The sequence below is a fragment of the Carassius auratus genome, chromosome 1, assembly GCF_003368295.1.
Source record: "Carassius auratus strain Wakin chromosome 1, ASM336829v1, whole genome shotgun sequence".
NCBI classification, from domain to species: domain Eukaryota; kingdom Metazoa; phylum Chordata; class Actinopteri; order Cypriniformes; family Cyprinidae; genus Carassius; species Carassius auratus.
Genome location: NC_039243.1, coordinates 2,886,310 through 2,947,257, shown reverse-complemented (window position 1 = coordinate 2,947,257; position 60,948 = coordinate 2,886,310). Strand labels below are relative to the sequence as shown.

Sequence of the window (60,948 nt, the reverse complement as noted above, 5' to 3'; positions counted from 1 at the left end):
TGTTAGTCCAAAACAAATATAGATAAAACTGATAAAGAGTAAATTAAGCAATATCACAAAGCTTTACAAAATGCAGATAATAAAGTTTTTGTTAATTAAGGCAAAGAGAATCTGTTCATCTTAATCAGTTTTTTTTGTACACATGTGAAAAAATATTTAGGCAGCTTTTCTATAACTAAAAAAATAAGTTTCCTTTAGTCTGTAACACCTGTTTCTTACAGAGGATGTGTACATGACTTAAGGCATCATTGATATTTTTTCATGACTGTTTTATAAGTTGTTGTTTTCAATTCATTAGTTTGGTTTTAAGTATAATAAAATGTGGTAATTTTACTTAGAAGACACTGAACACTCTTGTTTGTGTCGTGCACTCTTACCATCATCGTTCAGCACAACAAATATTTACTTAATTTCAGACCACATTCAGTCCTGATGTATGTAATCTAAGCTCTGTTAAACAAGAGCTCTACAGTAAAACACTTCAGTTTCAGCTCATGAACCTACAATCATCTGAACTAATTAAACCCACTCTCAAACTGACACTAGTCTGGGTCTAAATACAGTATATTGAGGTCACATGACCAGATGAAAACTGCTATCATGATACTCTGTTGAAAGACTCTTTCATGTGTGTAAAAAAAGATTAATGACTGTCTGTTTAATTGAAACATATTAGTGATTAATTAATCACAAGACACATCTGTAAAGCAGAGGAACTAATACCCTAAATAGAGCAAACATTTATTAGACAAGAAATAAATCATTACTCCATTGTTGTTGATGCAATACAGTTTATTTTTGTCAGTTTCTGAGAATAACAAACTGAAAAGCATTACATTTTATCCCCTGAATAACTCATGTTTTCCCAGAAATCACCCAGAAATATGTAAATGAACTCCTACATCCTAAAAGGTACAATATCAAATGTAGAAAGACTTATTCTATGTCAAATTAAATCTCTAAAAATTAGTAACTCAAACCCCAAAATATATCGTACTGTAACCAGATCTCTGATCTACACACACATCTGAAGAAATTACAAGAAAATAAATGATTCCTCATTTACCTATATTTATCCATCACCAAACAAACCTCTAATAGTGTTACATAACCCTTCACCATCCTCTACTGTTAACTTGTGAAGATTTACCCAACATCAGCAACACATTGTGAATAATAATAATAACAAGCACATAGAGATCTGCTCAAACAAGAACATAAATCAGCCATTAGGCTCAAATATCTGTTTACTGTATTTGTGGAGAACTCAAATCAAGATAAAATCTCCCTCCACTTTAGTTTAGTAGCTCGGTTTCTTTGGATTGATTTACTTTTATGATTTTACTTTCTCATCACTGATTTTTCATTGCACTGCTCTTTGTCAGCAGCATCTGCCACAACATTTATTCACAAAATAATCTCATATGATCACGTGTGGCTTCAATAACTCTCAATCAGTTGTAATAATTTAATCTGGTGTTCCTTATTTTCTAGTCACTTTGGATAAAAGCATCTGCTAAATCAAATTAATTGCATGATATGCTAAGTAATTAATCAAGTTATTCTCAATTCAGTGTATATATTACTATTGGCAGAGAAAACCATTAAAATAAAAAGTAAAAGATACTACATGATTATGACAGCAGCGTAAATCACTGATTAGAGTATTTTTGTTTAGAAATGATAATTAAACATTAAATGAATGCTTTAAATTGACAGCCCTACTTTACAGATGAATGAGGGCGACAGATGGAGTGGACTTTAAACGTTTAACAGACAGAGCAGGAGCAGTGTTGCCATCGGGACCCCAAGCCTCAGGTTTTTCATACTTCCTCTTCTTCAGTGGCTGACTGGGTTCGGTGTATTGAGGACCCTTACAGAGAACCCACTCACCACTGAGCACCTTACAGGAGCGGACCTCTGTTATACCACAGCCGTCCAATGATGGACAGTCTTCTGTTGTCTCAAAGATTCTTCCTTCAAAATTCACCTTCTCATAGAGCTGGATCTTGAATGGCACACATTTAAGAGACCGAGCAGGAGCGGAAGTAGTGGATATGGGATCGCTCCCTGTGTTAAGATTGCCATACTCTCCCTCCTCGAGCAGGTAATGGTCTCCACTGTAGCCAGGGTCCTTATAGAGATCCCACACACCACTGAGCACCTTACAGGAGCGGACCTCTGTTATAACACAGCCGTCCAATGATGGACAGTTTCCTGTTGTCTCAAAGATTTTTCCTTCAAAATCCACCTTTTCATAGAGCTGGATCTTGAATGGCACACATTTAAGAGACCGAGCAGGAGCGGAAGTAGTGGATATGGGATCGCTCCATGCCGTAGGATTACCGTACTGTCCCTCCTCGAGCACGTAATGGTCTCCACTGTAGTCAGGGTCCTCATAGAGATCCCACACACCACTGAGCACCTTACAGGAGCGGACCTCTGTTATACCACAGCCGTCCAATGATGGACAGTCTCCTGTGATCAAGCTCCAATTTCCTCTAAACCCTTCCTGATTGAAGACCAGAATCATACACACCTAGAAGGAAAGAGAACATTGCTTTATATGAGACAAGCAAATAGAGCCTTAGTGTATGAACACTTGGTTTATGAACAGTGTCACTGTAAAGTGCTTTCTGTGTGACATGTGTCAGAATTACAAACAAGCCATAAACTCTCACCCCGTCCTCACGGAGACGCCACCATCTGAAGCACTCCTTAGCATCCCTCTCCTCCTCGTCTGATTGTTTTGTGTAGTAAACCCGACCAACATATTCAGTAAACTCCTCTGGCAGCAGACTGGATATCTGCAATACAGGTAAAAAACAAACATGGTCATCAATATTTATAGATCTAGGAAACTTGCTTTGACTTGCCCAGATCAGTGAATACTTTTTTTTGTCCCAGTTACAAGATAAAATACCAGTAAATGTACAATGTGTGTACTTTTTTCCCTAAGTGTAATGTTAAATTACTAGAGCAGCAAAGTGCTACAAGAACCTCATATTCCTTAATCTTGATGACTTCAGTGGGGTTTCTCTTCCTGTAGAAATAGACTTTTTTGATGAGGTCCCGCCTTGTTTCAGTCTTGTTTTCAGCCTTGTTTTCAGCCTTGTCTTCAGTCTTGTTTTCAGCCTTGTTGTCACTATAGTCCAGTTTAATAGTCTGTGTCAAAGATTCACAATATTACAGTGACTTAAAAGTTTTGAGACAATAACACAAATATCGAAGTGGAAAATTAGATTTGAACATAACATACATCAATGGTGAAATCCTTCTTATCCAAGAACACAGTTGGCAGAAGTTTGTTCCACTCTTCCACTGCTTTATTCCACTCTTCCTGTAGAAATGATGATTGAAGACAAACAAAATGAGAACAGTTTGCCCACAAGAGCACCTGAAAATTAATCGGGTTGTTTAGCCTTTATATATTAAGTATTTCTTATATGTTTTCATAAACTGCACATTTATGCAAATTTTAACTTGTATTTTCCTCTCTAAACAACTTCAAGTACAGATTTGTTAAAACAAAATTGTAATCTAAAATGAAGTGATAAAATAATTTCTAACAGCATCTGGAGTTATTCACTATAACTGTTCACACTACTGAATTACAACAGTAATGCCTTTCTGTATCTGATTTAAAAAAACAGCCTATAAAGCCCTATTCAGACGGGACTAGTTTTCTAAACTACGTTTGGGTTTCGATTCTTACCACCTGACGTCTGTGATTTTCATGTACCAATTCGGACGGGACTAACATCTCCGTGTTTAGCACAAAGGTGTATACCTTGTGACCATAGTTCGCTAACAATGCTTTTGGGAAATGAACCCCTGCACAGTTAAATCTTGAGTGTTAAATTAACACTGATTATATTTGGTCTCACTCTACTAGACTGTTAAAGCAACTAAAGCAAAGTTAAAGTTAATGAGGTAATTAATTGATTAACTAAGTGCTGATTGAGAATTAGTGATGAACAGCTGCTGTTAACAAACAGAATCACTGAAGAAAAGAGAAACACAAGAACTACTACAACTGACTTCAGACACAGACTTAGATGAAATCAACTGAAATAAAATACATGAAATCTCTCAAGATCTGATTAAACAACCCCACAAACAGCACCAGCTCCACTTAATTGGTTTCCTTGTTTGTTCTTTTGTATCGCTCTCAATTTCTGTTGTTCATGGCCTGCTCTCATTTGTTCTCGTGCTCTTTTGCTTAATTTGTTCTTTTTTTTAATAATCATCATTATGAATTATCTGTTGTCTTCTAATCAAACTGCTGTGGCTTGAACCTGACACATTCTTCCTCAGCTGAAACTGACCGTGACAGCCGGGACAGTGTATTATTGGTAAACTAAAATTAATTTAAGTCATTTTAATAGAGTAATAATGGAACAGACTGTATTTGTCCATTTAAAAAAAAAAAAAGACAGTTTTAATTGTAAATTTTAAGAAGGTTGTTAAGAGTGTTTCGTGTTATTATACATTACATATACATTAATATTAAATTAATGCCATTGACTTGTAACAGGTCCAAGATAAGTACATTAATTGTAAATGTCCTCTTTTACCTCTAAGATCTGTTTGTCATTGTGTTCAGTTTGTGTTATTCTAGTCTCTCCCACACACTTGGGCAGGTGTCTCTTCACAACATCCTCGAGCTTCATCCGAGCATCTTTCAGCTCGTCACCAGTGGAGTACAAGATCTCCTCAAAGATGTGATCTGATGGATGGAGAACATTTGCAACATAAATTTATAAATACAAATATTAATCTGCTAAGCAGAGAGAATAACACTTTTATTTAATTCTTTACAATCCTGTACATGTTTTTAACTGACCGTTCAGTTTCATGAACTCTTTCACTGATGTCACAGCAGTTGGTGAGAGCTGTCTGATCTTGTCTTTCGCTGCTATGAGGGCTTCTGAGATCCTAATGAACGAATCAAAAAAGTATGAACCAATAAACAACTTAAGCAACACTGAACAAGAAGAGCACAAAGATATTTTAAAACAGGAGTTCAGTCAGTGTTAACACACTTCTCTTCGATGATGTTGACGATCTTGTGCTGGTAGGCCTGCTGATACAGAGTGTATCTGGTGTGAAACATGTCATAAATATTATCAGCCACCTGTGAGAGACAGAGAGAGGGATGAATTAGAGCACAGACTGACTACAGTACGTGATTTCACTGATCTAACACCAAAACACTGAGCACTAGTGATCGGATCACCTAACATTCACCTTCATATCAGACGGAAGCAGAGCCATAAACAGGAAAATTTTACTCATGTAATACTGAATGACATTGGCTGATTAGATGAACTGGACCTTTCATTTAGTAATGGAGGAAGTTCTGTATAAGTTTCTGTTTTAACTCACTTGACTGAAGCATTGTTTCTACAATCATTTCTTACAGGCTGAACAATGATTGATCAGTCCCACATTATTTTACAAACTGCACACACTATATATAAAGACAAATTTATAGGTAATAAATGATCCTATGAGAAGTCATAAATAAGTGATCCTGTGTACCTTGTCTCTGAAGCAGATGTGTTTTCTCCCCTCCACCTCACACACACGAGCAGATTTCAGCAGACGCTGATGGTCGAAGCTGTTTGGGATGCCGAGGTGATGACAGTCTCTGACAGAGATACAGTATATCAAGTTATGATTTTGGATGATGTCGTACTGACTGCTTTGACAGAAACCTCTGACTTTATACAGACACACAACAGTGTGCTACAAGCAATAGATATCATCAGTTGTCAGATGCTCTATTCATCCATAAAACCAAGTCATACACCAAAATATGAATATTTATGAAAATATATTACAGGTTATACTATATCAAAGGTTCATCATGATATCTAATGTAATGTCTACTTCAATATTTTACAATGTAATAATTCTTGTTAAGATTTACAACCATTATTACAATGTGCATCCATTAATTTATTTTTTTATTAATTTTTTTACCGTGCAAAATAGTCCCATTTGCGCACATCAATGCCATTCCATTTATTTACCACGATCTCATACAGGAAAGCCTTGTCCTCCGTCCTGCCCTTCGCTGGCCACTGAAGAATCAAAATAACTTCAATACTCAACAGAAACACTGTATAACTTGAGCATTGGAAGGACAGTTCAAGATTTAGTACCCCTTCATCTGAAGTATCAACTCCTTTTATCAACTCCTTAATAAAGTTGAGATCTTTCTTCAGCTCTTTTTCCAGTTGCTTATTGTTTTTTACTATGTCCAGAAACAGCCAAACCGAGGCATCCTGAAGCTATGAGAATAAAACACACAAAGACAAATATATATGAATTGCCACACAGTCATAACTTTTAGAAATAAATAATCTAAACTCTATGGAGTTATAAATACAGCATTTTATGTTAAGCTGGTCATCTCTTGTAATTTATTACATTCAAAAAGCAAAACAAAATAAGTTCTGAATGCTACACCTCATCAGTGTCTCATTTCATTTTTAGCTAAAACTGAAACTGAATTAAGTGATCTATCATTTATCTGTCTCCTGGTTTTCTGTTCTTGTGGATAAAACACTGGAAACAAGCTTGTCTTTCAAAACCTTTTTCTGAGCAATGTTTATGAAACTATAATTGTGTTTTTGTGTCCTTTCAGAGATCGGCTTTTGTGTTCTAGTGAATCTGAAAAAGTCATACAGGTCTGGGAGGACATACGAGTGAGAAAATGATTACAGAATGATAATTGCAATTTATTAATATGAGTGCTGTATCAAAAATCTAAGCATAATTTGACAAATTTCTGCCTTGAAGCGCTCCAGTACACTCACTCAATAGACCTTTGTGTGTCACTGTGCACATTTATTGTGATGGGTTTTTGCTAAGACTTGATCTTTCAACAGTACAATATTTTATTTGGTTTACTCTTAGTAGACTGTATAGTAACCACATTGTGTTTAATCAAGTAGCATTTGTTTGTATTTGTAAAGAAAGCACCTTTTCATAGAAAACAGCATTATGAATTGTGAAATGTTAAATATAAAATACAGTTTTCATTTTATGCACAGTATAGAGTCGTTTTTTTTTTCTCTCTACTTACCGTCCACTGATTGCCTAAGAAAATAAACAAACAAAGGTTATTATATAAGATGTTTCATAAATGATGTCAAAAGAACTGAAACTGACGTCACAGTTCTACACATTACTGAAAGTATATTTATTCATCAGATGTAGAGTCTAATAATAGAAATGTGTTATTTGGTTTTTATGATATTTAGAAATTTAGTAACAGAAATTATAAAATAATAATAATAATAATACAATTAATTATTAAGCTTACTTTTAACTGAACACCCAGCTGACCGGATACATTGTCATCAGAGAAGTGAGAAACTTACCAGGGTCTTTAGGGATGAACCTGTCCTTAAACACGTAAGAGAATGGACCATGACCTTAATGAAAAACATAACTGTAAAATATAGGTTTCATTTTTCACATAAGAACAATTTTATACTCTTTTCATTTGACTTGCATCACATGATTTGCTATAATAAAGGAAACTTTCAGTTAAACGAGTAAAAGAGCTTAACCATCATACTCCTAGTACAAATAAGTACAAAAATACAGTAAAAATGTTTTGTTTTACCTCATTTTAAAATACTACAAACATTTTTTTTAGCAAGCATTATTCCAATTTTACCTTTACATCAAACAAACTTTTAACATATCAATCAATCCATTTTATATTTATTTATATAATTTGTTTGTTATTATTTGTTCTATTTAAACAAATAGTAATTTTACATTGCTCCCTCTTTTGAAGGATGTTCAACACAAAGAGTAATCACAGGTGTATATGTATAGTTAAACTTTATTTCTGCTCAAGTGTGCTCGTTTCTGGCACTCACCTAAATTATAGCACAGAGCTGCAATTTGGACGCACAGGATTTCTTTCTCCTCAATCAACTGGCTCTGTTCATTTTTAAACTCCTTCAGATGTTTCTCGTTCAGAACTTCTGCCAGACGTCCTGCTAAATATGCGGCGCTTACACAAAGACAGACAAGACATAATTTTAAATAAAACACAGGATAAATCCAGCTTTTACATCATTTGTTCAGTTGATTCTCTATATTGAACTGTATTGGTGATGGGCATTAGCACTAGGGACAACAATGTAAATGATGTTTTGTCAAGTAAACAGTTTATTCTAATCAAAGTTAGTAACAATGATTCAACCTAATGAAACAAAAACAGTTTTTCAGAATAAGAACTGAAAGAAAGAGCTTCACCAACATTATTTACTGTGAAGAGGATGAAGTACACCTTTACAAAACATTTTCTATAGGGTAAATAAATCAACCATATACTGTATGTATCTGTGATATTCTGCAATATCTTGTAGCTCATGAAATTTTTTTAACAAATTAGTAAGTTGCACGTAATGAAAGACAGTTGTTGTATGCTAATTTCAACAATGACAAAGCCATGGAAAGATTTTGGACTATTTTTTAAAAAAGTACAGAATATAAATGCAACCATCTTACAAGTTTTATGAAGCAAATTGGTGTTAATTAAATTACATTGTTTTATACCAAGCCTTTGTGCAACACTAACTCTAAAAGCAAAAGGTGTCTTGTCTAAATAGTTATATGATTAAAATTAAATGAAAATACTTTTTTTTCCCATAAGAATTTAATCTAGCAAAACTGATGACACACAGTTCAGAATCTCAGGATGAGATGAACAAGACAAAATGAATCCTCGTAGTGTGAGACAAAGAGGAAGAGGAGGAGAAAATAAAAATGAAGGCGATGAGGTCAAATTTCATTTGTTCCTGATGAAATACAAAACACTATAGTTGACTGTTCTTCTGCATGGACTGACCATGAGGGAAGTTGGTCTACAGGGTGTTATGTTATGCTGCCGGAAGGATAAGATAAACGAAGGATGGAATGGATCCAAGGATAAACTAAAGAAGGCTTTATTAAATCCAACACAGGGGATATCCAACATGGACCACAGATGAAGACACATGTAAGTGGTTTGTAGACCCGACAAAACTGAACTGAACGGACAAGGCTTAAATACATTGGATAATTGGGGAAACACAGGTGGATGGAATGACTAAATTAACAGGGACATGGAACACATTGGGAATAAAATAGACACACCTGGGAACTAATCAAACCAAACACGGGAAACAGAAACTGGGTCACAGTGGCAAAAACATACCAAAAGAGTCCAGGGGTGTGACACAGGGTTACAATACTACTTAACAGATTCACAGAACAACCTTTGATCTTAAAATCTTAAAATGTTTAACTAATGAATGCTATAGAAGTATTGGTAGTTACAGTTTTTTTTTTTTTTTTTTTTTGATTGCTAACACACTATAAACAGTCATAATAGTATAATGCCATTTTTTCAAAAAGCACACCCATTTTGCTGAACTATAAACACTATTCCTCTGCTTTAACACATGAGTCAGATTTGGTGAACTGTTACTGCAAAACCCTACACACAAATCCCTACATTTCTCAGTGCGTACACCGTTTGGTCATTTAGAAAGCACTAGCATTCAATATTATTCACTCAGTTCTGCACAGTTTGAGCTCAGTTAGCACACAATTACTCAGGTGAAAACACTAAGTCAAAATGTATTATACATCAATCAGATCCTTCGCTGGATAAAGGGCCAAAGTCAGCTTACAGTTTTTCTCAGTGGCTTTGGTGCTCTTCTCGAATCAGAAATTAAAGTTTTTACCAACTACTTACACAAAAAAATATTTTCATGTCACACGATTTTTTAAAGCTCTCACCCAAAGTGCAAAACTACGTACATGTCAAATCTTCAAAACCATAAGCTCTTTCTCAGCCTTTGACTTTTCAATTGCATAAAACACTTTTTTCAAAACACTACACACAATTCTCTACCTAAAGTGACTTGCTTTCCTTTTCCAAACACAGCCAATCAAAATGCTACACTTATTCACCAGGTCACACAGACACACTCCTCACATGTGCAAACACTAATTGCTTAACTGATCACTAACCAATCACTGCTTTACTCTACAGTAGTATAGAGAGGCCTATACATAGGTCAAAGGCAGAGGTGGAGAGTCCAGGGGTCAGAAAGTAAAAGTCCTGCCATATGTTTATTCCACCCATGAACTCAGCAGCTGATTTCACCAGAGGAGGAATCAAGTCATTTCTTTCAAGTCACAAACAAGTCTCAATTTAAATCCCAAGTCCTCAAAGAGTTAAAGTCAATGAGATAATTAAGTGACTAATTAAATGATAATTCTGCATTAGTGATGAACACCTGCTGTTAACAATCAACATCACTGAAGAAAAGAGAAACACAAGAACTACAATTGACTTTAAGCACAGCCTTGGATGAAATCAACTGAAAAAAAAAAAAAACTTTGTCACCATAATCTTGGTGAGTCCACCATCATGGAGATCAGCGTTTTCTTTAGTTGGGCTCTTGACCCTTTTAATAATTCAAAGTAATTTGCTTTTAAACAATTGCGGTTGTGTTACGTAGTAAACATTAACACATTGTTGAATTAAAAGCTTGAAGTAGAAAATTTAATTGCCCTTTTTTCATCTAAAACATTTTAATTAACTTCATGAAGGTGTCTCTCTTTGGTTTGTTAAATTATGTTCAGCAATTACTGAACTACAAAAAAGTTCTATTAAACAAATATTATTGTAATGCTTAAATATTGGGGGAAAAAATTGTACAGGCTCGGGATTTTAGACATGAGCACTTATCATATGATCCTCAACAGTGGTTACAATAATTATTCATGCTACAGTGCATAATCAGAGTTTTTACTATGGTGTTACCCAGCATGCACTTCAGTTTGAAGCGTTTTGTTGATTGTCACCATTGTTGAGATTCATATGCTGGGTCATGATGTCTGTGCGTCTTATTAGGAAAATATTTCAAAAATGTATATTTATTACATACATTAGGAAATGTATTCATTATAGTGATTAAACCAACGGTTCCACAAGGTAGGTTATTTAAAAACTGAACATTTGTTAATAATAAATACATAAAATTGTTTTGGAAATAAACAGGCTGATGCCTAATAATTACTTCATCATGTAAAACCAGCTAGTAACGGTTTTCTGCACAGCACAGATCGCACTGTTTTATAACAGCACATGTACTTTTACAGAGAAATATCTAACATTAGAAACCAAAGGTCAAGAGCCCAACTGAAGCAAACACTGATCTCAATGATGGTGGCATAATTTTAACCAATAAAACATCAGCATCTGATCCTCTGTAACGCACAATAACAGCAGGTGTTCATCACCAATGCACAATCATCATTTAATTAATCTCTTAATTATCTCATTGACTTTAACTCTTTGAGGACTTGGGATTTAAGTTGAGACTAGTTTGTGACTTGGAAGGAATGACTTGGTTCCTCCTCTGGTGAAATCAGCTGCTGAGTTCATGGGTTGTGAAAAAAGGTGGCAGGACTTTTACTTTCTGACCCCTGGACTCTCCACCTCTGGTCAAAGGTCAGATTACCTGTTTTGAACAATGGATGCTAACAATGAACAGAGAGCAAGAGGAGTAGGAGGAAGAGGCAGGGGACAACGAGGACAAATACAAAGAGGAGGAGGAGGAGGAGGAGGAAGGGAAATGGGAAGAGGAAGAAGAGGACGAGGGCAAATAAGAAAAGGAAGGAGAGCCATCTCTTATGAGATTAGGGCAACACTTGTTGATCATGTAATCAACCATGGTTTGACCATGAGAGAGTCGATTTACAGTGGCATCCATAATTCAAACCTTCAGAAATGAGAACATGAATACAACTATCTAATGACTATTTTAACATTATAGTAATGTACTGTAAAATACGTATGACTGGATAGTATTGCATAAACATTTGTAACTCTTAAGGCTTACAGTGTAAGACATCCATTTCCTACACTGCACTGAATGAATGAGGTTGGTTATCATGCTGAGAGACAATAAAAACATGGCTTACCCGATTGAGTGTTCGAAGCGAGTGTGAGTAGCTCCAGGATACACCAGATATGTTCCTCCGAGCTGTTTGATGTGTCTCAGTCTCTGAAACTGAGGAGTGTCAATGATCTTCACCAGCAGGGGGTGAAGCTCAATTTGTCCATGAATGGGATCATTGAAGATCTACAGGATAGAAAACAGACAAACACATCCACAAATAAATAAACTGCCCTCCAAAAGTTTGGAAATGCACTAGGAAACATGGGGCTTTGGACAACATCAGAACATTTCTGGAATTCAGTTGACAATTGACACTGGAATTAATGTGTTAATTTTCATTCATTTTAACCCTTTAATTTTTACCTTGCCTGAAGGGGTTGGATGGTCTTGGGATTTCTCTTTGTGGGATTCCATATATGAAAAAAATAAATAAATAAAGTATAGCATTGTAAATCCTAAGTGTAAGAAACATCTTTTAGTTGTATCATCCAAACTCAACTGGAGATTTCAATATTAATAAGAACTGGTCATTTCATGATTATGTATGGGGCAGGCAAACACCTTCACCCGATTAAGCCAATTCTTGTTACTAGAAATCCAAACAATGTATCTGATAAATGGATTTAGGTCATGTAAAGTGTTAAGCAACCTTAAAGGAATAGTTTTCCTTAAAGTAAATTCTGTGTTTAAATCACTCTCACTCAATGAAATATATGTCTTTGGGTTTAAAGCAAATATGACTGCAGTGGGATAGAAAACTTGATAGAACTGAAATTGAAGTTATACTCTAATGAAGATGGTGTATTACCATCCATATGCACATAAGAAATAAAGAATTGTGTTAGAAAAAAAAAATCCTTAGTCTTGACAATATGTATGCTCACCATTTAAAATAATTTATAACACTTGTGTGAGTGAGTGTAGTGAATGTACAGAGCAAGACACACACCTGCTGCTGATGAAGCCTTTCTTGATTCCTGTGCTGGCCCTGCTGAGGTCGATGATGAAGCTGTCTGCTGGCTGGATGTGTTGTCATCTACAGGTTTAAGATGACATATCATAGAACATCATAGTACATTATTATATCAAATTAATTGTTATACATATCAGAACTGTACAAAATGAATGGCAAAGCATGAAGAGAAAAAAAACTTTCTATTATTGTATACTTTAGCAATTACATTTTCATTTTTGATTTCTTTAGTTGTTTTTAAAAGAACAGTCCAGAAATTCTTGAAGCTCCAAAAAGGTATTTTAGGTTTTGGTTACCTGGACTATTAAAAATCTTAATTTGTGTTTTGAATATTAAAAATAAACATATATTAAATTGGGTTTGGGTGTAAATAAATAACAGCATTTAAATTTTTGAATGATGTTACAGTCTTATTTATGCATGTGTGAGTGTGTGTCTGTGTATGTACCTACAAGCACACACACACACACACATACACACACACACACCACTGTAAAACCCGACAAGTTAACTTAACTCAAATCGTTTGAGTAAACAATTTGCCTTGACTGTAATACCCGACAAGTAAAGTTAACTCAAACTGTTTGAGGAAACCGATTGCCTTAAACCATTTAAGTTGAAAAACTTACAGTTATGAGTACTCTGAACTTAATTCAGTTGAGTTCACTGAAAGAAGATATACATTGCAATTAAGTGATTAACTGAGTGATAATTGTGAATTAGTGATGAACAGCTGCTGTTAACAAACAGAATCACTGAAGAAAAGAGAAACACAAGAACTACTACAACTGACTTCAGACACAGACTTAGATGAAATCAACTGAAATAAAATACATGAAATCTCTCAAGATCTGATTAAACAACCCCACAAACAGCATCAGCAGCTCCACTTATTAATAACCAGACTGACTTTATTTCTGTCAGACGTCTACAGAAGATCTTATTGAGAATGAACTAAGGGTTAGATGTTGATTTATTGTTTCATTTGAAGTAACCATGTTAGAGATCAGTGTTTGCTTTAGTTGGGCTCTTGACCCTTGATTTCTGTCTTAGTCTTTTATCTGGCTGTTATAACCAAGTATGCCAAGTATGGTGACCCATACTCAGAATTTGTGCTCTGCATTTAGCCCATCCGAAGTGCACACACACACTGTGAGCACACACCCGGAGCAGTGGGCAGCCATTTATGCTGCGGCGCCCGGGGAGCAGTTGAGGGTTCGATGCCTTGCTCAAGGCCACCTAAGTCGTGGTATTGAAGGTGGAGAGAGAGCTGTTCATGCACTCCCCCCACCCACAATTCCTGCCGGCCTGGGACTCGAACTCACAACCCTTCAATTGGGAGTCTGACATCAGTTGTTAACTGACATCAGTTGTTCACCATTGTAGAGGTTCATATTCTGATTATTAATGTCTGTGTTTGACCAACTACTGGCATAGAAAATGTTTAGAAAGTCATTTTTATATTAACTGATTATCACAGAACCACTGGCTCTTAGTGTCATTTTTACTAGGTCCACTTCTACGAATTACCCAACATCTGTTTCATTAGAGATTAGACTCTGTACACTTCAATAATTGTGAATAACAATAAATAATTATCATCACCGATATAAAGTACAACAACCTTATACATAGATACAGGTTAACACCTGATGATATTTCTTCTTGGCTTTTTAATTACAACAGATTTGTTTTAGAAACACACGGTTATAACAGCCAGAGAAAAGACTAAGACAGAAGTCAAGGGTCAAGAGCCCAACTAAAGCAAACACTGATCTCTAACATGGTTACTTCAAATGAAACAATAAATCAACATCTAAACCTTAGTTCATTCTCAATAAGATCTTCTGTAGACGTCTGACAGAAATAAAGTCAGTCTGGTTATTAATAAATGGAGCTGGTGATGCTGTTTGTGGGGTTGTTTAATCAGATCTTGAGAGATTTCATGTATTTTATTTCAGTTGATTTCATCTAAGTTTGTGTCTGAAGTCAGTTGTAGTAGTTCTTGTGTTTCTCTTTTCTTCAGTAATTCTGTTTGTTAACAGCAGCTGTTCATCACTAATTCTCAATCAGCACTTAGTTAATCACTTAATTACTTGAATGCAAAGTTTTAAAACTTACATGGCTTAAATCAAGGCAATCTGTTTACTCAAACGGTTTGAGTTAAGTTAACTTGTCAGGTTTTACAGTGTAGAGTAATAAGTATGCAGATATGGCATCATTATTGAAGTTACCTGAATCAGGCTCAAAATCAATAAACTTTTTATTTTCTCTGCACCAGTCAGGAAAGTACTTCTCAGCTTCCTGCTGGACCTTCTTCCAATGCTCCTCACTCTCTGGATCCTCCTGATTCGGTGGATTGTAATAGACCCTCACAAGAAATTCATGAAACTTCTTAGGCCTGAGATTGGACACCTGCAGTCACACAACAGAAACCAAACACAACCTTTCTCAAACCAAGAAAAATGTGCTTCCATCACCCAGGTATGAATTCAGGTATACACAACAAACTAGAGCAATCTGATAAAGCTCAAATCACTTTATTCATTAAACTTAAAACTAATTCATTTATTTTAGTAATGACTCAGTTATAAAAAGGCTACCTGATAAAATCTTATGATCAAGAGATTCACAGTGATTATATTTATGAAAATTCAGGATGACAGATATTTGAGATAAATGAGCTTTAGTACCTGGTACTTCTGCATCTTGAAGGCTCTGTTTGGCTCATTCTTGCTGTAGAAATGAACATTATCAATGGGCTCATTACCCACTTCACCAAAACCCATCTCAAGAACCTGAATGAGTTCAGATTTCAGATGCGATAGAAAGTTACACTGTAAAAATTAGTCACAACAGTCATTTTTATTGTATTATTATTTTTTACAAATTAAACATACATGAATGTCAAAGTTCTTCTCCTCCTGTGGTGGCTTAAACTTCCCAAACTTATTCAGTATTTCCTAAAATACAGGAAAGTATTACAAGAAATTAAATGTCAAATAATGGAGACAAAAGTTATTCAAGTGGGGAATATCCACTACAATTCAAAAGTTTGGAAACCATTTAGTTTTTGAAATAAATTAACACTTAAAAAAAAAAAAAAAAAAAAAAAAAAAAAAACACTTTTATAATGTTACAAAATATTTAGATTTCTAATAAAACTGTACTTAGAATATGTATTCAGTGTGTTGTGATATTTGTCTGATATTGCTTACAATTTTATGTGTTAACATCAAATAAGAAGATGCGTATTAATACAAAACAGCAAATCATTTACACCATACACATGGTAAATGTAAATGCCATTCGTTTATATATGGATTGTTAATAGATATCAGTAATTATTTTTTGTGTGTTTTTAGGGTCTTATTAAACAATATTGATGATGTATGGTATAATGTAAGTAGCTGAGCTATATAACTCAGGAATGATACCTTATACAGTTTGGTCTTGAAGGCTTTATCAGGCAGTGCTTTGGCTTCAGCTATTTCCTAAAGGATTTGGAAGGATTAATTATGCATGCAAATATTACAATAAACAAAATAACATAATAATCTGATAAAACAGTCATTACATGTGAGAATAACACATACAAATATAGCAGCTAACAGCAATCAGTGTTGCCAGTATGGGTGGGTTCTTGCCCAAATGGGAAAAGGACAGGTGAACAGAATTAGGGCTAATTTAAAAAAAAAGACAGTGGGTTTTGTTATTCACTTGTTTTTGTTTGGTTATGTTATTTTAATACGTTTGAACATATATAATTAAGAAAGTAGGCCTGGGAGAGTGACCCAACTCTATGTGTTAAACTGTAGTTCTGTATGAATTTAAAGTGTAACATAAAGGTAAGTGCATTATTATTGTTAAATGTCTTAGAGTTGGTAGGTTTGGGGTGTTTTTTGACTGGAGTAATGTGAAATATACCTTCAAAAGTTCAAAAAATACTCTCACAGAAATATTTCACCCCAAATTTAAGATTTATGTAATTTTATTACATGACAAATTCCCATTTATATATTTTTTCATAACTTTGATGAAAACCAATCACATAAACTTTAAATAACAGAATCTGGTTTGTTTTATAACTCTTATTACACTGTAAAACCTGACAAATTAACTTTACTCAAGCTGTTTGAGTAAACAGATTGCCTTGATTTAAACAATGTAAGTTTTAAAACTTTGCATTCAGGTAATTAAGTGATTAACTAAGTGCTGATTGAGAATTAGTGATGAACAGCTGCTGTTAACAAACAGAATCACTGAAGAAAAGAGAAACACAAGAACTACTACAACTGACTTCAGACACAAACTTAGATGAAATCAACTGAAATAAAATACATGAAATCTCTCAAGATCTGATGAAACAACCCCACAAACAGCATCAGCAGCTCCATTTATTAATAACCAGACTGACTTTATTTCTGTCAGACGTCTACATAAGATCTTATTGAGCATGAACTAAGGTTAAGATGTTGATTTATTGTTTCATTTGAAGTAACCATGTTAGAGATCAGTGTTTGCTTTAGTTGGGCTCTTGACCCTTGACTTCTGTCTTAGTCTTTTCTCTGGCTGTTATAACCGTGTGTTTCTAAAACACATTTGTTATAACTCAAAAGCCCAGAAGAAATGCCATCAGGCGTTAACCTGTACCTAGGTGTAGGTTGTTATACTTGATATTGGTGATGATAATTATTCATTACTATTCACAATTATTGATCCGTATGGAGTCTAATCTCTGATTATGTGTTTTAGAAACACACAGTTATAACAGCCAGAGAAAAGACTAAGACAGAAGTCAAGGGTCAAGAGCCCAACTAAAGCAAACACTGATCTCTAACATGGTTACTTCAAATGAAACAATAAATCAACATCTTAACCTTAGTTCATTCTCAATAAGATCTTCTGTAGACGTCTGACAGAAATAAAGTCAGTCTGGTTATTAATAAGTGGAGCTGCTGATGCTGTTTGTGGGGTTGTTTCATCAGATCTTGAGAGATTTCATGTATTTTATTTCAGTTGATTTCATCTAAGTTTGTGTCTGAAGTCAGTTGTAGTAGTTCTTGTGTTTCTCTTTTCTTCAGTGATTCTGTTTGTTAACAGCAGCTGTTCATCACTAATTCTCAATCAGCACTTAGTTAATTACTTAATTGAAAAGTTTTAAAACTTACATGGTTTAAATCAAGGCAATCTGTTTACTCAAACGGTTTGAGTTAAGTTACTTATAGGGTTTTACAGTGCTATTTCTTTTGTCTGTTTTCTTAATTGCAGAATATTTATCATGTGCATCCAGTCCTTCGTGCTGTCTTTGCTGTAATCTGGTTTAAAGGGACAGAAGTGAGAGACTTATTTACCCTCATTTGATAAAACTGTTTTGAAAAAAAAAAAAACTTTACATTTAGAAATTTCTAGAATCTCAGGTTTTTTATTAGTGTAAAAACTTTTCCAAATTACTTTTCCAAAATAAAAAAGAAAGTAATTGAAATGTTCACTTATTTTTCACAAAATCTTGAAGTGTTCTTGTAGCTCAAGTGGCAGAGCATTGCATTAACAAGGGCAAGGTTGTGTGTTCGGTTCCCCCCGGGAACACATGACAGGTGACAATTGTTAGCCTGAATGCACTGTAAGATGCTTTGGATAAAAGTGTCTGCTAAATGCATTAATTTAATATTATTTAATTAAAATTTACTCATTAAAATGTACACTGAAAAAAAACAATAAGTAAATGTACTTAATTTTTATTTGGCAAGTTTTTGCACAAGCATTTTTCAAGTAATTTTAACACATTTGGAAATTAAGTAAATCTACTTAACTAAGTTAAGTAAAAATAAAAAAAACGAATAAGTACATTTTATTGAATACATTTTAATTAAATAATATTAAATTAATGCATTTAGCAGACACTTTTATCCAAAGCATCTTACAGTGCATTCAGGCTAACAATTTTCACCTATCATGTGTTCCCGGGGGGAACCGAACACACAACCTTGCCCTTGTTAATGCAATGTTCTACCACTGAGCTACAGGAACACTTCAAGATTTTGTGAAAAATAAGTGAAAATTTCAATTACTTACTTTTTTATTTTGGAAAAGTAATTTGGAAAAGTTTTCACACTAATAAAAAACCTGAGATTCTAGAAATTTCTAAATGTAAAGTTTTATTTTTTTCAAAACAGTTTTATCAAATGAGGGTAAATAAGTCTCTCACTTCTGTCCCTTTAAACCTGTTTACAGCAAAGACAGCACGAAGGACTGGATGCACATGATAAATATTCTGCTATTAAGAAAACAGACAAAAGAATAGCACTGTAAAACCCGATAAGTAAACTTTACTCAAACCGTTTGAGTAAACAGATTGCCTTGATTTAAAGCATGTAAGTTTTAAAACTTTGCATTTAAGTTATTAATTGACTAACTAAGTGCTGATTGAGAATTAGGGATGAACAGCTGCTGCTAACAAACAGAATCACTGAAGAAAAGAGAAACACAAGAACTACTACAACTGACTTCAGACACAGACTTAGATGAAATCAACTGAAATAAAATACATGAAATCTCTCAAGATCTGATTAAACAACCTCACAAACAGCATCAGCAGCTCCACTTATTAATAACCAGACTGACTTTATTTCTGTCAGACGTCTACAGAAGATCTTATTGAGAATGAACTAAGGTTTAGATGTTGATTTATTGTTTCATTTGAAGTAACCATGTTAGAGATCAGTGTTTGCTTTAGTTGGGCTCTTGACCCTTGATTTCTGTCTTAGTCTTTTCTCTGGCTGTTATAACCGTGTGTTTCTAAAACACATTTGTTGTAACTCAAAAGCCCAGAAGAAATATAATCAAGTGCTGACCTGTACCTAGGTGTAGGTCGTTATACTTTATATTGGTGATGATAATCATCAATTATTGACCTGTACTGAGTCTAATGTCTGATGAAATAGGTGTTGCTTAAATGTAAATGCTTAATTACTTAAATGTAAAGTTTTTAAACTTACATGGTTTAAATCAAGGCAATCTGTTTACTCAAACGGTTTGAGTTAAGTTACTTATAGGGTTTTACAGTGCTATTTCTTTTGTCTGTTTTCTTAATTGCAGAATATTTATCATGTGCATCCAGTCCTTCGTGCTGTCTTTGCTGTAAACTGGTTTAAAGGGACAGAAGTGAGAGACTTATTACCCTCATTTGATAAAACTGTTTTGAAAAAAATAATTTTACATTTAGAAATTTCTAGAATCTCTGTTTCGGGTTTTTTATTAGTGTAAAAACTTTTCCAAATTACTTTTCCAAAATAAAAAAGTAAGTAAGTGAAATTTTCACTTGTTTTTCACAAAATCTTGAAGTGTTCCACTCAGTGGTAGAACATTGCATTAGCAAGGGCAAGGTTGTGTGTTCGGTTCCCCCCGGGAACACATGATAGGTGTAAATTGTTAGCCTGAATGCACTGTAAGATGCTTTGGATAAAAGTGTCTGCTAAATGCATTAACTTAATATTATCTAATTTAAATTTACTCAATAAAATGTACTTATTCGTTTTTTTATTTTTACTTAACTTAGTTAAGTAGATTTACTTAATTTCCAAATGTGTTACATTTACTTGAAAAATGCTTGTGCAAAAACTTGCCAAATAAAAATGAAGTAAATTTACTTATTGTTTTTTTCAGTGTACACTCATGGACTGTAGGATGGTAGATTACTGTTGTGTTTAATGTGTCAGTGTGAAGATGAATATAAGTACTGAAGGATCTAAGGATCATTAAATGAAAATTGGGTGTTGCATCAAGAAACCAATCATACTTTTTTTTCTTGTTTTAATTCATAAAATCATTTATAATCACTAGCCAGTTATATAATTTATCATTTGATTATTTTTTATAATTTATATGATTTTAATTATTTTATCATTTATTAAATTTTATTATATTTTTATGTATATTTCTTATTGTTTCTGTTGCTTATGCGTTTTCATTGTTGTTTAATCCTAGAGAATATTTTGTAAAATGTAAAGTTTATAGGATGTTGCTGTGAAGCAGTTTGTATAACATCACTTGTTGAATCTGTTCTGGTCAGTAAGTCACAAAGAAATTCTGTTATATTGCACTGTTTAACAAAAGATGAGGTACCTTTAATTCTTCTTCTTTTAGACGCACCTCTCCAACAAACTTTGGCAGTCGTCTATTGACAATATTTTGCAGAATCTTCTGGGCTTGAGCCAGATTGTCTGGATGGAAAGAGTTAATAGAATAATTTTTAACCATGGTCTGTCTGAATACTGGATTCTGATTGGCTGGAAAGTCTTCATTCAAACGGTTTAGCCTCGTTCAGACTGTCAGCCTAAATCTGATTTTGTGCATATGGATGGAATCTGATTTGAATAACTGAGCCTATTGCAACTGTTTATATCTGATTTGTGTGTCCATTAGCATTCTTTCGTTTTTGCAGAATGTGCTTTGGTTTCAATGGTAATTCCATTGTGTTGTTATGCCTACGCTAAAAACAGTAACAACAAAAGAGTTTGGAATACAAATGTTGTATTATGACATGATAACATGTTGCTGTCGTAGCTGTGCTGTAATATTATATTTGCTTTTACTTGATTCTTGTGAGGCAGTGGCTACTTTCAAAACTCAAAGAGGTGCGTATACTGCAGTAGAATCATACTACTACTTGTGGCCCTGGATGAATGCATTTATATTCAGTAAATAGAAAATCTCTTTTTTTATCACTGCCAAATGAGGTTCTATGAGACATTAATATTATGAATTTCTGTGCAGCTGGTTTGAAGCAACGTGTACTATGAAAGGGGCAATACAGATAAATATGGACTTGACTTTACTTAAATAAAGTTGTAATGTTGGGAGAATAAAATATAAGGTCAGCATTCTGAGAATCATGTCATGATTGTACATTTATATATATATATATATATATATATATATATATATATATATATACACACACACACACACACTAAGTGAGATTAATAAGAGCTTGATACATGTTGCATTCTCGACTGGTTAAGACAAAAACTCGTATTAAAAGGAGAAGATGATTTAAATGCCTGGTTAGGATGCACTGTAAGTCACTTATAAAATAAAAGGGCCTACTAAATACTTAAAAAACAAAAGAGGATTACACAAACAAACCACTGCTACATAAACGCAGATGTAGCAGCACAATATGAGTTACCTGCGGAATCAATAAAGTCCTCTTCTCTGCACCACTCAAGAAAGCATTCCTGAGCTTTCTTATGTACCTCTTGAGCAACATCTGTTTTGTGGTACACTCTAATAACTAGACATTTAGGAAGCCTCTTTATCCCAGGATCAGTCACCTGCAGGGATATGACAAACACAACCTGTAACCTTTCTCATTCCACTGATATTCTTATTTTTACTGTGTCAACACATACATTAATGTCAAAGTCATCAGCTTTGAGTTTTGGTCCTGCGGTGTGAGACCGGTTGTAGTCCTTTACCCTTATCCTCCATTTATTCTGCAGTTCTCCCTAAAGGTTATGGAAGAAGAAATCTGTGAAATATTACACTAAATGGAAAGTGATATATTATATGTGTGTGTGTGTGTGTGTGTGTGTGTGTGTGCGTGCGTGTGTTAGATATTTATAAATATTCATTAAAAATAAACATGTTCTCACATTAACATTTCTGCCAAGCAAATAAATGAATTTGTTTATGTACAGTATTTGTATGATAGATACCAATACATTTATTTATTTGATTTGATTTTATTATCGGCCCTTTCTCCTCTGACCTCTAGCATCAACAAGGCATTTTTACCCACAGGACTGACTCATACTGGATGTTTTTCCCTTTTCACACCATTCTTTGTAAACCCAAGAAATGGTTGCCCGTGAAAATCCCAGTAACTGAGCAGATTGTGAAATACTCAGACCGACCCGTCTGGCACCAACAACCATGCCACGCTCAAAATTACTTAAATCACCTTTCCCATTCTGACATTCAGTTTGGAGTTCAGGAGATTGTCTTGACCAGGACCACACTCCTAAATGCATTGAAGCTACTGGCATGTGATTGGTTGATTAGATAATTGCATTAATGAGAAATTGAACAGGTGTTCCTAATAATCCTTTAGGTAAGGGTATATATACTTAATGTTGTTTTTTTAATCTTCAATAATATTATATCATGCTTTATACTGTTACTGAAAACTGGCAAAACATTTACCTGATCCTGTTAAATCCAATGTGCTAATGCATATAACATTCACACAAGGTAAATGTGTTTTGGACTGTATAACTATTACTATAAATGAAGGTACCTTTAATTTAGTTTCTTTCAGTGTGGCCTCTCCAACTAACAAAGGACTCTTCAAGATTTCATCAAATATGTGATCTTTCAGAAGAGGAGGGAAAAGGAAGGGTTAAAGGAATATTAGTATTGCATACAAAGCGCATTTATGCATTTGAACTTAAAATGATGCCTAGAATAAAATAGAAGTCAAGTATCGCATTAGTTAAGGCAGGTCATGTGAGTCAAGTAAACCTTCCCTTCAGCTGTTTTACATGGTGGATAACTTCAGATGCCTCAGATGTTCAGTAATATTAGAGAAATATTTGATGTATCAGATATATTTGACATAAGTGGTCCTGATAAAAAAATGGTTGAAGTTTACAGATGTGTAATTTTCCTAACTAGCCACATATGAAAATAAAATGTATCTCAGTTTCTACTGAGAGAAAATGCTTTGGCTGACCTGTGAGTTCTGTGAATTCCAGCATGTTATCTTTGGCTTTTGAGATCCTCAGCTCGCCATCAGCTAGCACAAGGGCTTCCTTGATCCTAATATACAGAAACAAACAGCTATCAATAAGAGTAAAACCTAAAGAAATATCATGATGCATGCAGAAGAATGAACAAAATAAAAATAATGAGCTCTTTAAAAAAAAAAAAACCCACTTGACATCAATGATGTATCCGATCTTATGCTGAAGAGCCTGACGATGAAGAGTGTATCTGGTGAGAAACATCCCATAAACATTATCAGCCACCTGTGAGAGAAACAGACATCAACTAGAGCACTGACTGAAACAGTGAAATCTACAGTGCAGCACTGAAGCTTTTGATGCGACAGGAGTAGATCTAACTATGATGCTATAATCAACACTTTTCAGGATAAGTTAATCTCAACAATGTAATAGTAAAAATGCAGTAAAAGTACTGAAGAGAGCTCTGCATGAAAGAATTATTTCAGAGCATTCAAATCAGAGGGACACAATTGGGGTAAAACATGGCCTTTTGTTTTCACAGTAAGTCTGCTTTCTAAGTGTTGCCAAGTTTAATAGAAGTGGCTGGTTATAAGTGAAAAGTTGTGACTCTCTTGGTGAAGAACAAAAACACAAAGTCATACACATATTGTCAGGTACCTTGTCTCTGAAGCAGATGTGTTTCCTCCCGTTCACATTACACACTCGAGCAGATTTCAGCAGACGCTGAGAGTCAAAACCACATGGAATGCCGAGATAATAACAGTCTCTGCATGTCAAATAAGAGAAGAATTAACTAATGCAATCACTACTGGAGCAATGAGCCAAATTTATACTTTATCTTCAGCTGTTCATAACCTGTTCAAGTCATATTAAAACATCACTTTAAAATACAACTAACCGAACCAAATAATCCCATTTGTCCACATCAACGCCATTCACTTTATTAGCCACAATCTCATACAGGAAAGACTTGTCCTCAGTCCTGCCCTTCATTGACCACTGCAAGATGAGAAATATTTTGATCTTAAACGCTGTATCCTGATAAATGCTGAAACAGCAGCTTAAACACAAGTTTTACCTCGCCATCCTTTTGTCCTTTCAGAATTAATTCCTCAATGAATGTGATGTCTTCATCTAGATTCAGTCCGTAGCGGTCCATCTCTTTGTCCAGTCCATTCTTCTTTCTCATGCAGTGAAACATGTCAACAGACGCCTGCTCGTGCTTCAGAAGATCAACATAAATACACATCAGTACAAAGTGTACACAATAACTACATAAACTTGCTTAGTAGTTTGTATTCTAATGTTACTTTTTTATTATTCTAATTTTATGAAGAAGTAACTTTGAAGGTGTATGCTCAGAGCATGGACGTGCATGAAAATGAAACAGTATTTTGTTGGTGAACAGCAAAGACGTGTTACAGTAATAGTTTAATAATTTACAGTTACGTAAATGGAACATTTTGACAGACTCTATTCAGACAGTTTATCTGTAGCTTAACGATTCTGTTTAAGTCTGTTATTTGTGTGTTGTGGATCAGCTATTGAATTTACAAAATGTAAACATAATCTTCAGCGTATGACTGCAACTCATTAACATGTAGTAAATGCAGTTTGGATTACCGCCTTCACTGCATTCAGTTCATACTTGTATTACAGTAATTGCAGTCATTTCTTCTATTACCATATTTAACCAGCATTCAAAAAGACCAGAAACATTAAATAAGCTTGACTGAATGTTTTGACTTGGTATTCTGCATGCTTTGTAGCACACTGACTTTGAAATACATGTATATTATCATATATTTATATCTGTATAGGAGAGTTATGATGCTTACCTCCCAATGCTCATCTGAGAAATGGAAAGAGATTTTAGGCATTGCGTGGAGCAAGTTTAATAATAGTCATCATACACAAATTAATACATTGTTTTAATAAAGACCACAACAATTATTGAGAAATGGCAAAATATTTTGTTTACTATCAGATTTTTCTCCAAAAACAAAAAAAGTGATTCAAAATAAATTGTTAACTTACTTAACTTGACTACTTAACTTTTTTAAATAATTGTAAGTTGTAAATAGCGGATATCACTGTAAAAAATGATTCACTTTATTTACTCAATAAAATTGTTTAAAATGTTACATTCAATATTATTAATTAAATTTAACACTTTATAATTAATTATTAATAATCAAATTAGATGGTTACAACCAACCATTCAAAATGAGTAGAATAACATGAAAAAAATAATTAAAATTTTCACAAAAATATTGATTTTATTGAAAACAAAGAAACAAAAAACACTATGCTAAAGAATACTATGTTATACATGCCAGGCCAGTAGTGGGCGATCATGAAACACTATACATGTTCACATTTTTGTTGCTTAAATAGATATGATACAGGCATCATGTTCAGAAGTTTGTGTCTTCAGCCCCCCAAAAGTTATTGAAGACACCTAAGGTTCACAAACAGAATCACTGAAGGAAAAAAAGGTACATTTATAGGGTTACCATTATAGTGGTCAGTGTTTGCTTTAGTTGGGCTCTTGACCCTTGACTTTTTAATGTTACATTTTGTACTGCTGTTGTAACTGAATTATAACAGCTAGATTTGCTGACAGAATTGCGGTGGTCCTGGTTATAATCTAGCACAATCTTTGTTTGGCCTGAGCATTATAAATTGAGTCTGTTCTCGGAGACAAATTGACATTCATTAAAGCAACATCTGTAATTCTGCAATAGAAGACCTGGATTTTTATGTGAAATCCAGAGTTTAAGAATTCTGATTAAGAAAAAAAAATGCGATGGAGAAGGGAAACTTTCTCTTTGGCACTAAGTGACATCAAGAACCAGCATATGATTCTCAAGAATGGTGACAGACAACATGATGGGATCCATAAATTAGTTTTGATTGGTGGCACCCAGAATGCAGTGCAGCAAGATTTTTGATGTTCACCATTGTTGAGGTTCTCAGGCTGATTCTTGATGTTTGTGTGCCTAAATAAAATTTTCTTTTTTATTTTTTTTAAATGTCCAGACCTTATGCTGTTCAAACATAGGACAACTGAAATCCAGACCAAATGCTGTCAAAACAAACAACACCACCTGATCTTACTCTTTATTGGCTTATCTACGACAATCTCACAATTACAGCAACCAAAAAAAGTTTTGTTTGAAAGGTTAAGGGTAAAGTTCCCATTTACAGCAAACACTGACCACCGTAATGGTAACCAAAATTTAGATTATTCTCCTGCAGTGATTTTGTTTGTTAACATCAGGTGTCTCCAGTTTTGGTAGCTTGAAAACATGAGCTTTTGAACATGATGCCTGTATCATCTCCATGTAATCAACTAAAACATGACTTTGTAAATTACATTTTTGGGCTGTGTTTCTTAGTCGCCAACTACTGGCCTGGTATGCATAACATAATGTTCATAGTGTGTTGTTTTTCTTAAAGAAATGTTATTTTTTTGTTGTTGTTTCTATTTGTTTAAACTTAGCTTATTTTTTGTGCTATTTAACTCATTTTGAATGGTTAATTTCTAAGTATCTCATTTGATTAATTCTAATGAATTCTTATGTGTTACATTTAATTAATAATATTGCTTGTAATCTGTTGCCACAATTTTATTAACTAAATATAATGTATTATTTTTAACAGTGTACACCAACTACACATGCATTTCCTATCATGTATGCCTATGAAAGATGGTCAAACCAATCACAGTAGGTATGGGGCGGGTTAATTTGTGCCACCCCGCCTCTATATGCAGGCTGCAGCTGGGTGCTTCTCGTTTTATCCAACAAAACCGTTATTTTTAAATATATTTTAATTATTTTTTCATGTTATTTTACTCATTTTGAATAATTTCTTTCAAGCATCTCATTTGATTAATTCCAATTAATTCTAATGTGTTAAATGTAATTAACAATATTGCTTGTAATCTGTTGCCACAATTTAATTGAGTAAATATAGAGTATCACTTTTTACAGTGTATGATGTGTTTAGCTGGCACTAGTCTCAGATTACAAAAAAATAAAATAAATAAATAAATAAATCTTTACAAATAAATGTGATGTGGTATTTAATCTCTCATCATCTGACTGTATGTGTTATATAAACAATAAAAGTAATTTAAGCTCCATCATTCTTTTATACATTGCTCTCTATATTTGGCTTACTTGTGGGTCAGCATAAAACAACTAACAGCTAAATAGTAATTATTAATTGCTTGAATGCAAAGCTGAAATCACTGAATCAAGAAAACTCAGGCATTTACCATCAGGCTGGACTTCCGGGATGAACATGCCATCAAACAAATGAGAGAACGGACCATGACCTGAAAGGACAAAGTAATTTATACATTTATGTTTTAATTAACTTTTAATAATTAACTTTTTCATTGATAAATTGTTCAATTATGAACCCCATTCTTTCAAATTTAGCTGCAGAGACAGCCAGGACATTATTCTGACATTTAAAGGGACAAAAAAAAAAATAACTTTGAAGTGACCATGGCCCTAGCCAGCTATTTTACCTCGGTAAATTTTTCATGTTCGAAAATAAAATGTGTTCTCTGCTTGACTAATTTGCTGCATTGCCGGCATTAGTCTGGCAGTTATCAAAAAAGGCAGCGGCTATTTACACTAAGTGCAAATATCTATAGATTCTATTTATACTATGTTAAAATAGCAGGATTTTCTGCACCTCAGTATTGTAGAACATTATGCAATAATAAATTGAGTCTAATTTAATGGATGCCACCTTATTGGGATAATAAAGCCCTCCCTGCACCTACCCTTAACTTTTTGATTATTTACTTAATATTCATTGAAAAGAAATGAAAAACTGTTTGAAAAACTAAATAATGTAGGAAACTTCTCTCAAACAAATGAGAGAATAAACTGATAATACTTACGTAAAGGTAGTTTACAGCCAGTTTTTTTTGTTTTTTTTTGGGGGGGGGGTATCATTCCTAGCATTTACATATACATTAACATGTATTAATTTAGCAGATGCTTTTGTCCAGAGCAACTTATATATTTTAAACAACATAAAATAAAAAGCAATGATACACTGATATTTCAATAGCTAATAGCTAATGATAGTTTTTTTTCTTTCTTTTTTATTATTATTGTTTTTTTTTCTATGTAAATATGCACATGAGTGTTTGTGCTCCTCACCCATGTCATGGCAAAGAGCAGCGATCTGAACACACAGGAAATCCTGTTCAGTAATATTGAGCTCTGGCTGATTCTCACGTAGAGTCTTGAGAAGACATCCTGCTAAATGCGCCACACTAACACACACACACATCGATAACCAGTTTATTACATGGAAAATTAAGCAAAGGTCCAGCCTCGAAAAAGAGGTAAAAGTTACCCGATTGAGTGTTCGAAGCGAGTGTGAGTGGCTCCAGGATACACCAGATATTTTGTTCCTAGTTGTTTGATGTGTCTGAGTCTCTGAAACTGAGGAGTGTCAATGATCTTCACCAGCAGCGGGTGAAGCTCAATGTGTCCATGAATGGGGTCATTGAAGATCTACAAGATAGAAAATGGTGTAGGTTTTATAAAAACTGACCTAAAGAAAATATCAGAAGCACTGAGCATCATTTGGAGTTACTTCACCAAAATATGATTTAATTGATGTTTAAATATCTATCTTGAGACACAATGGCTTTACATTGAAAATAATGTCATTATTTATTTGATAATTTGTATTATATAAGTAAAAAAAAAAAAAAAAAAAAAAAAAAAAAAAAAAAAACAGTAATTGTCGTACTACAAAAATTATTATTAGTAGTATTATATTTTTTTATTGTACATTTGACTAGGTCATATTGTACATGTAAAAACTGAAAAATGTTACTGTTAGGTTATCAGCTGTGTTCATGCGTGAGGTGTGATTTAGCCAATGTCAATCTCACTCCAACTAGGTCATCTAATCAGTCACTTGTAATGAGATGATTTCTGTTTGTTAATGGCTAAATTCCTACTATTTACAAGGAACTTTCTTCTTTCCATTCTGATGCTTCACTTGCCTTCATGATGTCCTTTGAAAATTCTACAGAGTATTTCTGTTTGACGTTTTCCAGATCCTCTGTCTTTTCACTGTGGAGAGACATTTTTGTCTATTAGAAATACTCACTCAAAAAAATAACTCTTTGAACGAACATAAAAAAATCATGGAAAGGATTTCCACATGATTAATTTGCTTTATTTCAGCATTATGCAATTCTGTTAGTCCAATTTAATGTACTTACATTGGGTCAACTTAATTTATTAAGGTTGATTCAACTTATTTACTATGGTTGGACAAAGCTTAATTTAATAGTGTCAGCCCAACTAATCTGCAATGTTTTGGACAATGTTTTTAATAATTAAGTTCATTTTACAAAATAAGTTTAAGTAAACTTAACAACCCTTAATAGAGTCAACAAACAACAAATGAGTTTATTGTACCTGAAAATGTTAAATAATGATGACATAAAATTTGAATAATGCCATTGTAGGAATGCCACCCCCTTGCATTAGGATCATGAGCAGGTGATTAAAATTACTTCTCATTAAAACCTTTCTATAATTACAGCTTATCAAGCACATCACAAACATATTTAAATTATGAAGCAACATTTCAAGCCCTTAGTTTCTTTGTTTGTTTTGTTCTAAAACTGATTAGAACAACTTAATTGCTATAAATTGTATTACTCATCTACCTATCTAATGGTGCTACACTTCTCCAAGAGGGTGACAGAATAACAATTACCCATAATACACTGCAGAAATCCTCAGCCAATGAGATGCAAGTCTGTGTTGGTTTCACTAATATGTTACCTTTACTCAAAAATGTTATGTTGGTTGAACAAATAATTTTTAAGTAAAGCTGACAATACACACTTTTTTGTTGAATGAACTAGATTAAATCAAGTTCACATTGTTAAATACATTTTTTTAAGTAATCATAACATGAACGGATTAAGTAAAATTAGCAAAGGTGAAAGTTCATTTTTTTGAGTGTACTAATAAATATGTTGTTTTAGCTTTACAAGTCTATACAGTATTAGCGAGAGGTCACAAGTGTTGGCTAACAGTTTTAAATCAAATTTAGAATGACTGAGAAAGGTTTATCCATTCAATACATTAAACTACAACATTAAGTGAAAAGCAATCACACATCTCCATCTATCTTTTGATTTGAGAAACAGAATGGGAATGCTTTAAATGTGAAGAAACGTTGCATAATAAATATGATGTGATAATTGGAGGTGGATTAGTTGCACATTAAAGTGGTGGAAATGTATTCACATAAATGTGCTGCCTTTTGTTCACAAGCTTCTAAACGTGTGATTAATTAATTTATTAAGTGACAGTAGCCTATGGCCCAGTGATTAACGAGGAGAAAAATGCCACAAGGTTACTGACCCTCACTATTACAGTCTCCATATCGGATTATACAGATGCGGTCTTAAAACTTACAATAAACATTTGTAACTTAATATAGATCATCCTTGATTACATTCTTATATTTCACAAAAATTTCATTTGCAAATAAAAAATGATAATACATTTTTTAAGTGGAAACATTACCTTATTTTTTCTTGAAAATAGTTTTTCTATCACAAAGGCTTTCTTCAACATCTGTTTTCAGATATTTTCACTTTGTCGGTGATCTGTTGTTGTCTTTCTTGTGTCCTGAAATGAGGATGATAGGAATGATGATCTGTAGAACTCTGTAGAGATTTTATAGATTCAGAGACTCTGCCCACTAGATTACGCTACTGGCTTCTTGTCAGTAAAATGAGGGGGTGTGTCACAAAGTCACAGTGAGTTTGATCACCTGTTTCAGAGGCTCGAGTAAAGGTACACAAGCAAACATAATCTCACCTTTGTTTTGACTGAAAACTGATTTTCCTCATAAACTTACAGATACCATATTATGAATTCATAATGCTGTGATCAGAATATTTCCCCCGTAGGGAACTGTTTTCCCCCCAAAAAATATTTCAGAGAACAGTTCTTAAAAATGTTTCTTAGTGTGAAGAACTTTTTAAAAATCTAAAGAATTTTTCCACTGTAAAGAACTTTTTGTGGAATGGAAACATTCTATGGATGCTAAAGGTTCTTCATGGACCCATCAATGCAAATATATATATTTTTTAAACAAATTTCTTTAAACACTTTTCATTTCATAGTAAATATGACAAATATTCACAAAAATTTACTTGTTAAAACATTTAATTTCTACAGTAATAAAGTAGGAACGGGATTAGATGTTTTCACATGTTCACAATACGTTAAAGCTGTAAAACAAACAAATCCACAGAATAGAGACTTGAATAAATGAAATTTACATATTTCATATAAATTTACATCCCCAAATTATGTAAACCCAAGCTTTACTCCCTATGTCTAAATAGCTTCTCGCTACTCCATTTTGCAAATATAAATGCAAGAAAAATGAAAAACATCTTTTTAATTATTCACCACATTCATCAGTCCAAAACATGCTTTCAAATCATAATATCCACATCCCTGTCTGTCAATCACTATTGATTAAAACTGTAGCTACTGTCCTTGGTTTGACTTTTAAATGAAAGAAGAAACAAATAAATTAATGAAAGTGTCTGGCAACCACTGTCGCAAATCTTGTTTTTAATTCAGATTAATAATGATAATAATAATATTTTAACTAATTGTACAAATGTTGTTTTTCATTTTGTTGTGCTGCTTTTTTGACCCTGTGCACCATTTTTGTTACAGTCACAGAAAATGTAATGTTATAGGTATATATATAACAGCAAATATTACCTCGGCATATTCACCACGGTAAAATGAATAATTGTAATGAATATAATCAAATGTACGAATGCATCGTCACAAATCAGATGACCCCCCCAAAATAAAAACAGTGGGTTTTATGCGGCTAATCAACTTAAATAAAGATTTTATAATTGTAAAATAATTATTTCTGCCATAATTATTCTAAAGCACCATTTCACATAAATAGTATTTAAAGAATAATAGTTACGCCAATAGTTGCGCCAATAGTTACGGTTATGATACAATACATCCGGTCTATCTGCAGAAGTTCAAATATTTGAATGCATCCGAAGCTCAAATCGGTTTCAAAATTTCTGCGTTCGCATATGATCGGAACCTCCATCAGCTCCTGCACTACTTTGCATCGGAAATGAATGACTTCCGGTCTGTCGCTTGTCATTCATCGGAGACAGTGGAAAGGCGGCTTTAGTCTGGCAGTTATCAAAAAAGGCAGCGGCTATTTAAGTGCAAATATTTATAGATTATATTTATACTACAAATAGTGGCAATTATCTGCACCTCAGTATTGTAAAACATTATGCAATAATAAATTTAGTCTAATTTAATGGATGCCACCTTATTGGGATAATAAAGCCCTCCCTGCACCTACCCTTAACTTTTTGATTATTTACTTAATTTTCATGAAAATAAATTATTTTCTGATGTGATTTGAAATTTGAAAAGGGAGAATTTTTTTTTTTGCCAAAAGGCAAATTCGAACCTGGATCAATCACGTCAAAATATGCATGACCTACACAGCAAAAAAATCTGAGTGAAATTAACTCTGCTGGGAGTACATGTGAGACCACACTCAAGAGTGTGAAAGTGTTAAAATAGGAGTGTTAAATTAACACTGAAGCGGAGTTAAAGTTAATGAGATAATTAAGTGATTAATTGAGGAATGATTGACCATTATTGACGATACCTGATGTTAACATGCAGAATCAACAAATACGAAAATCACTATTTTAATGGTGTCACCATTATAGTGGTCAGTGTTTGCTTTAGTTGGGCTCTTGACCCCTAAAATGTTAAAGTCAGATTTTAATTGTCAGTTATAACTAAGTTATAAAACTGATGGACAAGCAAAGAGTATTGTTGTTTGTGAATTACTGAGTTAAAGTTACATTGTTGATAGCAGAATTGTTTCAGTAATTTCCTTTATTCTTACTATTGTATTTTTGTTTTTATATGTTACTTTTGTTTTTTAATGTTTAGAGTTGTTCTGTTTTTCTGAATATGCGGTTTGTCACCATTGTTGAGATTCCTACACTAATCTTTGATGTATGTGTGTGCCTAAAACAAGCTTTTTTTTTATTAGCAGAACAACTTTCAAGAATTCATTTTAATTAGCGCGTACTGCCCAATCAAAGGGTAGTTATAATCAATGCGGTCAATCAAATCTGTTTAGGCTTTAGTTGAGTTTGGTGATTCAGGTCAAATGCCCATGTTATGATTTTTTTCTTGTCTGTTTGTTACAATTCAGTTGCAACAGCCAAAGCAAATCTCACTTTAAAATTATAAGGCTCAAGAGCCCAACTAAACCAAACACTGACCACTATAATGGTGACATAAACATAGTGATTTTCATCTTTGTTGATTCTGCATGTTAACATCAGGTCTCGTCAATAATGGTCAATCGTCCCTCAATTAATCACTTAATTATCTCATTAACTTTAACTCCGCTTCAGTGTTAATTTAACACTCCTATTTTAACACTTTCACACTCTTGACTGTGGTCTCACATGTACTCCCAGCAGAGTTAATTTCACTCTGGATTTTTTGCTGTGTATGCTTTACCTTCTGCGACAATGGAACTGTCAATAAGACATTGTCTTTTGTAATCTGGACTATTTGAAAATAACACATTTGGTAGAAAATATGTATGTTTGCGTGAATAATAAACAACTAATAAAATTATCCACCCCATAAATATAGTATTAAAAAACTTTGATGTAATAAATAGGGTATGATTTAAAAAAGGGGCATCCCTCCAAAAACATCTACATACTTGTCTCTTTTCAAGTATTAGAGTATATAATTAGTTGTATTTATAGAGGTTATTATAGCACAATTCTATAATAAGGGGGTTATTATAGAAACCACCTGGACCTCACTAATTTTCAAAGCCTGGCTACGGCCATGTCTGAAAGCACTCCTCAGCCTCTTCCACTTTCTTCTTTTCCTCCTTTTTATTCTTAGCTGCCCAATCAGTTCCTTTGTAGTAAACTCTGATCAGATCTTCATTAAACATCTTTGGCAGGAAACTGGACAGCTGTCAATACAAGACAAAACACACACAATGAGTTTTCTAATGATACTTGATCATGGAGCAAAAGTTCAAGCTGCTGTCCAGTTTGTTTACCAAAAGAACACTGGTAATGACTGAATGACACCCATTAGTAAAAATTCTGCAGTGATCTAAAAGCTTAAGTGTGACTTTACCTGATGATCCTTAATGACAGAAGCTTCCTTGGGTTTCCTCTTGCTGTAGAAATAGACGTTTTGAATGGGGTTTTAGTCCTTCATGCCATGATCCAGATCAACCAACTGGATAAGAGATGAAATGATTAATGAAGATATGAAGACTGATATGAAGTTTTTGGATCATTACTCACATGAACTGGTACATTGTCAGTGTTCAGAGAAACAGTGGGGTCTGTAGGTATATACTTCTCTACTGCAGCTTTCCATGTTTCTGTCAGCTTTTCCTGATATTTCAGATTTAAGAGTGTTTTTTTTTTCAGTTTAAGAGGAATAATCAAACACTAAACCAGTGTGTTTTTCAGTTTCTGTCAAACCTTTGAGATGTTTTTCTCAGTCAGTCGAGCTCTCCAACAAACTTTGGCGGTTTTCTTCTGATGATCTTGTTCAAGATGTCTTGAGATTCCTTCAGTTTATCAGAAGTGGAGGATAAGATATGCTCAAAGATTTCATCTGACAGAAGAACACAATGTAAAACTTTTCACTGTAGATTTGCAGTAATTAACTGGTAGCAGCTTCACCCATACAGCAGTTTATTTTTCGTTTTTTACTGTATTCAGAATTAAAGTGTAGTGAAATAGTCCTGTTAACTAACAGTAATCTCCTGGCACCACATCTACCTGTATTTTACTATTATTTTTACAGTTTTTATCTACTTTACAGTATCTTACTGTAATGCACTAAATTAAAATAACTGCCATGTGTTTATAAACTAACATTTATGATGTGTTAATAATGTGAACTCTTTTAATTTGAGTCTACAAAAAAGTACACTTCTTAAAATAAAATTAACTGAATTAAGCAAATTCATTAAATCTAGAAACTTATTTTTAACACAGATTTCTTGCAAAAAAATAAGCAGTTACACATAAGTGGAATTAGCAAAGAGATCATCACTGTATCAGTAACTCCACAGTTAATGCCTTTAAATAAAGCTACATACAGCAAAACATCAGTGTTTCTCTGTCATCCATGACTTAAACACTGATAATCTTCAGCTCAATAGTGACACACAACACAACAGAAACCCTTTAAATCTCAAAAGAACATATCATTAAAGACTAATAGATCTCCACCTATATCATTATAAGCAAAACACATTAAATAACTCTTAATTTCAGCATTTACTCTCCTTTCATTGAGTTCACATGTAATTTCACAGTAATTTTACAGTAAGCTACTGGCAGTGGGTTTGCCAATATGATTGTTTTTCTACAGTTTGCTTGCTGTAAACTTCATTTACAATGTATTACTGTTTAAAGACATGTTGCTGATGTGTCTTTTTATTTTACACCTTTAAGCCCTTTAACCCCACAGTAAAATCCTGGCGTGTCCACACTACAAAGAGTAAAATAGGTGCAGTTAATGAGATAATAAAGCGATTAATAAAGTTCTGATTGAGCATAAGTGATGAACAGCTGCTGTTAACAAACAGAGTAGGTAAATTTTGAATATAGAGCTTCTGTTATTCACCACATATGCAGTATGTGTATTTGGTTTATAATTGTAATGGGACCATGGTTTGGGCACTACAATTCCCAGTAGACCAGGCATTATATAAGGAAGTAGTGAAGATTGTTTGCCCTATCACTTCCTCTTTTGATTTCGGGAATGTCGTGGCGGATTTAGAACGATAGAGCATTTAAAAGAATGGCAGCAGATAATGTTATATGTCATATGTTGTCTTCAATTTCTGGGTAACCTGTAGCCATCTTTTCTTTTGTTTATTTATTTATTTTGATTTGTTTTCATGTGGGTATTTGCATCAAAGATTGGTGATGTGATGTTTTAATACTTTTGACCTGTCTGAATAAAAATGTGCCTGTTTGTCAAAGTCACCTCATGGCCCCTTTCGCCTGGTTACTATTGACCCGTTGAGGTAATCCCATCACATAATAATGTGTGAAAACTGAATCAGGCACCTTGTCTCTGAAGCAGATGTGATTTCTTCCATTCACTTCACAGACTTGAGCAAACTTCAGCAGATGCTGATGATCAAAACTGTTTCGGATGCCAAGGTGATTATGGGGCGCTGTTTGTAAAGTGGCTCAGGCTGAAAATAGCAGCAACATTGTGTCACATTTATCTTCGAACAATGTTTAAGAAACTGTCACTTTTTAGCACATTAACAACAATATTTGTCAACTTAGAGATATTTTAAATAGTTAAATATAATTATTAAATGTTACACCTAAATCTTAAATCTAAATGCTAAATCTAAATGTTAAATCTAAATCTAAATGTTAAATCTAAATTTAAATCTAAATGTTAGATCTAAATGTTAAATCTAAATGTTAAATCTAAATGTTAAATCTAAATGTTAAATCTAAATCTAAATGTTTAATTTAAATGTTTCTTCAGAGTGTCATGAGAGCCCCTCCTTAGAACAGTATTTGAAAACCCATGCTATGGTAAGTGTGCACGTGAAGCCTTTGCCCACTTTCTAAAATCCACACTGTGGTAAGGTTGCACGCTAATATTCGGTGTTCTTTCTAAAATCCTATATGGTGAGGGCTTGGCACAGTTGCTTCGTGCCCTTTCTTGAGTTGGTAAAAGCCCCGTTCATGTTGGGCGCCACTCCACCTATGTATCCTCGGATAACTATCTAAACACGGTGTTGCTACTAGAGAACTGTTGAGACAGCTCCTTCAGCAAGCTTATGCGGAAGCTAGCGGTAGCCCCTGTGTGACAGACAAGACTTGGTTATAAATTCTGGGTTCTTAGCCATATCCCTGAAAAGGAATCTTTCCTGCTTCCAAGCCTTCAGCTCTACCCCGGGCCGAGGCCCTAACAATTAAGTTGGGTATTCAGCTTAGGCCTTTGGCTGTAAGGGGTACTGTCACAGACAGCCGTCTGAACGTCCCAGGGGCAACTCCCATGGAAATGGTAGAGTTGGTACTTAGTGTTTGCCATGATTCTGGCCTGCACTCCCCACAGCATTGCGGCGTGGATGTACTGTTCCCCATAGCAACCCCTAGAGGACGCAGTTCGAAGTTCCCTTGAAAGGGAATGTCTCCGGTTATGAATGTAACCATGGTTCCCTAAGTAGGGAACGAGACACTGCGTCCTCTAGCTCTATGCCATGCTTCGAACACAAGCTTCAGATGAAGAAGTGAATGACGTGTTCTCCCAGTGGCTGATTATAGTCACGCTGGTAGTGACATCAGAGGCTGTTGCCGGCCAACAAGTTGGTGTTTTTTCAATGTATGCTTCAGACATGGGTCATGACGAGATGTTCCCCATAGCGACCCCTAGAGGACGCAGTGTCTCGTTCCCTACTCAGGGAACCATGGTTACATTCTTAACCTGAGACGTTTCTCAGCCTCTGGAAAGACAGATATTTTATATCCAAAGTGTAAATATATTTTAAATCATTTCAGTTGACATGACTGGCAAACAAAAGCAAACATGAGCTTTTACATTAAATATATACGGGGTAAGAAACTCCATAAATGTGACTTATATTTGTGTTCATTTTACTACCAATACAAAAGGTGAGCTGTAATGCTATTCAAGTCGTGGGACTAGTTTTAGTTCAAATGAATGAAGTTCTGGTAATGTCCCTCTAGTTCCTGTGGGTGGGGTTTTCTCTTTGTATACATTAGGTTTTTGCAAGTTTTGATGGATACTGATACAATTTGATCATATTGAAACATTAAATATGTAAACATCATTGTAGCAAAAAAAAAAAAAAAAAAAAACACTTTAGTTTCAATTTAGTTTTCTTTTTTTTTAGATCCCCTAACTGAAACCTAAATATAATTATTTTATAGTAAATATGAAAAGATATACAATTATATGAAATGTGCTGGAAAAGCATTTCAAAAAGATATTATGAGTCACTAGTCACACTCCTAGTTCTAAACATGACCATAACCAAGTATTTAAAGGAAAATTGACCGACAGACAGATACAATAACAATAATTTATTTACTGCAAAGCGGTACCAAAAGAGAATGTCTTACAGTCACAATTCTCTCTTGCAGAATAAAATAATTTTGTGTAAGATACAAAGCAGAATTTATTATAGAAGTTATTAATCAACAGTATTGATTTTTCTGTCTATGCAAACAAAATGCACGTTTGATATAAGCACACTTTACGTAAAGTACATACACATACTCATGAGGTCATGTTGCTCAGAATAATATTGAGTTTGTTCATTAGTATGAGACATGATGGACAGATTATGAAAATGGGAGCTGCTATTCAAACAATATTTTTTGTGGTTATTGTATGATTATTTCTTACAGCTGCCTTTGCTTAGCAAATATTTGCAAATACAATGCAAATATTATATAATGAAAGTCAAACAAATTATCACAACTTTATGACCTGTATGACTGCTTATTCCAGAGCAAATTTGAGCTAAACTATTATTAAACAAAATAAATTGTGAAATCAACTGAATCAAAAAAAAAAAAAAAAAAAAAAAAAATTAAATAGACTTTTCTCTCCTTTCTCCTGCAGTAAACTATAATATCATACAGCTTTATATAATACATTTGAAAAGATGCCTTCCATTTCCAATGCAAGTGTAATAATGGTTCAGTGTACTGTTCTCTTATCAAAACCACTTTGTGTTCAGAACTGAAAGTGAGAGATGGAGATAAACGACCACACATCAGGACAGATGAGCTTCAATTCAAATATATTTGTCCTTTGGTGATGTCCTCACCTCATCTAAACCTGAATATCAGTGTTTTACACATGATTTCCTCGATGGACATACATTTCCATGAGCAGCCAAAACTTTGACAGTCAAACATCTGATAGCGTGCAATGCAAATATTTAATTTATTAATCAAATGTTTTGGTGTTGCATAATGGAAATGTATGATTATACATGTAAATATAAAAGAGATCTGCTACAAATTTAACCTCTATAACTTGAAAAAGCATCCTGAATGTGTTTGTGACTGAGAGGAGCACTTGTGGATATGTGATATGCTGTTTTTATCTGTCGAGGTTCATTTGTAATCGCTCTGTAAGCAGAGGTGGGACTTTCAAGTCACAAGCAAGTCTTCAAGTCATATCCCAAGTCCTCAAAGGGTTAAAGTTAATGAGATAATTAAGTGACTAATTAAATGATGATTGTGCACTAGTGATGAACACCTGCTGTTAGTGAGAACTACATAGGATCAGATCTCGATGTTTTATTGGTTAAAATGATGCAACCATAACGGAGATCAGTGTTTGCTTTAGTTGAGCTCTTGACCCTTGACTGTCGTGTTAGATCTCTTTCTGTAGCATTGCATAAGATGCTGTGAAACAGAGAGAAAATATTGACTGTCTGTATGTGATAAGTTAGTAATTGTGATCTGGTCTTGTTACAATCAAATTGATATTTGTTTTATTTGAGTATTGCATAATCGTCCCAGTTAAACTATGGCATGCAAAAAAATATATAGTGAGTGAATTTTAAGTCTATTAAGTGCATACAAAACTTGAGCTTCACTACTATGTTGCATGCTGGGTAACACCATTGTAAAAACTCATGCACTGCAGTATGAAAAATTGTGTGCATGTCTAAAAGCCTGAACTGACAGTTTCCTTTTTTATGTCTTTCAACGTGAAGCATTGTGAGATGGAATTTGTTTGGTGGGGTCTCTTTTGTTTTACTTCAGTAATAGCTCAGTAATAGCTGAGTGTGGGTCAACAATCCAAAGATAAAGACTATTTCATAATGTTCAATCATGAGTTATAAGCAGAAATAACGTAAGATCATCTGTCACTACAAGGTTTGATTCAGCAATGCATACATGTTTGTTGCAAAAATAATATTGAAATTGTTATGAATCAAATTGCTTTGAATTAGTAAAAGGGTCAAGAGACTACCTAAAGCAAACCCTGACCACTATTATGGTGGCATGTTTTTTTTTTTTTCTTTTACTTTTTTTCAGTTGAACTGTGGCTAAATTCAGTTGTAGTTCTTGTGTTTCTATTTACTTCAGTGATGTTGATTGTTAACAGCAGAAGTTCATCACTAATGTACAATCATCATTTAATTAGTCACTTAATTATCTCATTAACTTTAACCCTTTAAGGACTTGGATATGACTTGAAGACTTGCTTGTGACTTGAAAGTCCCACCTCTGCTTTATATCTTCAAAACTTAAATCCTCGTATGCACATTATTGCAAAAATATTAACAAAAATGTTAAATACATGTGACTTAAAATTAACGTATAATTAACACTGGATTTATTTAACATGTATTATGTACCATGTGTTGTGTTCAGTGTAAAATGCATTGAGTAAAGAAGGTAATATACAAGACTTGGTATGTCCTTGTGCTTTGGACACAAACTTTCAATAATAAAAAAAAAAGTTATTTGACCCGTGTTATGGTCTTTTATTTATTTAGACTATTTGAATAGTATAAAGTCATGGCCTAGTGGTTAGAGAGTTTGACTCCTGACCCTAAGGTTGTGGGTTCGATACTCAGATTGGGTTTGCCCTTGAGCACAGCACTGAATTACCATCTGCTCCCTGGGTGCTGCAGCATAAATGATGAACACTGCTCTGTGCGTGTGCGCACAAATGAATTTGTTTGTTATTTGAAAGATGTTATTATTAAATTTGTTTAATCCATACCATTAATTATAATAAATTAAGGTGTTCAAAAATGATCACATTATGTTTCTGTAAAGTAATGACATGAGCACTTTATATATGCTAGTAAAAACTGTAAAACAAAACCTTCTGAATAAACATTTCTTGTAGAAATCAACAATGTGTGAATATCAATAAAAGATAGACAATAAAAACTTTGGACTTATTCTCAGGCCAATCATATAAGAATTTGTTTATGAGTTAACTGGGTTGTAATGCTCATTAAAACACTCTCTCCTCGATCAGTTTCTCATTATCAGATCATTTACTGATACTGTATTACTACAATGTAAAACTGTGACGGAAACAAATTCTTACAGTAACATACCATATCCATTAAACAGTAATATACCATACAAAACAAAGCATTAATATTTTGTTGTGTTCAAATAAGTAGTCAACTTTAATATAGCTGTGTATTCTCAGTGTTCAGAGTGGACACTCAGCGGCTGTGTTTCAAATCCCCCTCATTCACTATCCCCTACATGAGAATAATAAAGCCCACCTGACAGAGAGAATCCAGAAACTGATGAACACCTGCTGATATCAAGCAGAATCACTTATACAAGAACCAGCCTTAATCCATGCAGAAATTACATTATATGACGTGTAGTTAAGTTTATGATAGGGGTGTGGTTTTACAGCACATAAGACATCAATATGAAGAATTCTAAAAACACATTGCGCACATGATACTTCGATCTATGTTAACATTTAGACACACACAAAACTATCAACATATATAAGAATCAACATATGAATCTCAGTAATGGTGACCTTAAATGTTTCATGTCACAATGCATGCTGGGTAGCAGGACAAGACAAAAATCCAATAGTATGTTCCTGCACAACCGGAGGCTGCAGATTCAGGACCGCAGATCTGGGCCGCAGTTCTAGGACCCTAGTTTTTCCTGACAGCGCCACCTACCGTACTGGCCAATATAGCGATGGCTGCAGTTTCAGGAACGCAGTTCTAGTATCCTGTTGTAAACTGCGTTCCTGAAACTGCAGTCACGTTTGCAGTCACGTTACTTTGTATATAGCATCAATATATTAATCTCAGTAGCATGTTTTTAAATGTAAGCTTCAAAATGCAGCAGAGTTAAATTACTAAGTGTGCTTTGAGTCACAAATTTAAATTGATTAAATTTTAAAAACATGAATTTACACAAAATATAAATGAAATATCAATTTTGTAAAATTGATGTATATCAATGTTAAAACAATTTTAAAAAATGAAGAACCTTAAAAGTCTTGAAATGTCTCTTGAATTATACAGTATATTGATTCACTTCCTTAAGGTGAATTAGCTCATTATCAGGTAAGTTAAAGTTGGAATCGGCGTATAGTCACTAAATTACTGCCAATATTTTAAAAGTTGTTGAGAAGCAAGACAAGACACAAGAATGATTCAAGAATGTTTATTTATATACATATTATAGGGTCACACTGAAGGCATCAAGGGCTATTTGATCAAGAAGGAGAGTGATGACCTGGCCTCCACAGTCACCGGACCTGAACCCAATCCAGATGGTTTAGGGGTGAGCTGGACTGCAGACAGAAGGCAAAAGGGCCAACAAGTGCTAAGCATCTCTCGGGGAACTCCTTCAAGACTGTTGGAAGACCATTTCAGGTGACTACCTCTTGAAGCTCATCAAGAGAACGCCAAGAGTGTGCAAAGCAGTAATCAAAGCAAATGTGGCTACTTTGAAAAACCTAGAATATGACATATTTTCAGTTGTTTCACACTTTTTTGTTATGTATATAATTCCATATATAATTCCACATGTGTTCATTCATAGTTTTGACGCCTTCAGTGTGAATCTACAATTTTCATAGTCATGAAAATAAAACTCTTTGAATGAGAAGGTGTGTACAAACTCTTAGTCTGTACAGTATATACATGTCATTTTTGTGACAACAGCACCAAAGTGAACCCTTTTCCATCAGTTGCTGCATGGATAGAACGGCTGTAGGCTTCAACTCTAGAGAAAGAGAGAGCGAGAGACAGAGAGAGATAAATAAGAAACATTTGTTTAACATATTCAACTGGAATATATATATATATATATATATATATATATATATATATATATATATATATATATATATATATATATATATATATATATATATGAAAAGTGAAAGTCCTTGCAGCATGTGGTGCATCTCTTCAATTCGGGCAGAGATTTCCCTTTTTGATTGTTATATGTATCTTGGAAAAGTGAGAGTGTACTTGTTAGAGATGAGTTATTGTCAGTATTATTATAGGACATTTCTGTGCATTAGACACTGGAACATCATACAGCTTTATATAATATATTAAAAATGCCTTCCATTTCCAATGCAAGTGTAAGAATGGTTCAGTGTACTGACTTCTTATCAAAACCACTTTGTGTTCAGAACTGAAAGTGAAAGAAAGAAGAGAGACATGGAGGAGAGATGGAGATAAACGACAACACATCAGGACAGATTAGCATAAATTCAAATATATGTCCTTTGGCAATATCCTCACCTCATCTAAACCTGAAGATCAGTGGTCACATGATTTCCTCAAGTGGTCATATATTTCCATGCAGTGACCTGCTGAGCAGCCAAACTTTGACATTCAAACATCTGATAGCGTGCAATGCAAATATTTAATTTATTAATCAAATGTTTGTTACTGAGGACAAATGACTGGTGTTTGTTTTGGTGTTGCTTAATGGAAATGTATGATTATACATGTAAATATAAAATAATGTCTCTTCTTTGGCTGAAAGAATCCAGTGACGTCTCAGAAACATATCTTAAATGCTGTTTTACATTATTTTTTATTATTATTTTATTATTTAATGATCATTAGATGTGTTTTATAGCTCAATGTGTGATACAATATGCGTACAATTGTGCACTTTCTTCTTTAAACAAACACATTTGATATATCTCCTGCAGTCTGGATGCAAAGACTAGACCAAACATCCTGAATGTGTTTGTGATTGAGAGGAGCACTTGTGGATTTGTGATATGCTGTTTTAATCTGTCGAGGTTCATTTGTAATGTGACAGAGATAGCGACTGAGACTCTTTGAAGAAGCTGAATGATGCAGGTTTTTATCTTGATCTTGTGCTGCAGAGATGATCAGCTTTTTGGGGATTTCAATAAACTCTCATGATTATCTGCTGAGAGGAGTCAGTACATCAGTCATCATTTCAGCAGAGACTCACATTAAACAAAACAATGTTTCCTTCCAGATCTCAATGCAGTTGTCATTTGTGTGAACTGAGCTGCTTTGTCATTTTCTTCATTTTCAGGAAACATCACACAGATTTTTATTTACTATTTTTACCATATTTACAGGATCAATCTGTATTTGTTGAATATGTATTCTTGGGCTTTTTTAACATTAACTTTAAACAGCAACTGAAGTCTGAAATAGAAAAGTGTGTAGTTTTGTCTTCTTCTGGTCTTCATGTGTTTCTACTGGTGCTCAAACTGGGTGAGAGATTCACAAAAGAATAGAGAGAGAGACACGGTGAAATAGTTTCAGGAGATCTTTGGAGAAGAAGCTCTAGTCTAACTAAAGTTCACTCACTCTGATCTGCTGAAGGGAAAACCTGTGGATGAGTATAATCAAGACAATAGTTAACAACTGTAACAGCAGATATCACTCCTTTAACAATGAGGACAGAAACAATTGATTAAGATCAGATCGCTGGACTGTTTAACATTTTAATGAAAACAGATCAGCGCTAATTAGATTAGATTAGATTAAACTTTATTGTCATTGCACACGTGGGCGCAAGTCAAATAAATACAGTAGTACTGGGGAAAGAGATACAGCATAACATTAGGAAAGAGAGGAGAAAAACACAACAAACAGACTATGCTCCTTTGGGAGCACAGTGTGAGAACAGGAAAAACACCTAAGCACAAAAGCACATAATCAATACACCATATACACACGACTTTTCAACTGGGGTAGAGGTAATCCAGTGCAGGCAAGCAGTCATCTGGTCCATCAGCCCTACAGCGCTGGTCAAAGATCCACTAGTCAGACTGGCGTCCCATAGCAGCGAAGGCAAGAGATGGAGGGGGGGCGTTCAATGCATATCTGTATTCATGTACATATGTGTGTGTTTGTATGTAAGAGTTTGTGTATTTGTAGGCCTGGAGAGTTACGATTGACTCTAGGTTCCTCAGTCCGCAGATTGTGACAGCATCACAGCAAGTTGCCATGGAGACAGCATTGGTCAGGTCCTAGACAGAGTCAACAATCAGCAGGTGTCTGTGGGGGGAGGAATGCAAGAGCGTCTCGCTGTAGTGCTCCTCCAGGGGAGCTGTTGTTCCAACTAGCCAAGGACAGTGCTGGTAGAGGGAGCCGAAAGATAATAAGATATCCCACATACAGCTCCCGATCGGGGATTCTGCCCACAAAATGAGAACATTCATTATTTTAACTAATTATGTTATTATTTCACACTTTATATTTGAACTTGATTGCTTCAAGCCAAAAACAGTGAGTGTCAGGCCAATGATAATTTTGATAAGAGCAGATAATGGTGAACAGAGTGCAAAGATACAACACAATAATTATTTAATTTATTATATAAACTGAGCTCAAACAAAAGCTGGAGAGCACAACTTCTGTGGGTCTGTTCACATTTAAAGCTATACAAGTCATGGCCTAGTGGTTAGAGAGTTTGACTCCTAATCCTAGGGTTGGGGGTTTGAGTCTCGGGCCGGTAATACCACGACTGAGGTGCCCTTGAGCAAGACATCGAACCCCCAACTGCTCCCTGGGTGCCACAGCATAAATGATGAACACTGCTGTGTGCGTGGAGGTGTGGAGGCACTACCTGTCAGCCGACACCCCTAAACTACCACACCTTCTTGAGGAGCTACCCCGTACCAGGGAAAAGGCGCACAACAAGAATTCAAAAGTTAACACGTTTATTGATTTGTTTAAATTGAATGACTCTAAACACAGTACGAGCTTCCTCCCTCGAGGTTGAATGACTGTGTGTGGTTTCTAGTTTCCTCCTCCAATACAAACGACAGTAAGGTGAGTACAGCCCAAGTGCCTACGGCACCAGATGGCGAAGGCTTGGTGATAACTCCATTCTTCTAGTCCACAGGCTGGATATCATCAGCAGCGGACTCAGTTCAGTGGGGTTTCAGCACTAATTCAGTGGCTCTGCGGGACTTCACACAGACTCTGTAGCTCTGCAGAACTTCAGCACAGATTCAATAAGAGTGGACGGGTCAGTGGTGACTCCACTCTTTACATCACAGGGTTCTACATAGCAGTAGGGTTCTGACAACAGCGGATAACTCACTTCAGTTACTATTTGAGGCTTTTCACCAAACTCAGTGAACGAGAAGGGAGGTGCATATACTTCACAGCTTCAGCAGGCTCTTCACTGGATTCAGACGGAGAATAAAGGGAGGTAAATACACTTCACAGCTTTAACAGGTTATTTGCTGGACTCAGACAGAGAGAAGGGAGATAAGTATACTTCACTGCTTTAACAAGTTCTTCGTTGAGCTCAGGCTCGCCCAAATGAACACCGCTTCGTTGAGGGATTATAGGCCTGTCGCCCATACAGTCTGCGACGTCCCACACTCGTGTATACACTACAACACACTCAATTCACACCTGATAATTGAAACTCAGCACAGCATGCAAACCTCAGATCCTTAAGGCAGAGTGCGGGCCCATACGACAGTCTCAACCAATGAACTCTCCGTGTGCTGATACAAAACAGAGTTCTCACTGCGGTGTCATTTCCAAACATCCATCTTTAGCAAATAGACAGAGGATCGTGAACTTCAGCAGTATGTCAACAAAGTTCCTCTTCATAGAATAATTATGACAGAAAGTAACCAGGCACTTATCTCAAGATGAATCCAGTCTCTCTGCCTCCAGTTCCTTCCTCACTGTGTCACTGCTGCATCTCCACCGATCCTTCCTCTTCTCCCGCTTCTCTCAAACGTCAACTTTTATTTCCCTCCTAGTCCAATCGCCTGCATACATATTTCCATTTCCACAACAACGTGTTTTAATGGGAGGAAGGAAAATCTGATAGCGTAGGACAAATCGACAGAACACCGGCTTTCGTCACCCCGTGAACATATTGTCACGGGAGGAGCACAAGACAGACACAGTGGGCATGGCGTCAGGCCTCGGAGAGGCTTTTATTAACACAAATCAAACAAAAGCAGGAGATAAAAGGTGGCCAAAGGGGAAGAGTGTCCAAAATAACAGGGAATCTGGTGTCCTCGTCGTGCTGCAGGGTTTGTGTGGGTTGGGCAGTGTTCATCGAGGAAGGTTCCAGGTAAGGGGCGGAGTCCGGTGGCCGCACGCGCTCCCCTCTTCGGTCCGGGGTGCGAGGGGCGGCGGCTTCCTCTAGCGGCCGCATCACTCTCGTTGGCCGCGGCACTGGCAGGGGATGGACGGCCCGGCATCCTGGCCCATCGGCCGTGTAAACGGGTGCGGTTCTCTTCTGGAGCACGGGGCCGGCAGCTCACGTCTCTTGCGGCGCGGGAGTCCCTCAACGCACCCTTCCTGTACCCACGAGGACACCAGTGTGCATGCACGGGGAAGAGACCGGTCTCCCGAGGAGAGGCGCGTTGTGCTTTTAAACAGCGGCGGTGATGAGGCTCCATTCCCTTCAGGTGTGCCCCATCACACGCTGCCAGCCCTGACTCGTCCAGCGCCCCTCCTCTCACACACCCACTCCAGTCGGGACCCTGGTGAAGGGCGGCGATTTAGGACGGGTGGCGGTGAAAATCAGGGAGGAGGCAGCTGACTCGTCACATTCCCCCTCCCAAGCGACATCCCCGTCATCAGGGCGCCGCCCACACGGGAGTGCTACCATCCTCAACCAGGCTTCTTACGGTCGGAGTGGGCGGGGATTCCTCTCCGGGCGGTCCTCCCTCTCGCAGCGCACCGGAACATGGACAGAGAAACCGGGTTTTAGTGACAGCCTCAACCAACCACAGGGTAAAATGACCATAACAGAAAAGTCACTTACCCTTTTTGTGGCTGGGAGTCTGTCCCCAGTTTTCCTCCGTCCCAGTCCGGGTTCTCAGGAACGTTTGCAAGCGAGAGGGAGTGACATCACCAGATGTTTCCCAACTGCTCTGTCCAGGCTCCGCCTTGCCCACATTCTCCACCAGTGTCACGGGAGGAGCACAAGACAGACACAGTGGGCGTGGCGTCAGGCCTCGGAGAGGCTTTTATAAACACAAAATCAAATAAAATAAGGGGATAAAAGGTGGCCAAAGGGGAAGAGTGTCCAAAATAACAGGGAATCTGGTGTCCTCGTCGTGCTGCAGGGTTTGTGTGGGTTGGGCAGTGTTCATCGAGGAAGGTTCCAGGTAAGGGGCGGAGTCCGGTGGCCGCACGCGCTCCCCTCTTCGGTCCGGGGCGCGAGGGGCGGCGGCTTCCTCTAGCGGCCGCATCACTCTCGTTGGCCGCGGCGCTGGCAGGGGATGGACGGCCTGGCATCCTGGCCCGTCGGCCGTGTAAACGGGTGCGAATCTCTTCCGGATCGCGGGTCCGGCAGCTCACGTCTCTTGTGGCGCGGGAGTCCCTCAACGCACCCTTCCTGTACCCACGAGGACACCAGTGTGCATGCACGGGGAAGAGACCGGTCTCCCGAGGAGAGGCGCGTTGGGCTTTTAAACAGCGGCGGTGATGAGGCTCCATTTCCTTCAGGTGTGCCCCATCACACGCTGCCAGCCCTGACTCGTCCAGCGCCCCTCCTCTCACACACCCACTCCAGTCGGGAGCCTGGTGAAGGGCGGCAATTTAGGACGGGTGGCGGTGACAATCAGGGAGGAGGCAGCTGACTCGTCACATTCCCCCTCCCAAGCGACATCCCCGTCATCAGGGCGCCGCCCACACGGGAGTGCTACCATCCTCAACCAGGCTTCTTACGGTCGGAGTGGGCGGGGATTCCTCTCCGGGCGGTCCTCCCTCTCGCAGCGCACCGGAACATGGACAGAGAAACCGGGTTTTAGTGACAGCCTCAACCAACCACAGGGTAAAATGACCATAACAGAAAAGTCACTTACCCTTTTTGTGGCTGGGAGTCTGTCCCCAGTTTTCCTCCGTCCCAGTCCGGGTTCTCAGGAACGTTTGCAAGCGAGAGGGAGTGACATCACCAGATGTTTCCCAACTGCTCTGTCCAGGCTCCGCCTTGCCCACATTCTCCACCAGTGTCACGGGAGGAGCACAAGACAGACACAGTGGGCGTGGCGTCAGGCCTCGGAGAGGCTTTTATAAACACAAAATCAAATAAAATAAGGGGATAAAAGGTGGCCAAAGGGGAAGAGTGTCCAAAATAACAGGGAATCTGGTGTCCTCGTCGTGCTGCAGGGTTTGTGTGGGTTGGGCAGTGTTCATCGAGGAAGGTTCCAGGTAAGGGGCGGAGTCCGGTGGCCGCACGCGCTCCCCTCTTCGGTCCGGGGCGCGAGGGGCGGCGGCTTCCTCTAGCGGCCGCATCACTCTCGTTGGCCGCGGCGCTGGCAGGGGATGGACGGCCTGGCATCCTGGCCCGTCGGCCGTGTAAACGGGTGCGAATCTCTTCCGGATCGCGGGTCCGGCAGCTCACGTCTCTTGTGGCGCGGGAGTCCCTCAACGCACCCTTCCTGTACCCACGAGGACACCAGTGTGCATGCACGGGGAAGAGACCGGTCTCCCGAGGAGAGGCGCGTTGGGCTTTTAAACAGCGGCGGTGATGAGGCTCCATTTCCTTCAGGTGTGCCCCATCACACGCTGCCAGCCCTGACTCGTCCAGCGCCCCTCCTCTCACACACCCACTCCAGTCGGGAGCCTGGTGAAGGGCGGCAATTTAGGACGGGTGGCGGTGACAATCAGGGAGGAGGCAGCTGACTCGTCACAATATGTAAGTTCACAATTGGATATAAAAGCGAATGAATGTATTACCTGCAGGATCAAGAAACACTGAATATGCAACAAAACCTAATTTCACCTCTTTGTCAATGGGATTATGTCAAATTTATCTTTAACTAAAAACGCTATTTAATAATAATCTTAAAACTACACAAACGTTTTATCTGAAAGCCTATACAATGCACCACGTCCCTTCGTTTACCTTAAATTACAGAACAAAGATATATTTGGATATAATGTTAATAAATACATAAGAAAGCAATTGTTATGTTAAACACAGAAGTTAGGACAAAATACTATACGATTATTTATATTGAATACAGCAAATAAAAGTAGCAGCAGAAGAGGGAGTTATATTGTTTCTTTCTCTTTATTTTGTCTGATTCTTTCTGTCTACATTTTTGAAGCATCTCTTCATATGCTAAATATGAATGCTCATGTCTATCTAGTTCTATTGCCGAGCAACTAATGCATAGAAACATATGCTATCTGTTGATATAATGAATAACCAAAGGTTTTGTAATTTCCTTCAGTTAAATTAAGATAAATCAGAAGTCACTAAGAAACATACAATAAAAATACAAACCTCTGATTGTTTTGTTGTTTTATTCACTGATGTGGTTTCGTAAATAGATTTGTATGTGTAATGATGTCTTTGTATAAGTTTTTTGTCTGAGTAATGAGTTATTTTTCTGTTATCTCAGCTGTATTTTGTTCTTTCTGACATAGTAAATCTTACATATGCCCTTCCAGGTTTATGTGTTTATGTGGTTTTGGTTTTCATTTTTCAGCCTTATAGCACAATGTGTTTTCACTAATAGAAGCAATGTTTGGTCTCATGGGTGGAACAATATTGGATTTACGTTTTACAGCAAACACAGCTGTCAGTGAATTGAATTCATATTTACTGAGTATTATTGACTGTACCTGTTTGTGGAAGGATGTGTTCGGAGAGTTTATGAATGTGAAGTCATCTTTTGTTGATTCTGATGTTTGTTGTTTAATAGGGAGCTGAATATCAGCTTTGAGCTCTTATGTTCATCACATAAATGGTTAATGTATAACTAGTTCCCATGTTAAGTTTAATCATGATTTATACTGAGTGTTCAGCTAAATCAGCTGGTCTGAATCTCACTTGAGGATGTAATGCTGCTCTGCGCCACTTGAGGATCCTTCACAGGAGCAGAGCCAAACATCAAAATGAAAGTAGAGGCAAATAAATATCTGAACATTGTGCTTGAAATGTTAATGTTTCAAAGTAAACATTAACTGGCAAATATTCAAGAAAGTGAACGAGAAATATAATTCTAGCTGCTATCAGCTGCTGTAGCCTTGAGTTTGAAGAGTTTCAGTAAGTGCAGCTGTGGTTCTGTTATCAGAGCTGATCTAAAGTTGTGCTGCGTTGAGGTGAACTTGTCTTGAAATAAACTTGAGCTACAATAGCCCAGAAGAACAGCAGTTCACTGTATTATGACTGTGAATGACTCAAACTGCACTTAAGCTGTGCTGCAGTTATTCTTCACCAGTTTATGTGCACAGAGTGGATTTAATGCAGCTGTATACAGTGTACTACTTCAAGGAATAGTTCACACAAAAATGAAGATTCGTCATATAATCATCATGGAACTACAGCCTTCTCTGTTAGCAAATCTGTCTATGTCAGATCTTTATTCATTTATTTATTTTTATTTCCAAACACACACACACACACACACACACACACACACACACACACACGTTTGTTTTTGTGTAAAGTGTGTTCATCCCATAGGTGTAATGGTTTTTATACTGTACAAACTGTATATTCTATGGCCCTACACCAACCCTACACCTAACCCTAACCCTCACAGGAAACTTTGTGCATTTTTACTTTCTCAAAAATCAATCAATCAATCAATCACCTTTATTTATATAGTGCTTTAAACAAAATGCATTGCGTCAAAGCACTGAACAACATTCATTAGGAAAACAGTGTGTCAATAATGTAAAATGATAGTTAAAGGCAGTTCATCATTGAATTCAGTTATGTCATCTCTGTTCAGTTTAAATAGTTTCTGTGCATTTATTTGCAATCAAGTCAACTATATCGCTGTAGATGAAGTGACCCCAACTAAGCAAGCCAGAGGCGTCAGCGGCAAGGAACCGAAACTCCATCGGTGACAGAATGGAGAAAAAAACCTTGGGAGAAACCAGGCTCAGTTGGGGGTCAGTTCTCCTCTGACCAGACGAAACCAGTAGTTCAATTCCAACCTGCAGTTAATTCAGATTGTGCAGAAGAATCATCTGTTTCCTGTGGTCTTGTCCTGGTGCTCCTCTGAGACAAGGTCTTTACAGGGGATCTGTATCTGGGGCTCTAGTTGTCCTGGTCTCCGCTGTCTTTCAGGGCAGTAGAGGTCCTTTCTAGGTGCTGATCCACCATCTGGTCTGGATACGTACTGGATCCGGGCGACTGCAGTGACCCTCTGATCTGGACACAGACTGGATCTGGTGGCTACGGTGACCTCGGAATAAGAGAGAAACAGACAAATATTAGCGTAGATGCCATTCTTCTAATGATGTAGAAAGTACGGTGTTATGTGAAGTGTTCCGGTTCCAGTTTACCTAATTAATGCAGCCTAAAAATCCTTTAACGGATTTGGATATTAAAAGCATATTAGTATGTTATGTGTATGCCAGGTTAAAGAGATGGGTCTTTAATCTAGATTTAAACTGCAAGAGTGTGTCTGCCTCCCGAACAATGTTAGGTAGGTTATTCCAGAGTTTAGGCGCCAAATAGGAAAAGGGTCTGCCGCCCGCAGTTGATTTTGATATTCTAGGTATTATCAAATTGCCTGAGTTTTGAGAACGTAGCGGACGTAGAGGAGTATAATGTAAAAGGAGCTCATTCAAATACTGAGGTGCTAAACCATTCAGGGCTTTATAAGTAATAAGCAATATTTTAAAATCTATACGATGTTTGATAGGGAGCCAGTGCAGTGTGGACAGGACCAGGCTAATATGGTCATACTTCCTGGTTCTAGTAAGAACTCTTGCTGCTGCATTTTGGACTAGCTGTAGTTTGTTTACTAAGCGTGCAGAACAACCACCCAATAAAGCATTACAGTAGTCTAACCTTGAAGTCATAAATGCATGGATTAACATTTCTGCATTTGACATTGAGAGCATAGGCCATAATTTAGATATATTTTTGAGATGGAAAAATGCAGTTTTACAAATGCTAGAAACGTGGCTTTCTAAGGAAAGATTGCGATCAAATAGCACACCTAGGTTCCTAACTGATGACGAAGAATTGACAGAACAACCATCAAGTCTTAGACAGTGTTCTAGGTTATTACAAGCAGAGTTTTTAGGCCCTATGATTAAGACCTTAATTTTTTTAATATGATTTAAAAAAAAAAACTCATTCTGTATGATTTATAAGCGTTTTGAAAAATGGGGACATGGGTTATGTCCTCATAAGTCACCCTCTCCTTGTAATACCTGTGTCATACCCATGTCATTATACAGAGTTGTGTCCTGATATGACACAAAAACAAGAACACAAAATGTTGGTGTTTTATGTCAATTGACTTTTTTATTTAACATACATACATGCAACTCTTTTTGTCATTATTATTATTATTATTTTTTTTTTTTATCACAGTTCCATCCTGTCATGTCAATTTCATCATATGATTACAATTTAGTATGTCTTAATTTTTTTATGTAGATACTAATTTTCATTTAGACACAGAAGTCTGTGATTTAAACTGACAAATGCAAAACAAACTAAGCTCAAGATTACAGTATGATTAATTAAACCCTTAAACAATTAATATCACCGTTATAACAGACACAGGTGCAAAATGACTCAGGAAACATTTACAAAATAAAAGTCCAGATGTAGTCCCTCTGCTGGACACTCTTCTGGACACAAAACATTCTGCTGATGCAATTAAAGTGTGCTTAATTCATTTTGATATTATCATACTATCGATACTACTCCTTTATTTATTTTCCATTATAGATTTTCTCTGTCAACATGTTTTTAGTAACATGGAAGTGAGCAAGGTTTATTTGATCATTTGCCTCCTTGTTAATAAAGTGCTAGTATAGATTATTAATTAAACAATAAGTGAAATTACAGACACTTGTACTAATTGTGCAGTACATAACCTTAAATATCATATATTATAAATCATATGCACATTAATGGAGTCCAAAACTGGAGTCACACCAGATGTGAAAGCACTTCTCAGCCTCCTCCATCTTCTTCATCTGCTCCTCTTTATTCACATCAGTGTTTTTATAGTAAACTCTGACCAGCTCTTCATTAAACCTCTTTGGCAGGAAACTGGACAGCTGTCAGTACAAGACAGATGAGTTTCTATTGTGAGGAGACTTCACCTTGATCTATACACTTCAGACCAGCATGTGACTTTACCTGATGATCCTTAATGACAGAAGCTTCGTTGGGTTTCCTCTTGCTGTAGAAATAGACGTTTTCAATGGGGTTTTTATCCTTCATGCCGTGATCCAGATCTACCACCTGAGTAAAAAGATTTTTTAAGATATGAAGGCAGAGATGAAGTTTTTGGTATACAGTATAACTTACATAAACTGGTAAATCATCAGCGTTCAGAGAAACAGTGGGGTCTGTAGGTTTGAACTTCTCTACTGCAGCTTTCCATGTTTCTGTCAGCTCTTCCTGATAAAGAGAGTCAGACAGTTACTGGATTGTGTTGTGACTCAGTGTAAAAGATGGAGTTTTGTTTAAAACATCATGTTTGTAATGATATTTGAAAAGGCATGTCTTTTGAATATTGCTCATGTCAGTCAAACACTAAACCAATGTTTTTTTTTTTCAGTTTCTGTTAAACCTTTGAGATGTTTTTCTCAGTCACTCGGGCTTCTCCAACAAACTTTGGCAATTTTCTTCTGATGATCTTGTTCAAGATGTCTCGAGATTCCTTCAGTTTATCAGAAGTGGAGGACAAGATCTGCTCAAAGATCTCATCTGACAGAAGAAGAGAAGATTATATATATATATATATATATATATATATATATATATATATATATATATATATATATATCCATATATAATAAATATATACATATATATATATATATATATATATATATATATATATATATATATATATATATATATATATATATATATATATATATATATATCCATATATAATAAATATATACATATATATATATATATATATATATATATATATATATATATATATATATATATATTTTTTTTTTTTTTTTTTTTTTTTTTTTTTGGTTTTTAGTCAAATAAAGTTCTAAAAAAGAAAGTGTTTATCTTGACATATTTGAGATGTACTGCAGGTAAAATCAACCATATTTCTTCTTTTTCTGTTGTGTGGTGTTTTCAGCTGACCTGTGAGTTTGCAGTAGTCCTCTGCTGTTTTTATAGCTTCAGAAATCTTCAGCATATCTTCAGGTTTTCCTTTATGAAGATCACGATCAGCTCGTACGAGAGCTTCTGCAAACCTAATGCACAGAAAAACTTGTGAGTTAGTGTTTCCAACAAGCGTAAGCAAGTGCAGTCAGTGACCTGATGCTGAATTTAAGGTCCTGTAATAGAAGAATAAGTGATGCAGGATGTTAAATATCATCTGATCATGGATGTGTTTTATATCCACATGCTCTTCATGCACAGAGAAACTCACATGTCTTCGATGATGTTAACGATCTTGTGCTGATAAGCCTGGCGATGAAGAGTGTATCGGGTGCGAAACATGTCATAAACATTATCAGCCTCCTGTGAGACACACAGACATCAGTGTGTCAGAGATCCACATCATATGAAGCAATGCTCACATTAAATATCACATTTAATAAGAGCATCAGAGCAGTAGAACATCTTCATCTTCATGTTTCAGTCATCCACAGTCCTGTACTTTAGCTGAGCTGCTTTGCTTTAACAGTGTGATGATTGAATCAGGTACCTTGTCTCTGAAGCAGATGTGATTTCTCCCGTTCACTTCACAGACTCGAGCAAACTTCAGCAGACGCTGGTGATCAAAACTGTTTCGAATGCCGAGGTGATGACAGTCTCTGTTAAATGAGTATTAGAAATTGTTACATAAATGTTATGGTGATTGTTACAACAGCGTGCTGATGGACAACAGAATAAGACAAGGCTGAATTCAAGTTGTTAAATAAAAAAATAACAATAATATGATTTCCTGGTAGTTGCATAGATGTGAGCATAGACTGAATTAGGGTAAACATATAAATGCATTTATAACATATATAATTATTATTGTTACAAAAATACCCAACATTTACCGTGCAAAATAGTCCCATTTGTCCACATCGATGCCGTTCTGTTTATTTGCCACGATCTCATACAGGAAGGATTTGTCTTTATCTCTGCCCTTGTATCTCCACTGAACAGAAGAGTGATCAGACTTCATTATACTGAACTGGACTTTATTAACACATTATTAACAGCTAGAGTATCAGATTGTACCTCTGAGGTTTTTGCCCCTTCGATTAACTCTTTAATGAAGGTGACGTCTGTATCATCCAGTCCATGTTCTTTCAACACGTCTTCATTCTCAGCCTTCAGACTCTTCACAATGTCATCGAACATCAGAACTGACATCTGCTCGTGCTGAAGTAAAGACACAAAGATCATAGAGTCAGTGTGTGTGTGTGTGTGTGTAATCTACTATCAAATTCATTGTCTGTTTGTTTACATCCACTACTTTTAATTGTATTGATTAGTTCGTAAAACTGCTCACTTTCCACTTTTCAGGGATGTCATCAAGCAAGCCTAAGTAAAGGTGAGAGGTGATTTCTATATTTATGCATTACACTATATCAGGTTAATTTACTCGAATTGCTTGTACACTGAGAATTAAACCTGCATGCTCACAGACCCGACTGATTACATTCCATTTCACACTGATACTTTACCTTTGGATTGTTTTATTTTCTTGACTTCAGGAATAACAAGGCCATCAAACACATGAGAAAATGGACCATGACCTAAAAAAAAAGGTGTACCCACATAAGAAATACAAAAACATTATGATTTTTATAGAATATATATATTAATATATATATTATTTTGTGTCCTGCCCCTTTAAATTATTTTTAATGACCCCCCCCCCCCCCCAGACAAATTATAACACCAAGAAAATAATAGTTCTTTAAAAAAAAAAAAATAAGAAACCAAGATTCAACACAAATATGACATTAAGATTTGTTTTATTATAATTTTTATTAAATTGTTTTAAGTTGCAGGATGATTTTGAGTCTCCATAAGCTTTAGTGCACCTCACCCAAGTCATGACACAGACCAGCGATCTGAACACACAGGAAATCCTGTTTGGTGATTTCTAGCTCAGGCTGATTGTCATGAAGAACCTTCACCAGGGAACCTGCTAAATACGCCACACTAACACACACACACACACACACACACACACACACACACACGCATACACACACAATATATATATAGTGTACTGAAGCTATTACAACTGAGCTCACTGATTGAATATATAAAATATGATGAAATAACCATTTTAAAATGTTCAATCAATTAATAAATGACACAAAAGATATAATAGATAGACAGCTGAATGTTTACAATCTGAAGTCTCAGAAGGCTATCAGTTCCCCACTGAACTGAATATAATATCTCACCCAAGTGAGTGCTCAAAGCGATTGTGGGAAGCGCCCGGATACACCAGATATGTTCCTCCCAGCTGTTTGACGTGTCTGAGTCTCTGAAACTGAGGAGTGTCTGTGATCTTCACCAGCAGCGGGTGCAGCTCCATGTGACCATGGATGGGGTCATTGAAGATCTACAGGATAGAAGACTTCAGTTTGCTAACAGGTTTCAACTTATAGCTATATATTTGTGGTAATATTGTCTCTTAATTAGGATTTGAAATAGATACAGTAAATATTAAGTTTGCTCTTTAAAAGAAACAAGGGCAGCAGTCTGTGAAAACAGCAGGGAAACTCTGCATGTCAAAAGAAAAAAACAATCTAACTAACTTTCTTATCTTTTTGTATTCTCTCTATTTTCTTTTAATTTATTATACAATTATAAAAAAGACTTCTAACACTAGTTTGCTTTATTCTTTTTAAATTCTATCTGTTTTCTTTTCATATAAAAACTGACACTGAAATTTATGACGTATAAACCCGCACATCAACCTGATCACTTTATTTAGCCTTAAAGTAAACATTACGTTCGATTCATCAGTTGCAATGATGATGATTATTATTATTAATATTATCATATTTGTTTATTTAGGGTACTTGTAATATAGAGTTTTAGTTTCGGTTTAAGCGCTTCATGTCCAATGAAATAATCCACATCTACCATTTTGCTGAATAAAACTTCTTACTGTAATCTTGCTTTATAAATAATAACAATAATAATAACAACAACAACAACAACAATAATAATAATAATAATAATAATAATAATAATTATAATTATTATTATTATTATTATTATTATTATTATTATTATTATTATTATTATTATTATTATTATTATTATTATTGTGGTTATAATCGTAAATACCACGGATGCTGTAAAGAAACTTTCCTTCACAACGAACGCTATCCGCTCTCTCTCGACTGCCGGTCTTAAAGGGACAGTACTCAATTTGAACATTCTATGTATTTCAGAATGAAAGTTTATAGTGTCACCACACGTTTACTGAAAGCTGTAAAACTGCTTTGAAAATGCAAATTAAATTATTCACTATCACATATGTAAACATTTAGGTGATAAAGTTCCTTAGCACAGGTTGTGCTCTTTTACTCCGCAGCCAGAGCACACAGCAAATAACTAAATACGCTAAGGTATTCCATTGTGCATGTGTGTTTTGAACATTATTTGATTAGGTCATAGTGTAAACTACAAGTCTAAGATTGTGACATAGCGCCATTATCAAATGTTCATATAAATAACGCTGGCATGATAACAGCTTCACACAAGTCGAGCAATGTTTGCTAGAATTTCAAGGAGACTTCTGCTTCCCTTTCAATGTTTCACTTGCCTTCATGATGGCTTTTGGAAGCTCAGCCATTTTTCGCCTTTTCACTGCAGAGAAAGTATGCAATATTATACCTGATTTACTGAGTAAACTAATAACCTTATTGAATTTGCATTCTGATATTTCTGTAAAATATTATTTAAAAAAAAAAAAACAGATTTTTTTTGTTTAAGTATCAAGTAAAAGCCATTTCTTCACTTTGTTCAGTTTCCTCACCATCTGTTGTACCTTTAGACCCAGACATCTTCTCTTCTTCCCAGGTATCTGATGATGTTCTTGTGTGCGGCTGGAAATGATGAATATAGTAATGAGGAACTGTAGAACTGTGTAGAGGTGTTATGTAGCGAGAGACTCCGCCCACTGCAGCATGATATCTGGGCTTTCAGTGACGAGGGTGTGTCACGATGACTGGTGAGTTTTGATCATCTACTGTACTGTGTTGTTCTGTGAGTGTCCTGCTGGGAATTAGTTGTTACTGGAAACCAATGCTTTGTTTCAGTTTGCTAAGTGGTTGTCAAGATGCACCTCACTTTCTGTCTCCTGACATTGTTTTTGTTATGGTTGTGTTGACGACATAATTAATTTATTAGTCTGTTAAAGGCTGATGATTTTGAAAACAAAATATAAACTCAGAGATCATACAAAAAAATCTAACACTACTGAATGTAACATAATATAAGGCTATGCCGCTAATAATCTGAAGCAGAAAACTCCACTGTGTTTTTGTAGTGAACATGATTATGCAGTAATTTCAGACACATTGCAATTTGTATTTTTATTTTTAAGAGCTGTAAATTAAACTATGTATATATATATATATATATATATATATATATATATATATATATATAGAAGGACATATTAATTTGTTTGTTAATTACATTTGAAAGATGTGTACTAATAAATTAAGGTGTTCAAAAAATGTTTTTGTTTATCCTATATGTTAGTAAAAACTGTTAAATGAAACCTTCTGAATAAACATTTCTTGAGAAATCAACAATGTGTGAATATCAATAAAAGACAGACAATAAAATAAAATCATTTACTGAAAAAAAAAATTATTACATTAACATACCATATCCATTAAACAGTAATGTACCATACAAAACAAAGCATTAATATTTTGTGTTCAATAAAGTAGTCAACTTTAATATAGCTGTGTATTCTCAGTGTTCAGAGTGGACACTCAGAGGCTGTGTTTTTAATCCCCCTCATTCACTATCCCCTACATGAGAATAATAAAGCCCACCTGACAGAGAGAATCCAGAAACTGATGAACACCTGCTGATATCAAGCAGAATCACTGAAGAAAAGAGAAACTAAAGAACTATGACTCAAAATAAAAGATATTA

General features: G+C 35.6%; 2 protein-coding genes across 3 annotated transcripts; both read right to left on the bottom strand.

Annotated features, from left to right (window-relative positions):
* Positions 1-771: 771 nt before the first annotated feature.
* Positions 772-31,433, bottom strand: LOC113114400 (uncharacterized). 2 transcript variants are annotated; one of them, XM_026281413.1, is made up of 36 exons: positions 31,307-31,433; positions 29,761-29,830; positions 29,100-29,260; positions 28,901-29,016; positions 27,997-28,056; positions 25,550-25,563; positions 24,790-24,933; positions 24,610-24,710; positions 24,369-24,477; positions 23,902-23,993; positions 23,699-23,784; positions 23,264-23,337; positions 22,377-22,472; positions 22,154-22,298; positions 21,088-21,185; positions 16,401-16,457; positions 15,864-15,926; positions 15,657-15,761; positions 15,198-15,378; positions 12,940-13,026; positions 12,354-12,388; positions 12,013-12,173; positions 7,905-8,041; positions 7,395-7,448; positions 7,097-7,110; positions 6,171-6,299; positions 5,989-6,089; positions 5,545-5,653; positions 5,046-5,137; positions 4,847-4,938; positions 4,578-4,729; positions 3,260-3,340; positions 3,001-3,165; positions 2,682-2,807; positions 2,441-2,539; positions 772-2,179 (listed from the first exon to the last, which is right to left on the bottom strand). In XM_026281413.1, the coding sequence occupies exons 2-36, from the start codon at positions 29,764-29,766 to the stop codon at positions 1,727-1,729; spliced, it is 3,795 nt and encodes a 1,264-aa protein (XP_026137198.1). In that variant the 5' UTR covers positions 29,767-29,830; positions 31,307-31,433; the 3' UTR covers positions 772-1,726. The 2 variants fall into 2 exon arrangements, with proteins under 2 accessions (XP_026137198.1, XP_026137155.1); XM_026281370.1 differs by having other exon boundaries at positions 772-2,539.
* A 22,664-nt stretch (positions 31,434-54,097) lies between these two features.
* Positions 54,098-59,894, bottom strand: LOC113114992 (deoxynucleoside triphosphate triphosphohydrolase SAMHD1-like). The gene is made up of 15 exons (XM_026282208.1): positions 59,813-59,894; positions 59,600-59,643; positions 58,224-58,384; positions 57,857-57,972; positions 57,489-57,560; positions 57,314-57,345; positions 57,040-57,183; positions 56,856-56,956; positions 56,513-56,621; positions 56,234-56,325; positions 55,942-56,054; positions 55,400-55,536; positions 55,135-55,227; positions 54,964-55,068; positions 54,098-54,881 (listed from the first exon to the last, which is right to left on the bottom strand). The coding sequence occupies exons 1-15, from the start codon at positions 59,838-59,840 to the stop codon at positions 54,729-54,731; spliced, it is 1,500 nt and encodes a 499-aa protein (XP_026137993.1). The 5' UTR covers positions 59,841-59,894; the 3' UTR covers positions 54,098-54,728.
* Positions 59,895-60,948: the final 1,054 nt, after the last annotated feature.

Coding starts and splice junctions, on each gene's coding strand:
- LOC113114400 (XM_026281370.1), bottom strand. Junction 22,473..23,263: donor TGAAAGAAACTAAATTAAAG/GTACCTTCATTT, acceptor CATAACCTTTAG/GGAGAACTGCAGAATAAATG. Junction 4,939..5,045: donor GTCAACATCATCGAAGAGAA/GTGTGTTAACAC, acceptor TTCGTTCATTAG/GATCTCAGAAGCCCTCATAG.
- LOC113114992 (XM_026282208.1), bottom strand. CDS start 59,840: ATGTCTGGGTCTAAAGGTACAACAGATG. Junction 59,644..59,812: donor GTCTAAAGGTACAACAGATG/GTGAGGAAACTG, acceptor CTTTCTCTGCAG/TGAAAAGGCGAAAAATGGCT. Junction 56,055..56,233: donor GTTAACATCATCGAAGACAT/GTGAGTTTCTCT, acceptor TCTGTGCATTAG/GTTTGCAGAAGCTCTCGTAC.